A 72,089-nucleotide genomic window follows, 5' to 3' on the forward strand; every position below is an offset into this window, starting at 1 on the left:
TTAATGAACTGAACTCCAACCCACAGGAAACAGTAATCCTACCACAGAATACAAGCAGGGTAGACTTCATAAGAATGAATGAAGAATAACTAATATTGGAGGTATTGTTTTTCTTGGATGCTTTTGATGTTATCCAACAGGTTTCATTCATATCAAACACTGAAATATATTTAACTAAAGAATGTTTAGGTGTTTAGGGTATATTTTGTTTTATTTTAATCAATGTGAAAAGATATTCTCCTCGCTCTATGGATCAGGTCAGGCACAATTGGGGATGCTAAAAAGAAAAAAAATAACCACTGTGGCCCAAAACTTTGCTGTCTTTCCTTAAATATTTGCTTAAGAAAATGTGTTCTTTCTGAAATTTTAATACAGGTGGGTGGGCTGGGGATATAGGTCAGCGGCAAAAGTGCCTGCCTGGCAAGTGCAAGGTTCTGAGTTCAATTTCTGGTACCAAAAAAAAAAAAAAAAAGAAGAATTATAAAGCAGGTGGGTACTTACTGTAGGCCTTGGTCAATAGAAGGTTTCATGAGAATCTGGACATATGAAATGCTGATATTTGTGTAATGATTATGTCTTTGCTATAGAAAATCACATGGTATATTGTCTTTGAAACTCTGCATCTCTGAAGTCATCACTTTTTGGTCACTACATGAGTGTGTTTGATCTCAAATAAAATTATTGCTTTTTTGATCATTGAGCCATATATATATAATGAGTCATGCTGCGGTCTAGCATGTAGAAATGGCATTCTCCTGCGTTTCTAAACTCTTCTTATTGTTAAAGAAGTATAAGACAGAATTTTTGTCTGTTGATAAATATATTCTGAAATTTGATTTAGTTTCTCTCTCTCTCTCACTCTATATATATATATATATATTTATAAGCTCTATTAAATTTTTATTTATATACTTTCACCAATTCTTTACCTAGTTACTTTAGTCGATTTTCTCTTTTGGGAGTAAATCATTTTTTAGAATTAATCCTACATTTATTTTTACAACAATGGTTTATTGAAGGTGACTTTTATTCCTGAATCTTCTTTGATTATTTCACCAAGGTGCAGTGTTTATATCTGCTTTGTTTATATGATGTTTATTGTGCATATCAATATTAAACATGACTTTTTATTATGTCAGGGGTGAATTAACATGCCTGGAATTCAAACCAAACAAATGTGAATACTGGTATTTAAATGTACAAAATGTGTATAAATGAGCCTTTTGAGAGTCACAACTGTGGTTGTGCCATTAAGATAATGTCAGAGTTGCTTAATCTGGACCAGTGATAGACCTAAGTACATTATGCTTTGTTCCCATTCTCTAAAAGCTATGTAGCAGTTGCATTATTATATTCTCTCCATGAGAAATTTTAATCCACATTTTTGATGAGATCATGAGGTATCAGAGACATTCAACACCTTGTACAAAGTCATTTAATAGTTCTCGGGCTGCTAAAGAGACAGCTAGACCTATGGGAAACATGCAATATAAACTAAAGCTACTACTTAATATGTAATATGACACATTTAATTTTTCAACTCTCATTCCCCTTATCTTTAAAATGTGGAAGTTTTAGTAAATGGCATCTAAATTCTCACTGGGCTTCAACATTCTGTTATTAACAGCATATAAATTTGTCTTTACCCAAATGATCACTGTCATCCTCCAGTCCAACATCATTCTTCAAGTGTGCCATCTGTGTAATGACAAATATGTAAGGCTTTTATTTTATAAATATTTCAACACTCTTCTATCATTCTGGGACTCTCATAAGTCTAAAGAGGTCTGAAGATTACAGAACATTCAACTACTTAGATTTATCTATAAAATAATTTAGCCACAGTTTCTGGTCTTTGGTAGTAATGATTGATATTTGAGTCAATAATTTTCATTTAAATTTATTATTTTTGCACAATCATTGATGGCCTAAAAGATACCAGAAGTACCCCTATCCACTGTGACAACTACACATTTTTGAGTGATTCCCAAATTACCACAGGTGATAAACTCTATTCTACATATACTCAATAATATGACTAAAACATTCTGTGTACTAGCCTTGTTGATTATATGTTGTTTCTTTTCCTTTTTAAAATTTAATTTAATTGGTACACTATGGATATACATAACAATTATATTCATCATAGGGAATTTGTATCTGTACATAATACATCTTAATTATTATTTTTCCCCAATCACCACCCCTCCCTTCAACCCGTGTTCTCATCCTTATTCACAAAAGCTGTTTCCGTTTTTTCCTTAAATTCTCTGTTTTCCTTTTTCCTTTCTCCCTTTTCCTCTAGCCCCTTCCTTAGTCTTCCTGTCATTTGAACATTTTCTTCCTATTTCTCAATATCTATTACGTATTTTGGTCCTTATTTACCCTTTCAGTTTCTCATATCAGGAAACAATAAGATACTTACTCTTAAACAAAATAAATCGTGCACACACGTTTACATATTTCACTGATTATGTGTTTTAACTGAAAAATTCAATAATTTTCTTCTCTTGTGGGTAAATTTTTAAACTTAATTCCATAATAATATCCAGAATAGATATTATTCCTCTTAACTCATAGTTCCTATATTAAGTAATCCCCCTTGATATCACCTCATCAGCTAATAAATTTGACTCCATGACACATAAATTATACTCATTGAAACTGAAGTTTTTATGCTAAACCCTTCTTAATCTGGGGTATAACTTAAATTGCCAAATTGTCACTCCAACTTGGATGCTGTTGCTCATTAATAAAGATAATGAATAGTAAAAACAGAAAAATAAAAACCCACCAGGTCGTGCATAATGTTTTGTACCCATTAAGACTAGAAACTTGAACTCTTTACAATTAAGACTTGATTTTCTGGATTTTCCCCACCTGTTTCTCCTATTTGTTGAATGCAGGTCTTACAGAAAATCCATGTCAAGCTTATATGTGCCCAGGTTCATGTGGCTTTCCATTAAATACCTAGATGTTTGCAGTTTATTGTAGAATCCTGCTGCCTCATGCTACCACTAGAATTCTCCCAGGAAGAAATAATTTTATTTTGGCTGTTCTTTCCATTTACATGGCATATCTCTTCCCATCTCTGCATTTAAATTCAAAAGAATTCATTATGATTTGGTGGTGGGGTAGAACAGGGAAAGGGTAAGTAAGGGGGCAAACACACATGAGAAGATAATAGCATACATGAAAGTTTTATGAAAATAATTCCTTTAAAATACAAGTAATCCAGGACTACGCTATTTGTCAAAATTTCCACTTTGGAAAAACAAACTCTTGTGGCTTGTGTCTAGATGTTTCCTCAAAGCCTCATGTGGCCTTAGGTGAGGCTTTTTGGAGGTGGTTGGGTATAGGGTGTGTGCTGGTGAGATTAAGGATGGGATGCTGGGACTGACTCATAGTGAAACGCTAGGATTAACACTGTTCCACCTTGGGTGTGAGTGTTACCACCCTAAATGTGTGTAGTTTGGATAAGATATAAGGGACAGAAAGAGTGTCACTGCTTGTTGCTTGCTGCTTTCCCCCTTTTGCTGTCTTCCTGCCTTCTGCCTACCATGACCTGTTTCTCCTCTCTGATGCCCTCTACCATTCCACCCAGCCTTGGAGCCAGCCAACTATGAACTGAACTTCTACAAACTGTCCGCCAAAATCAACTTATCTTTCCTTTAACTTTGGATGTATGGTGCTTTGTCTCAACAATGAGAAAAGTAACTAAGACACAAAGTGAGGAGGAATTTTTTTCCTACAATTATTTCACTTGGTTTCTTAGGGATCGGCACCTAAAGCCAGTTACCACTTGCCAAATGTCATAAGTTAGAGCATCTAACTAAGTTTCCTTAATAAATGGCCAGAGAAGTTGTTTTCTTTCTTTTCACTTTCTTTCTTGTATCGTATTTTAGGAAGCAAGGTTTTTGCTATACTCGCTGAACTTGGCTAGTTAAAGATCATTGCAGACAATGTGAAGAGAATTTCTTGAGACTACTTCAGGAAATCAAAGGCTGGAACCGAAGCCTGGAATGTTATAGCGCTATCCTCTTCCTTTCTTTGCACATCCTTCTGAGGACAAGAAAGGGTAACCCAATAACCACAAGTGAGAACCTTGGATTCTGAAGCTCCTATGAGTCCTACCCTGTTATCAACTCTACAGATAACCAGAGGTTCCACAGTGGTCACCACAGATTATAATTGTTTCTGTAAGTCTTTATGAATGAATGTGCTTTTCAAAATCACAACAGTAGTACTAACTTTAGAAAGTAATTGTAAGAAATATAAGTTTCTTACCTTTATAATTGAAACAGATAGTAAGTATGACATTTATACATTATTTTAGTCTGATTTAAGTAGGATTAAAGAAAAATTAATCTGTTTTTTCTGGCATTTTATTGTCATAATTTGTCAACATTTACTTAGAATAGTTTTTATGCTATACATATAGCAAGCTTTTTATGTGTTTCCTTTTTCTATAGACCAGTAAATTAAGGCTATGCTCTATAATTTGAACTTCTTGGTAAATTGCGGTAATTAAGTGAGAAGAATCTAATTCTGCCTTTTAAAACAATATGTCACCATAAGATGATAATCTTATAGGCTCCATTAGAAGAAGAAAACAAACAAGGCAGAAAAACACAAACATCTACTCATAACATTGCCCAAGAAAAAATTCAGAAAACAGGTCCTATTAGGACCGTGAGTCTTCTACACATTTATATAACATTAGTAGTTCATAATCAGGTAGAGTTTGAATTTCCCCATTGGAAAATGAGAATCTAATTCTCATCAGTTCTTACAATCTTTCAGCAATTATGTGCTGTTCATATGATTTAAGGGATTTATAACAAAAAAAATTTAAACATAACTCTAAGAAATATATATGATTATATATTTGATACAAAATCATTTTGGAGAGCTCTTCCAAAAGGTTTATTTTCTTTAGTTACTGGTTTTTATTTCACATTTATGTCCTATAAATTTAAAATTCTGAATATTCTTTTTCTAACTTATTTTAACACTATTTAATTGTTCTAGTTGTGTCAGTGCTGTGTTAGAGATCCAACTGACTTTTGATTACAAGACTGACATCTCAAAATTTGCTCATATTGGAAAATATTATTTATTTATTTTTTTATTTAATTTTTGTTTTGTTTTGTTTTTTGCCGGTATTGGGAATCGAACTCATGGCCTTGAGCTTGCCAGGCAGATGCTGTGCTGCTGAGCTAAATCCCCAGCCCTTGGAAAATATTATTTAAATTGGCTGAAGTCATCCCAAGAAACCGAGGTAAATTTTCCATATTGAAGTGACAGTATGGTAGTGCTTTTCTTTACCTAAAATATATCTGTGTCAGTATTCCTACTGTCTGTGTCTTAAGCCTTTTAAAATGTGCCGTTAACTATTTAATCTCATGTATATTTTGGAAAAGGGGCTTCACTACTAAATGTCCACATGCTTTATTCTCTGTATTTTTTGTACGTATATGTATAACATCCCAGGAAGGACTTTTGCCTCTTTTACTGTTATCATTCTCTTTTGTGCTTTAAGAAAGAAAAGAAAAACAACAACAACATTTAAACCAGGCATGGTGGCACATGTCTGAAATCCCAGCACTGGAGGGAGGCTGAGGCAAGAGGATCATCGGAAGTTCGAGGCCAGCCTGGGCTACAAAGTGAGTTGAAGACCAGCCTGAACTGCATAGCGAGACCCTATCTCAAAAAGACAAAAACTAATAATAGAAAAATTAAAAATTAAAAGAAACATTTATTCAACCTTCTTTTGTCTTTATTTTTATGGTTCAGATCAAAACATATTTCTGGAAAAGCTCCTGTTTTCAGAAAAGGACTTTTGCATAGTAATTGGATAGAAGAAGTTTTAAATTCAAGTAGATTGTGCCATTAATGAGGTGATAATTTGTGCATTATTTGAGTTAATGGAGACAGGAGAAGGGCACTAGCTGAAGGAAGCTGATCATGGAAATGTGACCTTCGGGTCTTTCTCTCTCTCTCTCTCTCTCTCTCTCTCTCTCTCTCTCTCTCTCTGTCTCTCTCCCCTGGCTGTCAGGAGGTGAGCAGCCTTGCTCTGCCACACCTCTCCGCCACAGATTTCTGCTTCAATTCAGTCCACAGCCATGGAGCCAACTTTTTATGGGCTGAAGCTTCTACAACAGTTAACTAAAATAAATCTTTCCTTGTGTAGGTAGTTTTTCTTGGATTTGTTGTCACAGAATTGAAAAGCTGACTAATATACTTAATGTCTAAAGTTTGAAGATAAAATGATAATTTTTCAATGTAGAGATTTTATATTATTTGATGACCTACATATAAATTTAGAAATTAATAAAAAGCATGGCTCTTAAAAACTAAAATATGGAAACAAAAGAATTTTTATTTTCTTTATTAAAGTTAATCTGATATGTCTGTTTTTTCTCTAGCACCATGAATAAAAATTTCTCATTAGGAAGAAAAGGTGTACCATGATTATAAGTTTAATGAACTAATTTATTTAATTTTCTTAAGAACAAAAATATTGCTCCTGTCCTGCATCATGCATAGCAAAGCCTGATTTGAATGTGGGCAGTCTGATTCCACGTCTCATTGTGTTTCCTTTCCCAGTAGATGAGCAATCATTCTAATTCTAACATATTTTGATCTCTGGAGTCACCTGAAAATATGCCTTCCAATATAATTATTCATGTTTCTTGTTTTTACATTGTAGAAAACATGGTATAGAGGAAAATATCTGCATCATTAGTAACTAATAATGATTCTCATCATGTCTTAATTCTATATGCTTTCTCATATAGAGAAAAAAGCAATTTGTATCATTATTTATCTGTAAGTAAAGGTAAATCTTACTGTCCTGGCTTCCTGTGCATTAATGAGAAAGGTGTAATTATATGTAGAAAAACTCAACTGTAAATATTTAGTTCTCTATTGGTATTACATGTTACTCTATTAAGTACTTTTTCTTTTTTTGTTGTTTTTTTTCTGGTACCAGGAATCGAACTCAAGACCTCACACTTGCCAAGCAGGTGCTGTGCCGCTGAGCTAAACCCCCAGCTCCTAAGTATTTTTTCTTTAGCACCTACTTACAAACTATTCTCTTCAAATTCCTCAGTCCTTCTTATCATGTCCCACAAAACTAAATTAGCCACATTGAGCATAACATATCCTCTATTTATATATAGATCTATTCTGAATCTGCCCGGAAGTTACTGCATCACTTTTTCACAAATCTTCATTTTTCAGTTCTCCAAACCCTACCTTTCACTTCATGAATTCACTCAAAGAGGCTTTTTCTAAAATTGCCAGGGTATTTCAAGTCTTAAAGTTAGTAGAAAATTTTCATTGTTCATCTTTTGTATTTTTTTTTCAGTAACTCTCTCCTCTTCGAGCATTTTTCTTTCTGGAATATTCTACTCAATGTCTTCCCAACAAAAAACTGTTTCTTCTTTATTCTTCATTGCCTTTAGTTAATGGCTCTTAGACTCATATTCCTACATACTAAAACATTTATTCAAGGGAGAAACTTAGGCAGTGTTACTTCCTGTACTGGTTTTCTCAAATTAGAAGATCCAAGCAATCACAAAGTTTCAATCATATGCTACGAAGTGTTGGATGTTTTTAATGAAAGCCTCACTTTTAAGATGAATTTCGATTCATGTTTGACAGTCTCCACAGTTGTATTTAAGATGTATTCTTGGAAGCATGAAGGCCTCTTAACTTCAACATATATCTACAATCATAAACATGGTTTTAAGATTTTTTTTCCTCATAGAGTGATGCAACCCTCTGTGTAGTTTTGCCGAAAGAGCGACAAGGATTTTGTCACTATTAATTTATTCTCACTCACTATATTGCATCTGTTATCAAGTTCTATTTACATTTTCTCCTAAATATCTCTCAAATCCAGGAGTAAAACTAGGATATGTTCTGCAAGACCACTTATTGCACTGTAGGTCATTATCTATATTCAGTATATCCTATGCATTAACCTCTTTCCATTCACTGACATAACACCCTAAGCACCTACAACTTAGAAAAGGTTTGTTTTGGCACAGAGTTTTCAGAAGACTTGCTTGCTTTTAGATGGTGCCAAGGAAGATGTGGGTCGTGAAAAGCCATTATGGAAGAAAGCTCCTCACAGTGTGACAGGCAGAAAGATAAATAAGAGAGGAGCTGGGGACCAGAAATCCCCATCTTTGGTAACTTACTTCTTCTGACCAGACCCTGCTTTTGATACATGAGACTTCTGGGGGTCATTTTATATATAAACTATAACATTCTGCCCCTGGCCTCCAAAGGGCTTATGGCAATCTCTTGTGCAAAATGCATTGTCCATTTCTAATAGCTGCCAAAGTCCTAAGAGTACAGTCCTAAAGTCCAGGACTACTCAAAAGATCCAGTCCAAAGTTTCCTCTGAGACTCAAGTTCTTAGCACAGAACTCCTGTAAAAATTTTTTTAAAATGTAAATACCTCCAACATACAATAGCATAGGGTAAACATTCTCATTCCAAATAAGAGGAATGATAGGATAAAAATGGATCTGAAAAACTCAAGACCGAAATCCAGTAGAGCAAAAACTACATCCAGCTGCTCTATGTCCAGAACCTGAAGCAAGTTACTGTGAAATATAAAGTCCAAAGGGCTTAAACAGCCTCATCCCTAGGGCACTGCTAGTGGCAGCCAATGTGACCTCTCTCTTGGACTGGTTTTGTTCACTGTCTGGGGTTTTCCTTAGAAGATTTTCCATGTCTCTGGCATCTCCAAATTCCTGGAGTCTCCCTAGCAATTTCAGCTTTACTCTTACAGTTTTATACACTGTGCTCTATCTCAAGGTAATATTACCTGGGCTCCCAGGCCCACTTCTGAAATATGGATGAAAGCTTGCATGAGCCTACCACTATTGCATTTTGCATCCCTGAAAAACAGCACCATCTGGATAACATCAATGTCTGCTTCCTGATTTAGCAATAGCCAGGTCCCTATCAGTGAAAGATGCAGTGGTTTCTAATTGCCTGTATGGCTGAGCATGGTGAATTGAGCCCTGTGTAACCAATTTGCTAGGCAGCGTTTCTGGAAGAAAGAGCTCCTAGCTGTGGCTAGGTATTGGTCATTTCCTGAGATGCTGTCAAGGTATGTTTTCTATTTGTCCTCTTACAAGATACCTGATTTCATTTTCATGACTAAACTTTTCAGCAATTACATATTTCTTTCTCCCCTTTACAGGCACTCCCATTCTGATTATATTGAAAACTTTTCATATAAGTTATCTCTACTTTCTTCACCTCATTTTCCTGTTTATCTGACTAACAACAACCAGAAGTATCTGTGTCACAGCTTGAATGTTTGGCTGCTTTAAAGTTTCCTCTATCAGGTTAATTTGTTTGCTATTGTTAATAGGAGTCTCACCTCACAAAATCTTAGCACATGGGCAAAATGCAGAAAAACTTCTAGCAGTGTATGATACATGTGGCCTCTATTGAAATGGCCAGTGCAGCCCTTGTTTCCCACTGAAGCCTGATCAACCTGGCCTCTACTGTCCATCTTCCTGTCATCATTCTGGTCTTCTCAGCTTTGTCCAATATCACACATAGAACACTGCTCACAACATTCTAGTGTTTCTGTAGCCAACACTCTAAATTTTCCAAACTCCTCCCACAAACCATTTCCAAAAGTTTCTGAACCACCCAGTGAGGTACAGTCATAGCAACAATCTTACTTCTCCAGCAAAAATTTTTTGTATTAGTCACTTTCTCATCACTGGGACAAAATACCCAACTCTTGCAGCTGAATCTAGGAAAGGTTTGTTTTGGCTCATGGTTTTCAGAATATTCATCCTACAGTCAGATGTCTACAAGGAAGAAAAGGCACAAAGGAAGGAGATTGTAGAAGAAATCTGCTTGCTTAATAGAAGTCAGGAAGCAGAGAGAGAGAGGAAGGAGGTTCTGAGGGGAAGAATCTGTACTTCTATGTCCCACTCCCATGGTATGCCTTTGCTGACCAGACCCCACCTTTAAACATAGACTTGCAGAAGGGGATACTTTAGACTTCATCTACAACACCTGCTATTACAGTTGAGCAACATGACCACACATAATTTTCTTACTTGCAACCTTTTCAGGTAATTTTGTGTGCCCTTCCATTCTAACTACAGATTCTGGTATGGTTTTATTTGATTACTAGGATATCATGATGTGTCACACCAGAAGGAGCTGAAAAACACATGCACTAGATGGCTCACCATCTCCTTCTATTCTTGGGGTTCCTGCCGCTGACATCATGTGATAAAGTGCTATCTAGCTTATTAGATAATGAATGGCATAACTCAGTCAACCTGTTCCACCAATCAGCAGACAACTAATTTTCATATGCAGAACCGTGTAGCTTCCTTAGACTAGTAAGCAAAATAAGTAATAGCTGTTTTAAGTCATTTCAAGAAGTGCGTTGAGGAGTAAAAGGTAACTGACTCTTCCCCTCTAAGCTTTATCCATTCTGCACATATAAAGTGACTTTTCAAAAGCAGGGGGTTCATGTTATGTCATCTATGTTTAATCTTTTAGTAGCCATGAATCACTTTCAGAATAATTGCATAACCCCATAACACAGGAAAGAAAAAAATGGTTAGCGTAGTGTTGCTTCTACCCTCCTCTCTAATGTAGCCTCTTGTGTTCTGCTTTGTCTCTGTACAAACTAGTGTAGACTTTTTTCTTGAAAGTTTCATGTTCTCATCTTGCATATGGTCTTGGCGTAATCTAGTTTTCTCCCTAAACTAATGTCCCTCTTTTCTGTTTACTTATTTGCCTCAGGCTGCATGGTTCTTGAGGTTCTCAGGGGATGATTACAAGATGGAAAAATAAAGATAAGAGACAAAAGCTAAGGTAAGGTGCAGCCCTCTCTCCCTAGATGGGAGGAAAAGAATTGCTCAGCCTCTATAGGGTGTTTCTCTACACATTTGACAGATCAGTGTCACATGATCACTTTACCTAGCAAACCATTGCTTGGATTGTCTTGGGGTTTGGTGTTCTCTGGATTGAAGGAGCTTGCTTATATGTACTGCCATTGGCAGTCTTTGTTCACAGATCTGACTTGCCTCACCCCTACACGTGTGATCGATTTCCAGCTTCAGCTGCTCCTACACTCATTATCTATTTTTCACATTTCAATTAGTTCAACTCCAGAGTGACATCATTCACAATGTCAGGTCACACTATTTTTGTACATCCTTCTAGCACAATGTACTTCTTGTAGAAGTTATTCAAGTGGTGTTACTACATGTAAATTTATTAATAGCTTTACTTTTTAAATAAGGTGTGAGTTTGTCTTTCTCACTGACTTATTGTCAATGATTAAAATAATGTCTAGACTATAGTACTCAGATTAATTGCACAAAGAATACATAACCAAGAAATTAATTTAGTTGAAATATGTTTAGAAAATAATTATTAAGATTTATTAATTAATAGATTAATAATGAAACATTGTCTGTGGAGTTTATTTTGTATCATAAAAATATATACATTGTCAAAATTTGGCATTCTTTAAAATTAGTTGAATAGTGAGCTAAAATGAAAAATCATCAAATTTAATGCCACAGTACCTGGTAAAGAAATTCTGGAATATTATCCATAGGCCTGTATTTTTAGCAAGTCCTCAAGTTAATTTAAATGTACAGGATTCATAGAACTTACTTTAAGATATACTGACAATTGAATTTTTCCCTCTCTCTAAGGAAAGAGTGTTTTTTCTACTTCACTTTGGAATAGTTCAAGTTACCTATTGAACTGTTTTCAGGAAATGTAAATTGATTTTAATATCAGTCTGAGAAAAACATAATTGGAAAATAAATATGTGCTGAAAACTATAGCATAGGAAACAAAAATATCTATTACTTTTCAACAACAAAGGATTTGTGACTATTTTTTATTTTATTTATCCTGTTTCTTTCCCCACCCATTGTCACTAGTAATTGACAGCTAACGTTATATTAAAGAGTAGAAATGCATCTTGTTCTAAGTCATAGAGAATAAGCTATTTCTTAAAGGGTCTATACAAATTCATTTACTCTTAGGATTTAAGTATTTTCTTAGTTCAACTGCCAAACTGGGACTCAGTGTCCTAAAGAAATTATGTTTATGCAAGGTAAGTGTTTCAGTTGGGGATGACTTAGTTCCTAGTGTTCCAAAGTTGCAAAGTGCCTATTGTAAAGAAAGAACATTCTTATTAGTTGTTTGCTATTAAGCATACATGCTTGCACACACTCACAAAACTAGAGCCTCTCACATTTCTTAGGGGAAAGAGGCCTGTGTGTCACCTCTAATAATGAAGTGGAAAGAGAGAAATCCATGCAGTGTTTGTTTGGTCTCTGAAGGAAACACCCAAAACTCAACATGGTAAGAGTTACTTGGTAATTCCCCACATTTGCTCATTAAACTCTCTCATGTCTTTTCCTCGGCAGTGATTTTATATGGTATATCTGAAAGTAAGAAATTGAGAACTAAATGACCAGAGCATAGATAACAAATTAAGGAACAGATGTCTGTGCCTTCCAAATGTTCTTGAGGAAACTGATATGAACAGAAGTCAAAGGGAGGCAAACGTACTATTTTTAGGTTTATGGGACTTAAAAAAAAGAACTCCTCAGTGTAGACTCTGTGATGTGCTTGGCTTATCTGGGCATTGTCTTTTGACCTGGAATAGTTGTTGTATCCAATCTGTCTTATTAAACATACTGGGATTTTAGTATTTTATGTTTTCTTCCCTCCAGTAAGCTATGCTTTTTTACTCTTGTTACCAGTTTGGCTAAAAGCAAACAATTTCCACTTAAAAAGACTACTGACTACTTTTAACAAAAGAATATTTTCAAATAGGAGAATGACACTTGTTATAAAAAATGAAATCTGGAATACTATGCTTCTTCTCTACTATTTATTTGAAAACCTAGAGGATTATCTTCCTTGGAAAAGGAAGACAAATAGGTTTTCTGGGACTTTGTAATGAATGATTCTGACTTCTCTGTGTTTGTGTGTGTGTGTGTGTCTGCATGTTTGATTGCCTTGATATATATTTACTTTTTTGGCACATATCTTGTAAAATGTTACACGTAAAAAGTCTTTGCCAGTATCTTCTGCAAATAAAGCTTTCCCATCCACATATGATTGCTTTTTAACTCTGTCTTGCTATGTCTTACTTTGATTTGTGCTGATAAATAATAATCTGCTAAAGCAATACTGTCATATACTACAAACTAAAGACAACAGATGATAATGCCTACTGATCCTTGCTTTCTGCCTAATGTGGTAACAATGTTATTATATATTTCAATTAACAAGAAGTCATGCCTTTTTTCATAACCATCATCTAGTAGTACAGAAATTACTAAATCATTTTGAACACATTTATCATGTGTTGCTATGAATACAGAACTTCTCTGTGTGAAAAATCTACATAAAAGAAGGAAATTACTGTATTTTCTCATTTCAACTTTCAAGTGCATTAATGCATGATTACTCAAAATACTATTTTAAAATTTATTTTTAATATTTTATATCCATTTAGTTGGTTTTGCAAATATCACCAGCTGGTATCCATTTCATAAAACTTCCTAATTGTTGAAAACACCAGATTCAGGCCCTGAAGTTTTTATTTTGTTTCTATTTAACATTAACTTCTGATGATTTTATTCAATAGTAATCATATTCCAGAAAGCATCCTTTGTTGAACATTATGCATATCTGTTCGCCATCCTCTTGATTTAATTCAGTTTTGATTTGCTATTAAGGACTGTGTAGTATGTCAATAAGATAGCTTGCCTCAGTTCGTGGATACTTGTAGAAGTTCTTTGGATGGAGTCTTGATTCTTGCAAGAAAATCTAAATTAGGGTAGTAGCAGTGGTGATGAACCTGCATCACGCACGCACCAGCAGGCAGTTTGTGTCATTGGTATCTCTAAAAGGTTAACCATCACTAGGAGATGATTCCTGCACACCCAGTGAGCTGTGTCAGTATGGAGGAGCCTTAATTCTGCACTAGGAGTGCTGAATCTTTTATAACTAGTGGTAAAAATGTTGACTCTTTTGCTTTGGAGAAGACATAGCCTCTATCTTCTAAGGAAGTGTGCTGTGCCAAGACCCTGGAAAAGATAACTAAGAACAAAACTGCAGTTGCTGTCTCCCTCAAAATATACAAAAAAAAAAAAAAATTAAGAGATACTTGAGAATAATTCCTGAACATTTATTTTCTTAATTTCCCTCCCCTGGAACAGTGTGTATTACTAAGTCTACTACTTGGAAAGTTTTAAATATTGCCTAAGTCAGAAAATCCTAAACTGAGTGGCGTAAAAGCCTATATCAACGCTATCCTAATGTTTCTGTAAATAAAACAAATAACTACGTTAGAACAATTTACAGGTTGTGAACATATGGAAGGGATAAAAATACAAAATATGTCAAAATGAGGCCTTATGAGAAAATTATAAGTTCATTGAGGAAAAACTACCCTGTTTATAAAATAATGTTCTTATTTTTCAAAATTTTTTCTAGATTTGGTAATTAATAAACATACTAAAATTATTTCCATGGAATTTTGACTTGCAAACTTTTGATTTTACTTACAAAGTTTCTTACCCATTGCTTGTAGAGCTGAAATTTATGAACACATAAAATTGAACTGAGGCTTTGTCATTTGTTTCAAAGGATTTCATCACTGTTTTACTTATAAGATATTGATGTGAATGAGGACGGCTTTTGGACTTAGAAAAAATCCCCTGTTTGTGGGTCTACTTCCAGTTTTTAATCTGCTGAGTATCTTCTGCATAATTAGAACTCAGAATTTAGTATGTGATTTGGACAAGGATTGTAGCCCTTGGTGCTCTAGAAAACAGGAAGAACAATTGCATTTCTTTAAAAGTAATTCTATAGGAAAACGTGGTAATCATGGAAAAGTTCTGTTTATAAATGTTTCCTGTGATCTAAGATAACACATGTGTACACAAATGAAGGGTAGGCTTGAATGTTTAAGTAGATGACTGAGACCTCACCTCACAACTTAGGTTCTTGAAAAATTCAAGAATTACAAACTATTTTCAACCTGTCTCTGTGCTTGCTTGACTCCTTAAACCACAAAACTGCCTACTTGAAAATATCAGTCCCCCACAGGGAAGCAACATAACATGCAAAATAGCAATTGTTCTGTGCTCAGTTTCAGTGTCTTACCATGCAGTGTGTTATGTAGCAGGTGCACTAGAAAAGGAATAGGGTAAGAAGTCATTTCTTTCATTCGACTTTTATTTAACACATTCTTATTAAGGAACATATTCCCGATGTGGTCACTGTGTAAAGATGTAGATGGTGAAGCCCAGCTTTCTAGGGAAGAAGAAGACCCTTCTATTGGTAGGCCGAGGGCACCTCTCCTACACTGGAACCCACCTAACGTCTTGAAAATGGACTAAGCATGAGTTCCCTTGGTCACATCACTTTAATAAAATCTGTAGATGTGGGAATATAGTTTTTTTTAAAACAAATTTAACATCCATTAAGTAAAGATGTCTTTTCTCACTCTCATTTTCCACGATATTTCTGATGAATTCCATTATAGAAGCTAGAAATACTATGTATCCATGTGAAGCAGAAGTTAAAGTGATTCACTGCCCTTTCTCTACAGAATAAGGTTGTTGCTCTTTTGCCTGGCTTGGAAGTACCTTCCTGGAAGACTTTTCTCAACCTCTATCAACTATTTAAATTTCACAAAAGGAAATATAACGATATGGAGCCATGGAGACTGGGAGTATATCTCATTGTATACTTTATTTGTGACATGCTCTGAATTCAATTCTCAGCATACCCTCTGGAAAATATGCCAGAGACATATTTTGATATCAACATATTCACGACACTGTATGTGCTGAGTGGAAAGGAGAAATGATTTTATATACACAGTGTTAGAATGTGGTCTACTCTTTTCACATTTTTGGTGGTCTTTGACCATTTCTAAAATTTAAAATACTTTCATGAACGTTATTTCACTATTTCATATTTATTATACTTCAGCTTATAACAGAATTTGATATGGAACATATTGATGATTCAAAAGAAATAATGGTTCCAAGGTTTTATCATTTAATACACAAAAATAGAAATTAATACACTGTTCACACAAAATTCACTCAAAATTCTAGGAGAAACTGATACACCAAATGAGAGATCCATAGTCCGTATACATTTACAAGTTATTCCTGATTTTCAGCTTGATTGGCTTGAGATGCCTGGGATATTAGTACAGTACACTTCTGTTTTTGTCTACGTGTGAGGCATGGCATGACCCTGAATATTAAACATGGACCCTTGCCTCTTGCTCCCTGGCACTCTTCCTCTGCGCTCTGCTTTCCAGATACCAGGAGTTGGCCAGGTTTCCTCCGCCATGATCTTTTGCCCTGCCACACTTAGAAGAAAACCACTGAAACCTTGAACCAAATTAAAACTGTCCTCCCTTAAGGTATTTTGCTCCAGTGGTGGGAAATCTGACTAACACATCACCTGATTTAACAGCTGAGAATGACTTGCAGAAAAGTGTAATTACTTGAAACAAGCAAAAGCATACTTACAAAGATCCTTGGGACAGAGGAAACATACTTTTGATGCAATTTAAACATTGAAGATGAACATTTAATTTGTAAGATTTTCTCACTGTCTACTAGATGTGTTATACCATGCAAGGAGAATGCGAAGGTTGGTCAGGCCATCTTGTTTATTGTGGGAAAACAAATACTGTCTAGGATAAACTAATTCTTTCTCTTTATGTTCCTTCTTCCCTCTCTTAATTCCTCATTTCCTTTCTTTCTTTCCCCTTGTTTTTCCCCTATAGATGATGCTTTAAAAATTAGTATTAATTGCACGGAGATTATCAGTCAAAGAGTGACTTCTTTCAAGCCTGGTGTATAAAGTCATAAACTGTTACAATCACATGAGGCTTTTCACATAGACAGCTTAGCTCTGGTTCATTATTCTCTTTCAGTTGATATTTGCTTTTTAGTTGGTTATTGTCTTTTAGTTGAAATAATTAAAACCTATCCTTTAAAATTGGATGTTAATTATCATTTCTTTCTAAGTTTCAAAATATTTCAAGCTAATTATTACATGCTCTGTATGTTTCTTCCAGTGGCTAAAAGACTGCTAAACATATACTGTATGATCTTGTGCAAGGGAAATCAAAAAAGGTTGATCAAAAAGAAGTTAAGAATAGAATAGTGGTCACCAGAGGCCCAGAAGAGTACAGAAGGAATAAATAAAGAAAGGTTGATCAATGAATATAAATTAGAGTTACACAGGAATAGGAAGTTCTGATGTGCTATTACACAGGTTGACCACAGATAAAAATAAGGTATCGCTTGTTTCAAGGGGCTAGAATAAAGAGTTTTAAGTTTTCATAAATGAATGGTAAAATTTGAGGATATAGATATGTTTAAACTGATTTAAATGTTGTTCCATGTGTACATGTATCAAAGTATTACATGGTAGAACATTGAAATTTATAATTGATTTGTTTTTATGCATCAGGGGAAATAAATTTAAATTTTAAAAAAATCTTATTTAATTTTTCACCTAAAAATATGTGATGAGATAAAGACTTTTGTGAATTTCATGGGTACCATTCAGATCCCTATTAGGAGACAATTAACTCCATAGGATAGCTGTTCCAAAATTTGATACTACTGACACGAATCAGCTTTTTTGCTGTAAAATTGGTCAGAGACTAAACCTAGGACAGATAATCTCAACTCACTATTGGATATCAGAATATTTAGAGAGAATGTGAAAACACAGACTGCTGAGTCCTGTCCTGGGTCTGGAGTGTGGGTGACTAACAAATTCCTGTAGGATGCTGATGTAGTAGTCAGGAGAAACAGGTTGAAGGTAGCTGCCTTGCCTATGTATTTATTCCTTTTCTAGTAGAGAGTACCTAGATGACTTAGAAATATGATGATTGTTGTTATATTTTCTAGAAAGTCTTCTCACGCTTTAGATACCACCCAGATCAGTCTTTGGTTCCATAGTCTTGATCAGTTCTTTTGTTTGCAGTCTCAAAGGCCTCGCAGATGTACACTTTCAGAATAAATCTCACACTCTAGAGTCCTTGGTCCATGCTTCACATCTAGAAAATGAATCTGAAAGATAGAATCCTATTTTTGCAAAGTAATTGAACACTTTCTATAATCATTGAGAGTTTTACCTTCATTTGTCAAATTTGTTACACTGAACCTGGAGCATAAGAATCCATTCTTCTTTTGAGGTTCACACTGTGATCTTGGACTCCATATTCAGACTTGGTTATCAATTCAACTGTAAGAATCCATTGCTGCTGAATTTTCTTCTAGCTTTATTTTTCTTTTATCAGTCTATGTAAGATTAAATGGAAAGTAAAGTTCTATTGATGGATTTTTTAAACAAGACAGTATGACTGTTATTTTCAAATTTGGTTATCTTACTGTTAGTGGAGCTATGAACTACAGATATGTCCATATGTACTTGATGTGGCATATACTGTTTAGACGGCACCAACCAAATATATAGAATAATAAAAATGGAAAACATTGTGTATCTAAGTCACGTTAATATATCTGCCTTTTAAGTACTATCTACACTGAGTCCATTTGGTAAATGCTTACATTTTCTTCTTTTAATATCCAAATATCTACATTTTAAATAATTTTTGTCTTAATATTTTCTGGCAGATATTGAGTCAGTACTATTCAATTAGTAGATTAATATTCATACTTAAATTAAAGAAATTAGCATGGAAGGACTCTTCCAGCTTTTCTTATCAGGTAGCTACTTCAAGAAAAGTGAAAGAAATCATTTTGATCTATTAACGAGAAGCCACAATTTGAAAAACATAAACTGTAGTGTATCATGGGCAAGCAGAGAGTGCTTATTGCATAATTACACTCTTATCCACTCTTATATAAATGTATTCTGGCTTTTACTTCTGAAATGGTACAGGGAAGAAACACACACCAAACACAAACACATGTTTTATGTGGTCATGTAGTAGTATAAGTTATGGATTAAGACATAAATGTTGTAAAATAAAATATTTTATGATTACATAAAAAGCAAATTATGTTATTAAACTTATTTCCACTGTCCTATATCAGGAAAGTGTTTGGAAGACATATGGATTTTACTAGAATATTGCTATGGAAATGATTTATTACTTAAAGACTTATTTAGAGGCAGCAAAAGCTATGCTACACATCAATGATTTATTAACTATGTGCAGTGGTCTATTATTTGTTCATTAGAACAAATAACAGGAGTGGAAGAGAATGAAAAGGCTTATAAGAAAAAAGAACCTATACGTATACCAAAGACGCCATCAACAGAAGATAAGTTGTACTTGGTTATACTGAGCTTAAATTCTCAAAAGGAATCTATGGCTTGGCTATTTATTAATTGTAAACATTGCTCCGTGCATTTGAATAAAGCTGATAGTAGAGACTCCATAATTTTGGAACCTATAAAATGTTCTTTGTGTTGTTTTGTTTGCTTTTCAGTTTGATGATTTTATCCATTGATGGAAATGAAAGAGGCTTCTCTTTATTTTCTTTGCTGAACTCAGCTATTTATGTTCTAATTCTACCCTGTGTAATTTAGTTCTAACTCTAGGTTTTTAAATATATTTTATGTATTTCAGTTTTCTGAACTCTAAGTAGGACACAGAATGCTGACCTCATAGGTTAGTGGTATGAGTAACTGTGTTAGCATTTGTAGATTGTCATGCAATGGGTCCCCAACAGGTTCCACAGCACGTGTATTTGTAGTTGCATTTGTCATTATAATCTCTAATTATCCATGTTCCAGGTGGCATTTTTCTTGTTGCTGTTATTATGTCTCTTAAATGTCACCACAAGCATTTATTTCAAACTTACATATCTTTGTATTTTTGGGTGATAAAACTTATTCTGATAATTTTCAAATAAAACTATATTTCCATTTTGTATCTTAGAACAGAAGTAAAAACTAAAAGGGTTAAATATCAAACTGTATTTTAAGAATTAAAATTGATCCATTAGTGTTTTAAAACTATTAATTGGTGGAAGTTATTTGTAAAAGCCAAGATGTCTTATATACATTTATGTTGCCATATTTTTGTATGTGTTCTAAATAACACCCTAAAGATAATTTTAGTGGTGGAGATTTTTAAATAAATTTAAATAGATTTTAAATAAATAAATTTTTAAATAAATTTTTAAATAAATTTTTAAATAAATAAATTTATAAAGAGTGTTAAGAACACTCTTAACACTTTAATGATTTTTACATTACGTTATTTAGCTATAGCTTAACTTTTCATCAAATATGAATAATTTTCTTGGTGTGTTTCTACTGTGTAACCGAGATTGACAAGAGTCTTAGGCTTTTGGCCTTACATCCCAGCAGGGTGGGAATTCAGACAATAAAAAATATTAACAATGTCTAATACTGATATGAGCTGTAAAATAACAGAAATGGACAATAAAATAAGGAGCAGTGGGGAAAAGTGTTGTGCAGAAGAGTTGCTATAGCCCAGGGATCAGAGAAAGCCTCCCTTTGAGACCTGGAGGAAGCCAGTTTTGTGAAGATCTAGTAAAAAGACATATAAGGTAGAGAAGTAACAGAGAAATGTTTAATAAATATGATTAAGACTAGTGAGAACAAATTCAGTGGTTAAGCTGGCAAAGGAAAGGAAATGGGGTCAGAAAGGTAGGTATCACTGGGAACATATTTATTTTGGTTTATAATGGAAAGCCACTGTACAAACAGAAATGTGCTGTATTATTTATCCTCTCTATAGCTTCAAATGGTAGAATATCAGAAATCCTGTGAGAGCCCACCTTATCAAAATCCCATCTGTCAAATTCTAATATACTTATGATTTTAATGGGCACTACTCATATTTTGAAGGCATTGTACATTCAGTAGTTATCTTGTAAATCATTGAGTTTTTATGCCTTTGTCAGCATTTAGACTCAGGTGTACAGGTACAGGGAATAAAACTTTAGTGCAAGAATCACCTTGCACATCTCTAATCAGCCGCTGTTCATAATTAGCTAAGCAACTATTCACACAGGTACCTTCATGTTGCTTCTCTCTATAGGCCTGAGAGCCCCAGGGTAAGCTTGTTGTATTTATTGAGTAGTGAATTAACAGCACAGTGCTTCAAGCAACAACATGTATTTTAATTCTCTTACAATTTCATTCTCTCTGGCTTCCCCGCTGCAGTCCTCTGACAATGGAACAAACATGTAAAATGAATGCTGAGACAGTTTTGTCAGATTGGCAAATGGTGTTAGATTTTCCTCTTGTTTGGTAGAAATAACAACTTTCTTGTAAAAAAAAAATTTTAAGAAAAGGAATAGTAGAAATTGCACAAAAACTGAATACTAGAACACTTTTTGGAGGCAATACTGGATTTTCTTTCATAACAAAAGCCATTTCTACTTGCAGTGTTCTAATTCCTTTGAAGTTTCTTTCAGTGTACTTACTATCATCAATTGCAGTGGAAAGTGATTTTTAAAGGAAACTGTGTGATGAGCTTTAAATGGATAACAATAACCATACTTCCACAGATTTTATACAGAGGAAGAAATTGCCATTTTAGAGGAAGAGAACACTCTTAATGCAAGTGACATCCACTGAGTTACTTAGAAAGTAATCAAGATAGTTGGCAAAGGGTCTGGTTTGAACTTCTTGAGCACAGGGTAAAGAAATTTGACCAAAAGCAAACTCCTGATAGGACATTAAAATGTATCAAACACAATAATAAAATTTTAATTAACAGAAAAGGACACATTTGAACTTTGAAAACAAATGATAAAATCTACAATTTAAAAGAAGGTAACTAATAATGCAAAATTATTGTAAAGAGAATTTTGCTAAAGTGCCAAGTAAAGCAGGGAGCAGGGTATGGTGGCACACGCCTGTAATCCTAGCACTCCGGCAGCTGAGGCAGGAGGCTCACCATGAGTTCAAGGCAAGCCTGGGCTACAAAGTGAGTTCAACTTTGGCCTAAACTGCATAGTGAGACACTGTCTCAACAAAATCAATCAATCAATCAATCAATCAATGAAACAAAGAAAGTAAAGCAGGGAAGAATAATTCTTTTGTTTCTGTTATATCAATGGGTAGGTTGTTATCTAATTAGTTGCATTCCAGTATCTGGGACAAAATATCTACAATGTGAAAGTTAAAAGAGAAGAAATTTACAGTATTTATGGTATGGTTTTGGAGGGCTCAGTCCATAAGTAGCCAGACTAAATGGCAGCAATACAGAAATGATATGATGTAGGAGACTGGGAGGAAAGCTGCTTAACCCACAGCAACCAGCAAAGAGAGAGAGGGGAGCCAGAGATAAGAATAGTCTTCAAGTGGAGTACTCAGGGTACACTCTCACCAAAAAAGCATCACATGAGTGCATATAGGACTTGTGTAGGACATTTTAGATGTAAGTATAAAATTCCATCCCTGTCCTCTGGAAGGCTGATGGTCATCTTATTTTGTAATATGCATTTGGTCTAAAAGTTTTCAAAGTCTTAACAGTGCCAGCGTGGTTGAAAGTTCTAAGAGCAGAAGTCCTCTGAAACTCCAGACAAAATCTTAGCAATAAGTGCTTATAAAAATAAAAAAAAAGACTTTAAATACTTCCAACATGAAAAAGCACAAGGTAAACATGCCCATTCCAAAAGGAAAGAGTAAAGGGTTAGACAGGAGTCTGGTTGAAAGAAAACTGAAGCCCAACAGGGCAAACATTAAATCCTGCAGCTCCAGGCGCAGCACTCAGGGCAGCAGGCTGTGGTAGGAAGTGAGTTCCAAAGGCCTGGAGAATCCCTCCCTGGTTACAGCCCTCATGTGGTCTTTACTGACCTTTTCTTGAGCCTCAATAGGCTGTTTATAGGTTTCCTTAGCATGTAAACCATGAACCTGGAAACTCTCCAACTTACTAAAATCTCCACTGTATCTTCACTATCTCTTCCCTGCAAGCCACCTGGGGGTCTCTCTCAAAGGACTTTAACCTTTTACCTTCCTGTGAGGGGTGATATCTGGCCATTTCCTGAGATATCCTCAAGACATTTTTTCCATTTGTTTTGATGCAAACTACTTGGTCCCTTGGTCATGCAAATCTTTTCAGCAGCTAGTCTTCACTAGGCCACACATTTACAGACACTTCAGCCAACCTGTATAATTTTCAGATCTTTATCTCTGTTTTATTTTTTCGTGAGTCTCACTATAGATCTGGCTACAAGCAGACAATGCTTACTCCAGAGCTTGAACTTTGGGCTGCCTTGATCTTTCCTTTGAGAGATTAATTAGATCATCACCCTTACATTTAGCTTCATGCAAAGTTTTATACATGGACAAAACATAAACAAATTCTTTGCCACAATCAAACATGTATCACCTCCATTCCAGTTTAGAATAGAGTACTCCTTCCCATTTGAAACCTTCTGAACCTGGCTTTCATTGTCTGTATTCCTATCAACATTCTGACCATTTGAACTTTGACTAGAATCGCACATCAGTTTCAACTTACAGCTTTGTAGGGCTTCTCTAGACCACCTCTCTAAACCTCTCTAAATTCTGTAAACCAGTTTACATCAGGTGCAGTAAGCATGATGGCCCACTTCAGTGGTACCAAAATCCATTTCAGCCACTTTCTTTTTGCTGAGACAAAATACCTGTCACCACAATTTAGAAGTTTACTTTGATTCATGGTTTTAGAGGGTTCAGTCCAGAGGAAGTTGGCTTTAAGGCAGAAACAATACAGTAGAGGGGCATGAGAAAAACAAACTGCTGAATCCATGGTAGAGAGAAAACTGATACAGAACCCAAAATCTGTATCAGGAACAATATTATGCACTTTCAGGACATTTCTCCAGTGACCTAACCATCTCCTAAAAGTTCTACCTTTTAGCACATGAAACTTTTGGTACATATTTTATATATAAACCATAAGCATGTTCCTTATTCAGTTGTACATACGGTTTTATGTTGTTTTCAACTTACCTTGTAATAACTGAAAAGAAATGATAGAATTATTACATATTTTCCAAGGTCCTCAGTCAAATTCAGTTATGCTGTTCACTTGAATGTTTCAATGATTATGCCATGAAAGTAATTATAGTACATCTGTATCTTAGTACTTAGTATTTAATTGAATTATGTCCACAAGAAACTACATAAAAATCCACATTGTTTCTGATATTTGGAATCAGGAAAAATATCTTGTTTCTACAGACCAAGCTAAAATACATATTATAAACTGTATTGCTTATTCAAAATAATGAAAACTGCCTAAATCAAGCTACATCTCAGTATATACGTGCATGTGAATGTTAATTACAGATGTTAGTGGGAACACTTATTTATTTTGTTTTCAGAGATATATTTATTAACCTTAAATATGACCACTTTTTATTAGCTTAATGCTATTTCATTTGTGCATGCTGGAAAAACTTTGCTTCACTTTTTCTAGGTCAAATTCTTGCATACCAGCAAAACTCAGTGTGATGAATTAAGTAGCTTTCCTAGAGAATGAATCACTGTGGAATATATCTCTATTTGTTTCAACAGGAGTAAAGACATTATGGAAGCTACTGTACAATAAATGTCATGCTAACGGAGAAAACCTTAACACTGTACCTTTTGTCATTCTGTCAATATGGTTTACTCAATAGAATTTAAGAAAACCAAAAGTTTGTGTATGAGAGGTTTACTACTTAATGCTTACCATTTTACAGTAGTTGTCCATGGATTCCCATGTGCTATTACTCTTTAAAACCTGAAAACCTAAACTTTGCACAAAATACATGTAAGAGAACTTGTACTGAATGATATGCTTTGGTAATATATCATAGGTAAGGTTGCATAGAAAATATACATTGAAATATTTTTCTTATGGATGCTAAAGAGAGTGGCTAATAAGAAAAAAAAAGAAATATTTTAATGCAAAAATAAATGAAAGTGGACATGAATATATACTTAGTGTTTTTTCAGTAATGATAGTATTCACTGTTCAGCAATTTTTCCTCATTCACATTTTTATGCATTCACATTTATTTTCATTTTAAAATACCAAACAAGAAAAATGTTGGATGCACCTTGACACATTTGCTTAAATATTGCATAACTACTTTTATATGAGATATGAAAATTGTGAATAGTGTAAAAAGTTAAAGAAAAGATAGACCATAGGAAATAAGGACATTTGGTAAATGGAATGGGAACCTTGTGCCCTAGCGAGTGGAAGGGAAGGGAAAAAAAAGATAATTAAGATACATTATGATGCCCACAATGGATGTGATTAATATGAATTATAAACATATACTAATAATTTTTAAAATATTAATAATATAGCTCCAGCACTGTCCAATTCTTTCAGTAAAATTAATGAGTTAAAATAGTGGTTTTATCTGTACAAATACATAGCAATTTAATATTGATTTCACATTTAAACTGAAAACTATTAATGTACATTATAGTTTGTACTTATACATATAATTTATATTAGAGAAACTTAAGCAGTACAGTATTATATCATGTATACATACATTTAGAAATAGTCTAACTGGGCATCTTGGCATTCCCGTAATTCCAGCACTCCTGCAATTTCAGCACTTGGAAGGCTGGTACAGGAGGATTGCCATGAGTTCGAGGACAACATGTAATTCTAGCACTTGGGAGGCTGATACAGGATGATGACATGAGTTCGAGGACAAACTGGGCTACAAGAGAGTTAGTTCAAAGCCAGCTTGAACTATATAGTGAGACCCTGTCTCAAAAAACAAACCAAAAAAAACACAAAACAAAAAGAGTCTCATGCTTTCTATTATTTACTCTGCTTATGTACTTTAGGATATACCTTTCAAGGCTATCTAGGATATTCCACATTGTAAGCAATTTTCTAGACCATGAGCTACAATTTTAGATTCTATAACTGAATTATTTTAATATAGTGAAGTATACATAGCAGCCTAGAGTCATCAATCTGTGTGTCCTTTAAATTTTTATATAGTATAGAGTGCTGGACTCCCTGATGGATGCATGTAATACATTCAGTATAATAAAGTGATGATCAATAAGGTTATACTATAAAATCACCAAGACAATTTGGAAAGCGTTAAACAGAATTTTTAAAAACTAGATAGCATAAAAGTTGGAAATAAACTGTGATAAATAAATTAATAAATTTGATCAAGTTATAGGGGGAATTCAAATGCATTAGAAAAGCATGAAAATTGTGGGAAATTCTCAGAAATTATTTGCTATTACAATGGCAAAAAATAATCATGTAGTATCTATAGTTATTAAGAGACACTTAGTTTTACCTCAACTAAGAAAAAAAAGCATGTGTCCTTATTTGTAACACAAATTTGAAAAGCTAATAAATGATTCATTTTCATACAAATTCTAGTTTATGTCCCTTTATTTATTTTTGGAAATCTGATTTGACTAAATTATGTATTGGTCATTTTGTTTTGGTCAGCTTTGAATTAAAAGACAAATTGACCTGATATGATTTATCATTTGTCTTTATTACTATTTCTTAAATGCTTGTTTTTAAAAAATTATACTTCCAAGCCAATAAGTGAAGAAACACTTTGTAATTATTTATTAAAATACAAAATAAGGTGAAATAATTATATTAGTTAAGTAATCACATTTCTGAAAACAGTACATAGGAACAGTATACATATAGATAGTAAACTCATTGCAGGAAATACAGAATCAAAATTTTATCTTGCTAGATTATGTCATATATAAACCGAATACATACACAAAAACAATTAAAAAATTGTAAACCAATTATGCTTAAAATTGCATGGTTGAGACTATTTACCTATTTCATTTCTTTCCTGTTTATTTATATGTTAGATCATGTTGTCAATACTCATTAAACTGTTTCATATTATTTTTGATCAAACCACAAGTCAATGTTAAATTATTGATTCTTTGTAGATATGTTTTATGAAACAACCATGAAATATTTTCTTTCATAAATTTGGTGTTTGTGCTGTTAATGACAAGCAAGAACCAAAGTTAAAAATCTTTGACACTCTAATTATGACATAATTTTCAAGAAGACAAAATTCCCATTAGTGGAAATATTTATTTAATAACATACTTATAAAAACAGCATCAAGGTTTCCATGCTGCCAAAAAAAGCACTCATTTACATTCGTACTAGTAATTGATAGCACAAAAAATAAAAGACATTTATATTTTTCATATGGGAAGCTACCTTGTGTAGTCATAAGTACATTTAATATCATGCTTGCTTACAACCTATAATTTTCCAGATAAAAACTATTTTTAATACCGTGGGTATAATGTATTCAAGTGTTTTAAACCACTAACTCAATAACTGGATATGAGTAATTTTAAATCTAAAATCTTAAGTCATTTTTTTCCTTTAGACAATGCATTAGTGACAAATTGTTGAGTGTGTTCAAAATAAGAACAGATCTAAGTATTTCCCACAAGGAACCTTGTGTCAGTCAGTGGTTAGTAGAAAAACAGATATAATAGAAGATATACAAATTTATAAAAATTTACTAAATTGGCTTACAATGGCCACGAGAGAGTAGGATATGGAAGAGTGTAGAGGGTCTGTCTGTATACAGGAGATCCAAAGAATCCAGTGCAAGGTCTGGAGCTCACTACAATGGGAGTCAGTATCAGAAGGTCAGTGAGGCTGCAATAGAAATTTAAAGGATCTGTACTCGAAGCTAAACAGTCCATGCTGGAAGCCAGGAGATTCTATAGAAAATGAAGGTGAAGACTGGAGCTCCTCTGAAGACACAGAAGCAGATCCATCTTCATTTCCCCTTTATCTCTAGCATACATGGAACAAGCTGCACTAGTGTGGGTCTCTCATCCTAGGATGTGGGCTTGCTGAGCCAATAGAGTTCAGTTTCTCTTACTGAAGTTGACACAATCAATTAACCATCACAAACCTATTTCTACTTTTTAGATATAAATTAAGGTCAATTTATTTGTCATTATACTCTAGACAGAAAACTGAAATATTCAATATCCAAAGTTTTGAATCTGTGCTAGCATATCATATGGAGTTGTTAAAGGTTTTCAGGGATAAATATATCCTTATTTTGTGATAAATGTCACACACACAGAACCACATGATAAAGTCACAAAGCACATGTTGCCATTCCCTAATCTATAATCGTGAGTTATGAGTGTTAAATGACTATTGAGTAAGAATAGAAGCTAAATGGATAATGACTCTGAGACTAAAGTTTAGCTCATCAATCACTAGGCCACAAAGAGATCACATAGCATTCATTAGGTAACTCACATAATACTTCCACAGAATATGAAATCATTAATTTTTATAGTAACTTCAAGCCACATCTTTTATCTATGGGGCATAGGTTCCAAACTTCTGGTAATCTGAGCAACTACTTTGAAGATAACAGTAAGTAATATAACAACTATTACTGATTTCCTATTATCCTGTTTTGAAATTCTGTGTCATTTTTATAGTTTTTGTGTTGTTTTGTTTTTGTCATTTTGTTTTTGCTTTCTTTTTAAAATTAAAAAAAAAAAAACCCAGTGGAAATTTTTAAGGGTTGATAGTATGGAATCCTATATGTACCCTCTTTTGTCCCATACATTTATAACTGTGACAAAATTTAAGTTATAATTTAGAAACAATGAGAGATTAATAGGAACATAATTCAATAAAATTATTATAACAGTATAGTATAATAAAAGTTATGTGAACATATTCTCTGTTTCAAAATATCATACTGTAGTTTGATCCTAACCTTTAAAGGAATCAGATTGTAGCTTCCCTTTGGCAAATTTAAACAGGCAGTGTTATGACAGTTGTCTATTTTATTAAGGAATCTAAGAGTTACACACGCAAATCAATTCCATGAGAGATGATCTGAAAACCTACATCTACTAAGAGATTGGGTGGTAGTGTACACAGCTAGAAAACACTGGACAAAGTGATAATCGATATCTGCAGAAAGATGGAGGAACAGGGAGATATCATTGTGTTATTGAGAAAAGTGCACAGCTTAAAACTTATATATTGTTCATTGTTAGAATTTCGCACTCAATATTTTTAGACGTTAGTTGAGTATAGATAGCTATAACCTTGGAAGGTGAAATCTACAATTTATTTTTTCATTAGTACATATTTACAGTACATGATGATTACATCCATGGTAGGTAGTTGCTACCTGTACATGACACATTTTTTGTTCCCCATTCCCTCCCTCCCTCCTCACTTCTCTTAGTTCCCTCCACTTTTGTAAAAAAGTCTGTCTCTGGTGAAGAATATTACTTTTGTCTCAATAGTAAGAGTGTGAGAAAACTTGATATAAATGTGTTAATAAAAACAAAGATAAAAATTTGATCTGTACCTTAGTGATCATAATGTATTGTTAAAATTAAAGCAGTTCTAATTAAGATATTTTTCTCTGCCTTATACATACTTTTTTCTTTAAAGCAAAAAGTGTTTAAAGCAGATTTCATTTATTCTCAATGGTGTCAGTGGTCTGCTAAGAAGTCTTAAGTTTTTTACTGTAATTCTTTGATATAGAAAATAAACCTTTCAATAATTTGGACAGATTATATGTAAACATATTATTTAACTCAATAGCTGTACTAATTTCTGTCATATGGTAGTGTCATGCTTCTTTAACTAAACAGTATAAGTTTGTAGAAGAAAAACCATGGAAAGCATTTTACTCACGTGTATGTTCTATATAAATAATTCAATTTGTTACTATTGTGTGATGTAGATCTATCTTAACTAAAAATTATTATAATTTTGCAAATTATCATGCAAAGTGAGAGACAATAGTATATTCTACAGAAGAGAATGCACAATGTGGTGGGACGAGTGTGGTGGTGCATGCCTGTCATCGCAGGGCTCCAGAGACTGAAGCAAGATTACTGTGAGCTCAAAGCCAGCTTGAACTGCATAGGGAAACCCTGTCTCAAAAAAATGGTGAAGGGGCTGGGGATTTAGCTCAGTGGCACAATGCCTGCTTGGCAAGCGTGAGGTAGTGAGTTCGATTCCCGGTACTGGGAAAAAAAAAAAAATCAAAAAAGTGGTGAGTTACAAAATCAGATAAGTTCATATTTTGCCTTTCCAATTTCCTCAGCTTTCTCAGCTATAAAATCAAAAATAGCAATTGCTCATATCTTATGTACTTTTGTAAAATTTAAATATGATAATGAAAAGAAATAACATATAAATATGCATGGAGAACTTGTGAACATTTCCTGGTTGTCCAATATCATTTCGAGACTCATAGAATTGTAGTTTTAATTATGTAGAGATCAAGATTTTAACAGCTATATTGATAAAAATATTGATGTCTACAAAATGATAATTATAATAAATGTCAAACTGAAATTTCTCTCATTTGTCATCTTTCCATTCTTTCTACATAAATCTCATTGTGTGAACTCAACTAAATAGAGGCACATATGATTTGTATACATGTTGTTCAACTTTATTAATTTTTAACTAGCATATATTTCAGATACTGTAGTTGTTTTATCAATAAGCTATGAGAAATATGAGGGTGTCCCAGAAAATGATCACTCGCATTTAAACAACAAAAGAAAATCTTGATAAAATATAAAAATCTCAATATAAAGTTGATCACACACACACACACACACACACACACACACACACACACACACACACACCCTACACCTTTGAACACTAAATTCCAGAATTCCTCATGTTCTACACACAGGAGAACAAACTCAGGACTCTACTAAGCCGTACCAGAAACTCACAGAAAGACGAAGTCATGAGAGAACAGATGAGTCAGGAGTAAGATTTTCGCATTCAGCAGTGGCCTATGAGCTACAGGAGAGAATAAAGTCCAGAGCATGCTCAGTGCAGCCGCTGTGATCATTACCGGTTGGTCTTCACAGCATGCCTAGCAATGAAGAAAGCGGGAATGCTGAGAGAGATCTATTATTGCATTCTAAAATTTCTGTTCCAAAAAAGTCTCTATCAGGATTTAAAAACCAGAGAGAAAAACGTTGGATCCCATACATGATACTGAGAAGATGGCAAGAAAGGCTCTACAGAACATGGGGATTTAGTCTGATGTTAGCTAGGAAATGGACAGCATTACTGGAGGAGAAGACACATGGCAAAGAAAGCAAAAGACAGATCTACAGAGCAAAGATTCCCACAGAAAAAAAGATAGACTGGCAGTTAAGCTGTGAAAAGCACATATTTTGCTATTTTATTTCTTAAAACATTAAAAATATACTAATTTATATGAAGCAGGCTGGCTAAAACTTAAAAGTATGTACTGACAAAAATCAAATGTTGGTATGAAAGTGAAGCACCTGGAACTCTCCTATAATGCTGGTGAATATGTAAAAGACTACCACCATTCTGGAATAGCATTTGACAGTTTTCAATGAAGTTAAACATATACATATGTATAACTAAGAAATTACTAAGGTAGATATTTATCATGATCAAAATCAACCAAATATACGTTTATAAAAAGATTTATACATTAATCTTCATAGCAACCTTATTCTAGAAACAAGACACATGTTTATGAAAAAAGAAATTAAAACATTGTGGTATATTTATGCAATGAAATACTAAGTAATAAGAAATAAAAATTAGGGGCTGGGGATTTAGCTCAGAGGCACAGCACCTGCCTGGCAAGCGCAAGGTCATGAGTTCAATTCCTGGTACTGGAAAAAAAACAAAAAAAAAAAAAAAAAAAGAAAGAAAAAGAAGAAGAAATAAAAATTAGAAATAAGAATAGTATTTAATAAATATTAAATCAGAAAATGAATAACAGGCTAACATTATTGAATCTCAGAAGCATTATTCTAAGTGAAATGACCTACATACAAAGAACACAATTGATTTATTAATTAATATTAATAAAGTACATGAAGGGACTTCTGTGGGATGATGAGAATTTCAGTGAGGTTTATATAGCTATATTTAATTGTCAAATTTTAATTTGAAAATCTTTTTTCCATATGACTTTACTTTAATAAGAAAATAATAATAAAACAAATATATATTCCATTTGGAAATGTAATTCCTTGCTGTTGTGTTTTAAATACAATTTATGTAATTTCTTCAGTTTGTAATTTCTATATAAACAATTTAATCTTAGCCAGAAGGAAATACTTGACTCTAGGTCTCATGGATGTGGTATATTTTAAGTTAACTTTTTCTTTTCTATTCATGCTTAATGTAATAAAAAGGAAAACGCAAATGATTTCTCACCACTGTTGAATAAACTGAGAACTGTCCAGGGTAATATGATAAAATGTTGCCTTCCAACTTAAGGACTTGTTGTCCTCTTTGATTTGTGTTATTATTTTCCAGTATCTCATGGAAATTACTATCTATGTGCATGGGAATGATTATATGTTTATGGGAGTGGCTGGGATACCCATTTACCCTTACAGGCATTTAATTTATTCTAAATTGTCACACAAGCAATGATTAAAATATGCACATCACCTAAGGGAAGAAACTTATTTGTTCATGAAACACACAACTATTGATCCTCTGTAGTCTCTAGGCCTTGGGAAACACAAGTTTCTTATCAAGAACAAAGAAAAGAAGTTTTAAAAATATGAAAGAATAAAGTATTTTAATGTCTTTCTCACTTTGCTTTTCTTAGTCTGTGTATTTTTAATTATGTGGACTAAAAAAAATTATGTGGATGAAACCAAAGAAGGATAATAATTAAATTTTAGAGACAAAAAAGAGGAAATGGAATTCAAAGTGCACAGACAGGATATTGGGAAAAAATAAATCAGAAGCCAAGAAGTTAAGGATGTTATATTGGCATAACAGTCGCATGAAGCCATGCGAGTGTTTATGACTAAATGTCTTCTCTCTGAAAAGAAAGAGGGAATAAACATGAGTGAAACATAGATGAGACTCTAAGCAGAATAACTCTTATACTTTATTTTTCCTGTACAGACATTCTAGACTTTCTTCATTAATAGTCTATACAACTAAGCAAGAACAACACTTTTCTTATGTTTATTTCATGTACAGTATCTGGTTATTATAACTCTTATACAATAGTAGGTTTATAACCAAAAGTAATATCTTTGAGGCTTGTGAATTTTAAACTAATTTATTGAAAGTCATCTGAATTATTAAAAGTTAATGAGACAAATTCAGATTACCTATGATTAATTAATATCATGCTTCTTTAAGAAAGTAATTTTGTTGTTCTGCTGGGCTCAAGAACCATGATAATCAGGATATTTGATCAAAATATCATCTTTGTCTTGTGTCATCTTTTTAAACTCAAGCTTTATGTCTGTGAATTGATTTAAGAAATAATGATTGACCTAGAAAATTATAATTGGAGAGAGTTATAATTTTCTATGGATGAAAGGAAATGCAAATGTATGTAGCTTTGTCCCCACAGAAATAATATACGGTGTACACATATATATATATATATATATACCAGTGTAATGAAGTTCAGTAGTCTTAAATTCTATGGAGAACTGTGGGACTCGGCGGTCTCTCAGTGGTCCACGGGAGAAAACAGCAGGAGGATTTAGAAAATCAAGACAAGAGACAATAGCCTGGGTCAGGTGGAGTTACCTCTTACCTGATGAGCAAGAGGACTGACTCCAACAGTAGGGGCATATATTTTATACTCTTGCAAAGTTAGTATCAGGAGAGATAATGTTGCCTAGCAACTAACGACTGTAATTGTCCAGGAGGATGCTCTTTTAATACCCGGGTAGACTGACTGCTTGGGGCACTCTAGCTTTCTTCTGCCCTCACATATATGACTAAAATCCAGCTCCAGAGGCTCCCAACAGAGAATCTTGCAAAGATGAAAAATATTTCAAAGCTTTGGTCAGCAATGCATATTGTAGAACATTTACTGAGGTCTGTGAATGTTATTAGGTCAACTTAAACCAATATGGGTCTGATCTTACTAAATTTTGTCTCCAGATGAGTTTTTAAAATAATTCTTCTAATGATTCTCTCTTACTTAATAATGTAGATTATTCAAAACCTCAGAATTAGATTAGGTACGTAAGAGCACATCTACTGATGAAATTTAAATTTCACCAAGTGTCCTCTGAAAATACAGAGTACTTAAAGATGAAATTATAAAATCACAAGTAGAAAATACAACTGGAGATTTTGATAAAATTACAGCCTGGTACAGTGGCACTCTCCTGTAATCCCAGCTATGCTGGAGGCTGAGGCAGGAAGATGGCAAGTTTGAAGCCAGCCTGAGCAATGTAATGAGACCCTTTCTCAAAATTAAAAATGAATAAATAGGGGGCTGGGGATTTAGCTCAGCGGCAAAAGCGCCTGCCTGGCAAGCGCAAGGTCGTGAGTTCGGTTCCTGGTACTGGAGAAAAACCAAAAAAAAAAAAAAAAAGAATAAATAAAAAGGTTGCAGGTGTATCTCAGTGGTAGCATTCCCCTGGGTTTAATCTCTAGTATTACAAAAATAGCTCAGTAAATGAATGAATAAATGAATACAAATAAATAGCAAGGATTGAAATAAAAAATACTCAGAAAAGTCACAGAAAGATAGATTTGTTCTGGGTTACCATTTAAGAAAGAGAGGAAGAAAATTCATAAATCCAATTACACATTCTAAGAAAATTTAAACTAAAGAATTAAGCTTTTGATTCGAGAAAACTAACATAAACAATCATCCTTATAAATCAATATTAGTAAGTAGTAAGTATTTTCTAAACCAGGAGTCACTTTAAACCCTATTTACTCATGATCATAATACTCCTCAAATAATTTGCAAGTAAGTGTAGATGAATGCTAACTTGTATCAATAGTTTGCATTGGCATTATTAAGAGTAATTTTGGCTCAGTATCTCAAGCCCGTAATTTCACCACTATGGGAGGGTGAACTAGGAGGATCATGAGTTTGAGCTCAGTTTAGTGACACCCTTTTTCAAAATAACAAATACATGTACGTGGGAGGCGTGGTTATAGTTCAGTGCGAGACCCTCAGTGAGGAGACTGAGTCTGGTTTATAGAAGAGCTTCGAGCTGGGCGTGGTGTCCCACACCTGCAATCCCAAACTTCTGAGAGGCTGAGCCACGAAGATGGAAAAGGATAGCAAAGCCCAGGGGAAGTTAGCCATTTGTCAAGAACTTGTCTCAAAAAAATATTTTTACATTTTAAAAAGAAGTAGTAAAGTCTTTGAGTTCATCACCAGCACCTGCTAAATAATGAATAAAAAAATAAATTAATGAGAATTTTTAAAAGCCTAGGGCTAACCTATGAAAAAACTTGCCACAATGAGTCTTGAAATCAACATTAGAGAATTCCTGAAATCTTCTCCAGCTGTTTCAGCCATAATTCTCTAAAAGAGTATCATTCCCCATGTGCACTGCATGCAATAACAAGACAGTGTACTTTTTTTTTTTTTTTTTTTGGTACAGGGAATAGAACTCAGGACCTTGTGCTTGGCAGGCAGGCACTTGTGTGGCTGAGCTATATCCCCAGCCCAACACAACAATAGGTATACAAGAAAATTTTCGTGCTATAAAAAGCAAGGAAACAGGTATTCTAAAATGAAATCAATATATTGAATCTGTTAAAGTGTAATTTGGTTGATAAAGCTAAAAGTAGGTATTAATTATAAACCTTGCTAAAATTAAATGGAAATATTATATCTTGTATGATGAAGCTCTGTATCATTTGCAATGTTTTTTTATTACTTATTACTCTCTTTGATTATAGATTGTAGATTGTTAATTGTAGATTGTCTTACGTTCTTATGTCTGGTGAACTGAGCAACTTCGTTGACAATAACAGTAAGTAAGGTAGTAACCATGTAGCAACCATTGTTAATTCCTGTCATTTTGTTTTGAGGTCATGTATCATATTTGTTGTTTTGATTTTGTCTTCATGGTTGCTTTGTTATTTTAATTTTTAAAATAATAAAGAAAAGAGTGAGAGAGAAAAGAAAAAAGATAATGAAATTCTTGAGTGATCTGAGGAAAAAGTCAGAAAAGCATCAATGAGAAAATTAAACCAGGAACGTTGCTAAATCAGGGTCATGTTAACTGCTAGATATTTTTTCTATAGTTTTTTCCTTTAATTTTGGTTCTTAAGTGAAATTTTTCTGCTTTACTCTCTTGACACTTTGACTAATTCATGTTCTCCCATGAGTCCAGAAGAGATCTCAGTAAATAATTTATTTCACTTGAAGCTTGTGAATTCAAAAAGGTTTTACTTTTTTCCAGATTTTTTTTTAGTTTTTAAAAAATCTAACTTTACTAGTTGTATAAAGGAAAAATTTGTATAACTTAAGGCCTAAATGAAATGTTAGACTATTTCAAAAGTTCTTTTATCAATAATGTAACTGAGAAATGGGTCCTCTTAGCAATCAATTAAGTTTGCAGTTATGAAGCAGAAAAAATACTGTTCAGTTTTCCAAACCCAATTGGTAAATATTGACGGTGCTGTTTGTGGTTTAGTTACATCCTCTTAGAAAGTCTTTATGACTTCAGATCTGATATAGATAATATGATGGCAAAAATGTTAAAATTTGTGTTATTTTAAAGGTGATGAACGACATGCAGAATATTAACAGAAATCAAAATTACAAATACTCATATAAATATTGAATTGATAATTTATAACTCAGAACATACACATACATGATACAACATTAAATTTGTTCAATGTTCTACTTAGCTTTTAAAGATGTACAAATTCTAACAGTCAAAAGAAAAAGTTAATACTACAGGCCCAAATTCTGAATTCTAAAAGAAAAACACATTAAAATGTCAAAAAGAAAAAGATACTTTATTTTCCTGATGACAGTTTAAACATTTAGAAAAGTTCTGGAATTACGCATTGCATTGATATTACAGCCATTGGTGTCTACAGACAGTTTTCACCTTGGGATCCAGTGCCCACCCCTTAAGATTGTAGGACCCTCAGCCTTCTCCGCGATGTCCCGCGCATGCTCTCTTGAACTGTTGCGCCCATGAGCCTCACTGGGTTTCATATCCTGTCCTTGCCATTCTACGTGATCAAAGCCACTTTTAATTAAAGGCTACTTATTGAGCAATGCTTTTGGAAGGATGTTTCATAATGATTTCACAGTAATAGTTCTTAGTGTCTTTCGAGGAAGAGGTTTTTTAAAAAGATATTTAACAATGTATAGTGATTTTGTGTATAGAAAATTCTTCCTTGAAATTGACCCTGTAATGTATTTGCACAAAAGCTGATTATTTTTTCAGATGAGTTTAGTTTTCATATTATTTGTTGGTTAGAACGTTATTTATAGGTTGGGTTAATTTGAATATTATTATTTTTTTTCACATTCCAGCTTCTTCCACTCTTTTACCTCTGAATTTATAGTGGTGAAAGAACACAAAATTTCAATGTATTTTTCCCTCTTCAAAAAACTCTAGTGCCCAAAATATAAGCATTGGTATTTTGAGAAAGGATCAAAGGGAAACAGGAAAGACAGCTTCAGCAAGTAAGCCAAGGGTATTTGCTGTAGAGACTACTGTGAGATGGTGTGTCGGGTTCTCCAGAGAACTAAACCAGTGCAACAGAACGCGCACACACACACACACACACACACACACACGTGCACATACACAGATTGATTTTCAGGAACTGGCTTAAGTAGGGGATGGTACCTCTTAAATCTGCCAGGGGGTGAACAGCATTATGAAAGTAACTTGGAAACAAATTTTGTTCTTCTTCAAGAGATTGCAGACTCTTCATCTGGTTGGATGACACCCATCCACATTATGGAAGTTAATCTGCTTTACTCAAAATCTACTGATTAAACATCAGATTCATCTAAAAAATATTCTTACAGCAACATTGAGACTGGTTTGGACCAAATATTTGGGTATATGACCAAGCCAAGTTGGTGCATAAAACTAATTATCAATGACAGAACTACCAGAATTGCAAAAATGATATTTTGGAGTTGTGTATTTAAATATTAATACAGTTTTTCTTATTTTAAAGTAAAAAAACCAAAATAATGCCATTGTAAGGAAGCATTTATAATATTGTTAAATGTTATAAAGTAAATAACTAGCTAGCTTTTTGAAATAAATGACAAATATGTATATTTATATATTTTTATTTAATAATTATAAAATTCCTTCTGTGAATTTGATAGTGCTTCTCTCTCCCCAACCCTCTGTGTACTATGAAGTAGTATCTTCATGATAATTATTCAGAGAGAAAAAATGGTTCTTGTAGTGAAATGTAGTTCTTTCAAACAAAGTGATGAACACAGACATGCAAAAAACATTTATAATTGTTAACTGGGTAAAATTTAAGGTATTTATTTATGTTTTCCCAAAATATGAAAATAAGGAAAACACCAACTAGGACCTGAATTTCTACTTTTATTTATCTGATAATATAATTCATTTATAGAGGGCATAGTTTTTAAATAGTGTTTTTAGTTACTGCCTTCACTGTTACATTGCTTCTTTTTCAACAATAAATGAGCTACAATTTTTGAGATAGAAAAGACATAGATTTTTGAAATATAAACCCATAACCAAACAAAAAAAGATGCTGAAAGCTATTGTTGACTGGTGGTATAATACACAGCCATACAATATTAAAATAAATAGTAACAGTTTATGTATAATGAAGTTCTTTTCTTTAAAGTATTATAGTAAGAAAAGATGCTGATTTTTAAATGAAATACTTTTATCTCTGTATCTATAACAATATAAATCACTCCTTTATGGTTATTACAATACTGAACAATGATAAAGCCACACATACACGTAATGAATACAAATGAAAGGTAATAGTTAGCTAAATAATGTGTGCCACATAGTTGGATGAAATGCTAATTTAGAAATTTCTAGCAACTAAAGAGAATATCAATGAGAAATAACCTGGAGCAAGAAAGAATCAGTTTGATGAATTGGGCTATATTAAAGAAGTTCTAAGACTTTCTTTTTTCAACTCCAGCAATAAAATAGACAAAACTTTCATGTGAGAAAGTAATATTTTACTCTTGGAAAAATGAAAACTTCGAATCTTTTCCTTAAGGGAAGAACTTTGCATTTAAACCATTGGCCCTTTAGAGACATTTTCACAATGAAAAAAAAAATCAAAAGGTTCATTTTACTTGGAGCGTTAAAAGAGATGAAACACATGGGGATCCTGGTAGTTCTCTCATTTAAGTTTAGTGTCACAATGATTTGATAGGGCCTGAACATTCATTTAAAAAGATAAGCCAAGTAATTAAAAATATTGCAGGAAAGTTGAACATTTGACCTATTTGCTTATTTTAATTTCTGCCTCAGGATCGCTGCTATTCCACATTGTAGGCTGTTCCACAGAGTTAGAGGCTGTTCACATTTTTTAGCACAGTGAATACGGTATGAAAGGACTGCAGTGTGTCCCATCTGAGGCAGCATTTTATATCAACGGGGAAACTTGGTGAGAGGTTGAAGTTTACTGCAGCACACTAAGGAATCAAGAAAAGTCATACTCTAAGATTTGAATATTCAGAAGTAAAAGCTTATAAATGTACCGTGTTGGCATCAACATCTCTAAAAAGGATTATAGTGTATTATAAAATTACAGTTTTTATTATGTAGCAATATATGCTCAATTTTATGTAATAAAGTACCCATTCATTTAGTCAGCTATATATTCATTTGTTCAGTCACTCAACATATACTTACAAGTGACAGTTATGTTTCTTACCCTCCTACTTCTGGGATATAGAGCTAAATGAAACAAATAAGAATTTCAGATCTCTGTTTTTTGTAATGAGTCACAGAACACAAGCAAAACAAATACATGGATCTGTGTTAGCTTTCTATCACTAAATGACGTACTTGAAATAATTATACAGAGCAAGGTTTCTTTTGACTCACAGTTTTGGCTGGCTCCAGCCTACAGTAGCTTGATCCCGTGGCTTTGGGCCTGGGGTGAGGTGGTACTTCCTGGTGGGAGCTTTTCACACAGGAAAAATCTCTCATAAAAGAACCGGGGAGAGAAAGAGAGGCAAGAAGAGGGCCAGGATCCCACAGTCTCCTTCCAAGCCATGTGCTCACTGACTTAATGCCTGCCTCATATGTTTTATCTTATAAAGGTCTCACTATCTCACTATAGTGCTATGCTAGCGATCAAGCCTTTAGCAAATGAGACTTTCTGGAGCATTGAGGGTCTAATCTGTAACAGTCTTAGATAGTCAGCAAGAAAGTGTGATATTTTGTTGTAGTCAGGACACATAGTTCATAGGATTATTTTATAATACACACCCAAAAAGTCCAGTGCAAAAGAGTACAGATCTGTCCACACATTATACACCCAAAGAATCCAGCTGAGGGCCTGCATGCCTTGGCAATGTCTTTCATGAGTCCAGCTGAAGACCTAGAACTCATGGCACTGTCCTCCGTGAGTCCAGCTGAGGGCCTAGAGCTCACAATGCCGCATGCAAATCTGTATCTGGATCTGCACTGGGAAGGCTCAAAGGTCAGGGGTGGAAGCTAGAAGGTCTGTGCCAGTGGGATGTAAGAGCTGTGCCAGCAGGCTGAGGGATCTGCACTGGAGCCAGGAAGCAACACTCAAGGTAAGGACCAGAGCTGCCTGCAAAGAGAACTTCAGCCATCTCTAGAAATAGCAAGGACCCGACCTCCTCTGATGATGAGAATAGCTTAGTTTATTTCAGGACAACTGGTACAAGTTTCACTAGGAGACTCAGCAGCACACCATCTTCCCCTCCAGTTCTCCTTTGATGCTGTTGGCAATAATCCTCAGGCGGGCCTGCCACACCCAGCATCACGCTGATTCAGTTCAGCTGGGTGTCACAAATTGACCATTAGTTAATCCACGACATGAGTAGATTGTGATGAATGGAAATAGTTGCAATTTTAACAAGCACTACTAACAAAAATCTTTAGTTTATTGGTGCCATTTAAGAAAACACACATAGGACGAGAGGAAAGAGCAGCGTGTGGCTAGTTGGAAGAAATTCTTTGGCCAGCAGATAAACAAATCCAAACATCCTGAAATGGGAATGTGATTGGGGAATTTGACAAACAGCAATAGGGCCTTTTCCTGGAGTATAACTGAAGTCAAGGAAGGGACTGGACCTTACAGTTCTTCCAGGCCATGAAAGCATCAGCTGGCTCTCTGAGTGATATTAGAAGCCACTGAAAAGCTTGTGTGGATGATAACGTGACATGGTTTAGGTTTTAGTCCTGGACCCTGTGCTAAGAATGGTCTAAATGTGGCCAAGAAAAAAAGCAGTTCCATTACTTAAGTGACTCTACCGATAATCCAAATGAGTCTGACCAATTAGCTGTTCCAAAGTAGTCAGGTGTTCAGGATGTTTTGATTAGACAGCAAATAGAATCTGGGCTCAGGGTTATATTTTGTGACTTCCCCTTTCTGATGGACAGAGATCTTTTGTGGTTACTTAGGGTAGTTAGAAAAAAATACTGAACTTTCTGTTAAATTAAATTTATGGTAAATGCTGAGTAACTTCTAGTGGAGATATGTCTCATGGAATTTACTGTGCATACAAAAATATCCCATACAGTATAAGATCAGACTTATAAAAAAATGTGTCTTGTATTTGAAATTCAAAATGAAGTCACCATTCTGTATTTGTATTTGGTCTTTTGTCAAACTTACTTCTCAACCCTACTTCTATAATTTCTCTGGCTAGAATGAATCTTTATTTGCATCTTTTGTTGAGAATGTTTTTACTTCCCTTATACAGGCATGTAGTTTTTCCATCTGTTCCTACCCTCCAGAAGCAATAGTGTTTTCCTAGGAGCTGGGGAAGTGTATTGTCCCAGGCTAAGGTTTTTGGTACAATGAGAGATGTTTCTAAGGGAAGTGTGTTTGGCTTTATGTCTTTCTTCCACCCTAACCAATCACTTCCTGTGTCTTACCAAAAAAGGGCTATGCTAGCTCTTCTGCTTTTCCTTCTGTCCTTCCTATCAATACTTTCTTTTTGCAGGGTTGTAAATTCACTTTAACTCTGGGGTTGCCAGCTTTTCCAAGCTATTTTTGTGTCCTTTAAAATTGACTTACACTTTTTGTACACTTCTTTATCTTTTCTTACCCTGGCTGTTACTGTTTAGATCTCACATGTCTTGCAAACATCTCAGGTGCTCAGAAGTGAGGCTTTTGAAAAGTGATTTCAGTGGCTGGGGATATAGCTCAGTGGTGTAAGCACCTGCCTGGCAAGCGCAAGGTAGTGAGTTCGATCCCTGGTACAGTCAATAAAAAAAGAAAGAAAGAAAGAAAAAAAAAAGAAAGAAAGAAAAGTGATTTGATTGTGGAGTTCTGTATTTGTTGGTGAATTAATCCATGGATGAGCTCATGTGCTGGTAGGAAATAGGGCCAGGTTGGAGGTGTGGTTCCCTCAGGGTCTTGTTCCAGACTTTTCCCTTCTCTTTCTGCTTCTGGCTTCCACGGGTGGAGCACTTTTCCTTGGTCATGCCATCCCCACGTTCCTTTTCTGCCTTGAAACTACCCAAATGAGGACTGAACCCGGACAACTCAGCTAAATAAACCTCTCCTTGAAATTGTGTCAGGTATTTTTTCCCAGTGATGGGAAAAGTAATTAATACAGTAACTGAGATATTTTCCATGGTTTTTGAAAGGTGACAAACTCCCAGTGTCTCGTATCTCCTAACCGGAACCTTTCACACGCTCAAGTTCAGTTCATTTGATTGTCATGTAAGCTCTTATCTGGTGGATTTAAGCACAGTTAGGATTCCACGGCAGTTTGGCAGTTTTTCTTCATTAGGGTAGAAGCGCTACTTTCCTGCAGCTTTTACATATTAAATACAATAAAACCATATAAATCTTAAAAATTTAGGCACATTTTCTCAAAGTACATTTTTCTCATTTCTTAGACTTTCAAGAAAAATAGCAAAATAAGAGTGTTGGTTCGTTTGCAGTCACTGAAAATAAAGAGAAAGAAGTGCCATTAAAGATAGCATGAATTTAATTAAAATTTAAGCAAGTAAAACGAAAAACAAAAATCACACGCCCCCTAAACCAGTTCCTGTCTGTGACCTGACTTGGGTACTTGTTCTCCCTCAGCCCTATGTTGCTGGCTGTGCTCATAAAACACGTGATCGGTGCCCATTGTAATATTAATCTCTCCCAGCTCTAAACCTGTGTCCTGAAATCTTTTTATTTGCCACATATTGATTTTTTTTCCCTGTAGAAGTATTTTTAAATTGTCTATGCCTTTCTACACATTCTATGTCAATGTCATTTTTCAGTATATCATTCTTCATTATAGAGAAAAGTTCCACCTAATTTTTTGAAGATGGAGGTCACTCGGCCTAAACTACCTTAGTTTCACCAGTCCTCGAATACAATTTACTTGTGCATTTGCTCGCCACAGTTTTCTGCTCCTCTGCCTTAAAAGTTGGTCACGATTTCTGAAACCAAACATCTTTTGCCCTTGACAGTCTCATCTTTCTAAACCAATTGTTTGTTCATATTTTTCCTTCCTTGTGTATTTTATCTCTACTTTGTCCCCTTTTTTCCCTATTTTTAAAGCATCTCTCTCTAACTTGTTTTTCTAAGTTTTCTAATTGTTCTTCTAGGTATTTGTTAGGGTTTGTGTCTACATGTCCCCTCAAATCCTCATGCAGTCATAGAGCAGGCTTCTAGAGTTTCTGATTGATCCATGGTTCAATGCTAGGATTATGAGTGTGAGTGCTACACCCCACGCTGGGGCGGACAGCTTGTGAGCAATATAAGAGAGAGAAAGAGCCTCACCAGATGTTGCTCCTCCCTTTTGTTCTTGCTGCTTTTGCTGTCTTCTGCCACCGTGAACTGTTGCCCTCTGCCATGAGCCACTCTGCCTTGGAGCCAGCAAAGTATGGACTGAAACCTCCACAAACCATGAGCTAAATAAACCTTTTCTTCCTTAATTTTGGGCATCAAGTATTTTGTCTCAGTAAAGTAACCAAGTAAAGTATTTGTTTTTTTTTTTTTTTTTTTTTTGTCTTTTTGAGACAGGGTCTCTCTGCAGTTCAGGCTGGCCTTGAGCTCATTTTTTGGTTTTTCTCCGGTACCGGGAACCGAACTCACGACCTTGCGCTTGCCAGGAAGGCGCTTTGCCGCTGAGCTAAATCCCCAGCCCCCAAGTAAAGTATTTGAATAAGATTTGCTCATCACTCATTGTTCTCAGATTTGGCTCCTATTCTCACAAACTTTTTTTTATTTCTTTTCTTTTCTTTTCTTTTCTCTTCTCCTCTTCTCTTCTCTTCTCTTCTCTTCTCTTCTCTTCTCTTCTCTTCTCTTCTCTTTTCTTTTCTCTTTGAGAGAGGATCTTGCTATGTACTTCAGACAGGCATTGAACTCAGTGTATAGCCCAGGCTGGCCTCAAACTCACAAACTTTTCCTAACTTCTGCCAATATTTTAAACTTTTACACTTTTTTATTCTTAGTTATGATGTTTGCTTTACTGTAACACTGACCCATCCCTTTCATGTTCCTTTATTCTTGTTCATTTTTGAGCCCTCCCTTAATCACTTTCTGTGGCTGGGGCACAGTACTTGACACCTAAGATTTAAGAGGAACAATTTATTTTGGCTCATATGTCAGAAGCTTCCATGTTCGGCTTTAAACAGAGGAAACACATCATGGAAATCTGCACATGTCAGGAAGCAGAGAGAAGAGGAGATGCCAGAAGGGAGCTACACACCTGTGAGTCACAGTCCCAGTGAACCACCTCCTCCAACTTGGACCCCGCTCGCAACAAGTCAGCCATGTGGGCCCCACCATTCAGTCACCTTCGGGAAGCCTCATGTATGGGGGCACGCGGCCTTCAGGGGACATTCTGGATCAAAACCATACCGACATTCTTCTCTTTTATTCCGGGAAATCTTATTCCTGCTAATTATTCAGACAGCTTAATGAAATAACTCTTTAATCTATATTTGCAGTCTCAAATACTCTTCTAACGCTAGTTTCGAATCCTTGCTAGATATCTCACAAAAATATTTTCAAATACCTTTGATAGCCAAACCTAAGTGTATCATTTTTCTTCAATGAAATGTCTTCCTTGATCTTTGTAGTTCAACTGGAAAGCATGCCAATTTTCTAGATTCTGAAACAAAAGGTTTTTTTTTTGGTTGTTTTTCTTCTGGTCCCAGGAATTGCACTCACGACCTTGTGCTTGCCAGGTACTGTGCTGCTGAGCTAAATCCCCAGTCCTTTATTTTATTTTTATTTTAAAGAGAAAAAAATAAAAAGTATGATACAGAATTTCAAAATAAGATAATAGGAAATTAACAGTGGTTATTATATTGCATATTATTATCTTCAAAGTGGTTGCTCAGATTAGGAATGAAAAATTGATCAAACTATATATGCACAAACCATTCCTTTCAGTGAACTAATAGAAATTAGTAGTTGTATTATCTTAGCTATCTAATGTATGTAAACATGTATATGTCTCTTTCCCTTTCACAATATCTACTGTACATTTTGGATCTTATTTACACTTTTAATTTCTTACACCAGGGAGAAAATATGATGTTTACACATAGGAGTCTGATTTATTTCACTTATGCGTATGGTCTCTAGTTACATCCAGTTACCTATAAAAGCCTTGAGTTTATCCTTCTTCTAGCTGATTAGTGCCCCATCCCATAAAAATACCACATCTTTTTTATCCATTCCTCAGTGGATGGGCATTTGGGTTGTTTCCAAGATTTAGCTATGACAAATTGTGCTGCTATAAACATTGGTGCACATATATTGCTGTGGTATGATCTTTTTCATTCTTCTGGGAAGATGCCCAGAAGAGGAATAGCTGAGTCAAATGGGACTTCCTATCCTAGTTTTCTGAAGAGTCACCACACTGATTTTCACAGTGGTTGTAAAAGTTTACAATCCTACAACAGTGGAGAAGGTTTGAAACAAAATTGTTTTTGATTCTTCCCTCTTTCTCATTCTTCATATGATTTTTTATTACATAATCATTTGGCCAAGTGTGTTTGCAAAGCGATAAGAGTTTGGCCATGGACAAATATTTCTCTTGACATGTGGTCTGAGACAAATATATTAAAATAGTTCATTTCAAATATTACTTAATCAAGTAGGTGAAAGTACTGTGATAAAGTGACTAGACGCTCATAAGAACGCTTTATTTGGAATGGGAAGAGAAGAACTAACCTAAGTATGCAACACTTGATTTGACTGCAATAATAAGAAAGAGTCAGTCATGCAGACTTCCCAGGAATATGCTTCCAGTTGAAAAAAAATCAGGAAATTTATAGCCTCCTTCTAGTAACACAATTACTATTTGGCTATATCCCTGACTATATCTTTCTTTTTATTAACATGACTATTGACTCATTTTACATACTAAGGTGGGTTACATTAATTGCAGCCTTCTCAGTAAATGGAGTTAGCATTATTTTTCTAATGATTATGTTTTCTTTTGCAGCTTTTTACTTATCTTGACTTCAAATTAGTCAACCTTTGATCATGTCCTTTATTTCTCTTGAAATACCTTCTCTCCCCGCAGCTGTTAAAATTTTTCATCCTTCAAAATTCATATTTTGAACTCCTTCACTCCAGAACCTTTTATAGGTACACAAATTATTTTATTTTTACATTTGTGAAAGCTTTTCTACTTTAGCTTTAAAATTATGCTACAGTACAGTTCCTTTTAGTGTATAGTCCTGTGAATTTCAACATTGCTATCTATGTTCAAAATTAATTTGCTGTGCATTTGTGGTTAGCCCTTTTCCTTATAACTGAATATTCTATTTCTTCCTCTTCCCATTCCATTTTGAAATAGATTTAATTCCATATTTCTTATTATCTATTTGTATTACTCTTTATAATTTGGATTTCTCATTGAAGAAAAAACATGCGATATTTAAGCTTGTATGTCTAATTTATGTCATTTAACATTACAGTTTCAAGGCACATAAATTTCCTTACATATGACTCATGTTGATCAAGTTAAATATTTCATTCCACTTTTTAATTTCCTGTGACTTTAAAGAAGATATATAATATGATTTTCCTTGTTGTTCCTCCATAGATGAATTAGCTTCTCCCATCCCTAGTGTCTTTGAATATTTCATATTTGTGCTTGCTTTTCTGCAGGTTGGCTATGATACACCTAAGTGTTAATGTTTTAAGCTGAGTATGGTGGTGCATAGCTGCAATCCTTGCATGTTGGAGGCTGAGGCAGGAGAATCTCTAGCAGTTCAAGGCCAGACTGTGTTACAATGTGAATTTAAGGCTAAGTTAAACTATATAGCAAAACCTTGTCTCAAAAGAAAAGTGTTTTAGCTCTTACCCTGGTTTTGTTTGTGTTCTGTTAGCTTCCTGGATCTATGTATATTGTGTATTTTTTATTTTGGAAAATTAACAACTACTATCAGCTTAATGTTTCCCTCGCCTCTATCTTTTTCTTCTCCTCTTGGTATTTTCAGTAAGTTTATATTACAAATTTGTAATAATCACATATTTTTACTTTCCCTTCTGTTTTTTGGTGGGGAGTTCTATTTTATTCTCAACGTGGGAAGCTTCTTTTTTAAATATTATTTTTAAAAAGATTACAGAATACAATGGCTACATTTTTCATGGGCATTGGCACATATACATAGCACATGTTCATTCTTTTTATGTCTTTTTAATGTATCTTCAATCCCAGTGATTGTTTCTCACCAGTCTCCAGTCTAACAATGAACCTATCAAACATGTTAATTCTCTTAGTGTGTGTTTTATTTCCTTGCATTTTGATTCTTACGGTTTTCAACAATCTGTGTACATCACTTATATACTCCTGCATGTTGCTGATGTTTTTACTAGAGCCTTTAGCAATCACACTAATTTGGAATTTTTTGTCTGAAAAAGTTGAAATCTCATCCATTTTTCATTCTGAAATCTTCCTTTGTTTCATTTGCTTGTGTTTTTCTATCCTTGTATCATGACTTATAAAAAAAAAAACCTCAAACATAATTTTTCAAGTAATGTTATGGTTTGTCCTATCCACAACTCCTATGGAAATTTAAATTTCAATGTAATGGCATTGAAAAGTAGTGAGATTTTTAAAGATATTTGGATATTAAAGGTTTTATCTTCATCTATTATATAAAGGTTTATCTTCATTATTACAATCATGGGATTGGATTATTTCTCATAAGACTGGGTACATCTTGTGGAAATGAGTGAGAACTTGCTATCAGTTACTTTGAGAGCAGGCTTTCACACCATGAGTACTCCTAGTGTTTTGACTTCTATTCTCACCTGCTGTGCTTTCACTGTATCACCATGTTATGCTGCAGCCCGAGAACCTCACCAGAAGCTAACAGATGCCAGCCCCATGCTCTTGGACTGACGATTCATACAGAACCATGAGCCCAGTGAACTGCTTAGCTGTATGAATCATCCAATCTGTAATATTATGTGATGGAAAAAGAAAGCAGACTGAGATAATAACTGAAGATAAATTGCCTTTTTCATTAGGTTTCATATTTATCTGGATGGAGTTTTATGCTGCATTAGATATTGCTATAGCTGAGGTTCAAAACTTCCATTTTCTCTTGTTTTTATAACTCATTTATCTTTACATTATCTTGAAAATTTCTTAGAGTCTACATCGCTTACCTCTTTTTTTTTTTACAGTCCACTGTTACTTTAATCAATCTCTGTCGATGTGATGATAAGGTATTAAGAAAGAAAAGCCACCATAATTTTATGACTAAATACCATTTGTGTGTGTGCCAACCTTTAAATGCATTTCTTGCTCTCTTTTTTCTCACTATGTGAGACTTGAAGCCTACATCTCGCTGGAGTTTTCTAATTCCTCTATTGCCAGATCAAACTGTAATGGAAATTTTAAAAATTTAAAAATCAACTAAGACTCAGACATCATATTAGGGCAAAATGAGATCATGCAGCCTACCACATAGCTCATCTGTTCGACTCACTCAGCCTAGACTGACTACACCAGAGATAACCTGACCCAGCTCGGTTTGACCGCATCTAGCAGCACAGCCTGTACTTTCTAGTCCCCAAACATACCCTGTTTGCTAACTTGTTTCAAGGACTTTCTGACCAGCAACGAGAGATGACTGACGCTACCCAATAAAGTTCACCATGCTTTTAAGCCTTTTACTTCTTGCTTGCAAACCCACATAATGTCATCTCTGGGATGATGCTTTGGGGATGATCCCCCATCGGACCGCTGGCATAATAAAGTTGGTTGCCTTCAGACTCCTTGGTTCAGAGCATTTTCCATTTGGTTCAGCACTGCTTCCTTCACTAGACCAGGCTCCCATAATTTCCTCCAGAGGAATGTGTTATAGTGAATATTATTCTATGATCACGTTGGAAAATTTTTATACCATTCCACCACTCCCTTCCCTGTTGGAAGTAGGAGCTTTTTTTTTTTTTTCAGTCTTTGCCAGAAGAAATTGATGGGACTTCCAGGGATAAGAAAATGAGGGAACTCTTCTGACAGTTATGGGTTCCCTGAAACGGACATCACCTAGCATTCAGTAATCTATTAATTACTATTTAATTGCTCCAACCTGTCACTAGTGACTTTTGCTCCCAATAAGTTGTGATTTTTCTATTTTTGTCTATGTCTCTAGTTTCCAGTGTGGAAGTTGCCTATGAGGTAGCAATTCTCTGCTGAATATACCAAAACATTTTCATTATACATTTGTTAAGCTGTTTTTTCATTGTGAGCATGGGAGCAAGGGGTTCAAGGACTTTACACATTATAATGGAAACTGAAAATGTCTCCTAAAGTTTTAATACGTGTTTTCTGTCCTTGTCTTGACATGCTTGTTATATGTCATAGAGCACGATATAAATTTGCTTATATCATCCTTTGCATAGCTTAATACCCACCTCAGTGAATTAGAATATACATGAACAGAGCTTTGACTCCATCTTCTTGCTCCTCAGTGGAAAAGACTTAAGGTTGACACTGTCTTACTCACAGAAGTGTACCCATCTATGTCTCACTCACAGCAAATATTGTGGGAGGCAACTTCCAATCATGCACGAATGCACATGCTGAAATAAGCATCAAATTCTCAATCTCAAACTTTATTTTTTGCCTATTTAAGGATAGTTTCATATATTTATTCTGAGATATGGTCATAAATTTACAGATTCAAGTCCTCAGGACTAAACACAATGCTTGGTGACATGAAACATTTATTCTGTAAACATTTTCTTCAATTTTTTAACTTTATGTAAGGTCAGCAGTGTTTTAAAAGCATTTTTTAAAACTTGATCTTTGCCTCTTCTTGAACCAAATCTACCTTAACAGATAGGATTTTAGAAGATTTCCCCTAGAGAATTACTTCGAGCTATTTAAGCTGCCATCAGCTCCTGATTTAGCATTTTTAATAAACTTCCTAGGGCAAAGGATTAATTTCCCTGGACCCTCTTTATCCTTGATGGAGAAGTATAATGTTCAATTGAGGATGGATCATTGTTCGCCTGCTGACTTGCCTGCATGTTTATGAATAAGTAGATAAAAGTTCAAGGAAGGGAACAAAGCCAGGACAAAATAAAAACATTCCTAAACCTTCAAATTTGTCAGTGAGTAAAGAAAACAAAATACAAAAAAACAAACTAATACATATGAATGCAAATACAATCACTTTTCCACATTAAAATGAACACATTAAAGAAACATATGTCTACTGAGGCAGTTTATAGCCAAATAGTCTGAGTTAAATTGCCTACATGCTTATTGATCCTTATCTAAAACTCATCTAAAAAAAGAGAATTTCCACTGCCTTAGCAAAACTGTTTTCTCACATAGTGACCTGGAATTCTAAGCATATTCCATTAGAAGACCAGATGGATTAATAAATCAGTAGCCCCTTAATATTATGGGAAATTAGTCAGGGAAATTATTCCCACATTTATTAAGTAGATGTGCAGCACAATTCAGAAGTAAAGAGTCTCAAATACGTTCTTGAGATTTCTTTAGTCTCAGGGTTGGGTCCACATAAAAACTTGTTCAGAGAATAAGGAACTATGTGAGGAGCCATATAAGAATTGAAAAGAGATATGAGAAATGTGGACAGAAGGCATCCTAAGGGTTCTCTTTGTTAAGTTAAACTTCCTGTCATAGCTTCTGATAAGATCCAGTACAAATCTGATGAAAACAAAGTACGTTGTATGTTCAGACACAGACTATTGTGCTACATTGCCACAAGTCAAACACAACTTGTTTTCCTTCCACCGAAGGACAAATCTTCCAAAATTGTCAGTATTTCAAAGATAGAATGAACAGGCTGCTGAAATTGTAATTATAAGACATTTTAAAAATAAGTACACATGAAATTCATCTTCTTAAACTAGAGGTAACTATTAAAAATAAAAGTAATTTCAAACAACAGGCTGCTAAATGGGAGCATTTAAGGAATATTTTGCAAACAAATGTATAGATGTTTATTTAATTAAGGGTTTTCTTGCTACTGAAAACAATAATTTACATGTAAAAATTCCATTATCTGAAGACTTTTAAAAAGTGGAAATCCATCTCTTAACCCATTCACAGCTTGTCAAAGGCTTTCCACAGTTTTTTAAAACATAGCTACACAGGTTTTTCTTTCAGTGTTTCTGTTAATTCACAGCCAATGTGTTAATATTTGGGTTCTCAAAATTCATATTTTAAAATACTAATCACGAATGGGGATAAATTTTAATAATGATAAATTGATCAATTAGTATTTGTAGTCATAATTCATACTGTAATAGCTAACAGGCAGCACTTACTATAATTCTAAAGATGGTCCTCAATTTGAGACATGTGAATTTACAAGTTTTCAACTGTATGACAAGAAGGTAACATTCCTCAAAGATCTATCTTTAAATTTTTCATTTTTATCTTTTTCCATGCTAATAATATACAGTATGATATTCTCTCATGATCCTTGGCAGCAGCAATTAGAAGCTATTCATCAGCTATATCATTTATTTTAATTTTAAAGTGTGAAAAAGTAAAAATGACAATAAAACAGTTTCAGAACAGACTAATAGGAAAGTGACAATAATTTACACATTGCATATTGATATGTTCACAGTAGTTACTCAGAGTAGAAGAAATATTTTCCAAACAATATTAGCACAAATCTTTCTTTTCAATGAACTAAGAGAAACTAGCTGTATAACTATCTTAACTATTTTGTGTATATATATATATATATTTTTTTCCTTTTCCCTTCCTTCTTTTCTTTCCCCTTTTGTCCATCAAAGTTTTCCTTTTCTTTTGAATTCACAAAATCTATTGTACATTTTGGATCTTATTTACTTATTCAATTTCTCACACTAGTGACAATACAATGTTTACACATGTGGGTCTAATTCATTTCACTTACGAGTATGGTCTTGATTTGCATCCATTTACCTATGAAATTCTCCAGTTTATCCTTCTTTATAGATCAGCCATATCATCTTAATAGTAAACAATCTGCACCACAACACATTCTCTTCCTGAGCTATAATGTTAACCAAGTAATGTACATTAAATGCATTTGCAACTTTCAACATTTTCAATTTATTGTGGAGTTATTGGAAGGTAACTCCTTAAAGTGACAAGCTGTGGTATGGCATGGGATTGAACAAATATCTTTATTAGTAACAAATAATTTAAAGTAGCGTGTACTTCATGTTTTATCATTCTTTTATTTTTGTGTTTTGTTGTAAAACAGCTTTGGGAAGGATAGGTCAAAATCTGGTATTTACCTATGAAGTAAAATGTTAATGATAGCAATGATTTTAAAAAAATGATTTGAAACCTCTCAGGCTTCTCTTATGAGATTTACTGAGGCCTCTTAACTGAAATATGATGCAATGATCTTAAAGAAGAAGCAGAGAAAATATTATGGGATATGATTAAATGTTTAGAAGTAAATCTTTTTAGGAAAGAATAGGACTTGGGAAAGAGAAAAGTGCTAACTTCACTGTAATTTCCATACTTGTTACAATCCTGTGAAGAGTCATTGTTGTCAGTATATATTATGTGGTCACTATCTCTAAAAATATGTATAAAAACTGGAGACTTACCTAAATGTAAAAACATTGTGACTGAAGGCAGAAAACTAACTTAGATACTTTCAGTTCTTTAAAAATGAATGCTGGGACTGGGGATTTAGCTCAGTGGCATAACATTTGCCTGGCAAGCACAAGGTCATGAGTTCGATTCCTGGAACCGGAAAAAAAACAAAACCAAAAAAAAAAGAAAGAAAAGTAAAAAAAAAAAAAAAATGAATGCTTACAAAATAATCTGTATCCTCCTCAGGATTTTTTCCTCAAGCACTGCGACAGTTATGCTAGATTGTCAATTTAAATGGCTTGAGAGCTGCCCTCTGGATTAGTAAGGCACACTTCTAAATGGGTCTCAAGAGTCATGAAAGTGTGACATTCGTACTCCAACTGGTCATTGCAACCTCGTGAGAAGCTGCTCCCCTACTCTGCTTGCTGGCCACCGTCATGTGAGCACCTTTGCTCCACAGTGCCCTTCCACCATGATTTTCCTGTACATGGGCCAGCTGACCATGGACTGAATCCTCTGAAACTATGTTCTGAAACAAGCCCTTCCTCTTTTAATTTGTGTATACCAGCTGTGTGGTCTCAAAAAGTTGACATACAAAACCCATCACAATACCAACCCATACTCTTCTATAGCCACTTCAGTTAGAGTCTCAAAAACCTTCCTCTACAATGTCTTTCCTGTGGTGGCACGTGTCTGTAACCCCAGCACTCTGAAGGCTGAGGCGGGAGGTTGGTTGCACGTTTGAGACCAGCCTGGGCTACGAAGTGAGGTGAAGACCAGCCTGAACTGCATGGTGAGACCCTATCTCAAAAAGACAAAAAATAAAATAAAATAAAATAGAAAGAATAGAATAGAATAGAATAGAATAGAATAGAATAGAATAGAATAGAATAGAATAGAATGTGTTTCTTTACAGGTAGGTTGTAAACTAGATCTGAATGTCATTTTCCCCAACATTTTCACCAAGAAAGCATTTGCAATGGTATAATTCATATTCATTATTTATGTATTGTTTTCTTTTTGCAAAACACTAAGATTTCAACAAAAATATATGTTTTGCAACCACACTGTCTAAAAATGGAAGATGCAGTTTTAAAAACAATACTGACATCATAAGTAAAAGCATAGGATATTCCTCTTAACTTTAAACATGTCTGCACAGCTGAAAAAAAAGACATTTAAATAAAATTTAAATCACTTTTTGGACTCCTCTGTTAAAACTGCCCTCACCATAGGATGCCAGCTTCCTGCAGCAATGTTTTTAAAGTGTTCTGGCACTGTGAAGAATATTTAATTATGTGATTATCCTTCATGATGTGTGTAGTTAATTGTCTTTACATCAAATGTAAATGATTTTGAACAATAAAAGTGAATGAGTAATGTTCTAGCTGTGAGCAACAGATGTCATGTGGATTTTGATTTCTTAGTCATTTATAAATATTTCTTTTCAAGTCTAGAAAAGCAATTAGTTAAGATCATAGACTAATACCTTTCCAAATCTAGGTTTAAGATTGAAAAACAATATAAATCATGGAACGGCAGAACACTGCGTAGGAAAAAATAATTCTTTATATTCATGGTCTTTAAAAATATAGCAATATGAATTTTACACAAAGTACATGGTTTAGTTATTTTGCCTCTAACCAGGGCTTCTTAGGGTGTTTTGCTCATGATAGAAAATTTGTATAATAATAAAAAAGAAGCCGTGCTCTTTTAGTTTACTTTACATTTTTTGTTACCTGGAAGACATCCATTCCCTTTTATTCAGTAAAAAGCAGTTACTTTTTGCTATCAACTCATCCCCTCCCAGTTCACATGATGTGCACTGGACCCTGGTGTTGAGAAGACCACATCTGTCACTCAGGGCTTCACTCAGGGGTAGTTACATGCATTAAGAAAGACCTGAGAGGTACTCATTCCTAAATGTTGTGGTTAAGTCATGAAGAAGTCAAAACTATGCCACCAGAAATCTTACACTCTGGCATATTGACTACTTAGAGTTAAGGCTGGTGTTTGGTAAGTGGCAGGTGTAAGAGCACCAATCTGACTTTTACTCTGTTTCTTAAAGTAAGAAATAAGACTCCCTTGTAAATGCTGTCCTTGAGACAAAGGAAGGCTTCATTCTTATCATCAAAAAAGGAATCCAAGGCAAAGAGAAATCTGTACACACTTTTTAAACCCGCCCTTATGTTCCCAGCTATTAGACTACTTAATTAGCTACTGCAGACCAACGCCTTTATTTTCCTGTTCTTACATTATAATACTCTTGGCTCAATTCTGAAAAAAAAAATGTTTAACTTTGCTACTTTGGCTCTCCATTTCTGTCTGGAAAAATGTGTATAAATTAAATATACTATTTTTCAGGTGATCTCATGTATGTTGGTGCAATTATTTGGTGCAGGGAAAAAACATAAAAGAATTGACGGAAAAATTTGCCTTCCATGCAGTGACTACATAGAGGCAGACACACTTTTGCACTGGAGTTACTCAGGTGATGAGAAAAGCTTTGTGCTGAGCGAGTCTCTAAGAAAAATCTCTTTGCTTTGGAGAAAAGATAAAGCAGAGGGAAACATAGCCATAAGATGAAGAAAAGTAAATGTCTGTGAATCCCTATGAGCTACTGGGTCCAACCATTAGTGACATTTGTCTCTCTTTGTCTGCCTGTGCCCCTGCCCCTGCCTTTATGTCTCAGATTTATGACAAAGATTGTCTACCTGACTGTACACACAGATTCTTTGGGGCCATTCTCAACTAGACCTAACTTTGGTTTATAAAACCTTGCACAAAGCATTAATGGTTTCTAGAAGAACTCTGCACCCTCAGAATGACGCTTGCTCCTTTTAAAGTACCTTCCAGACAAAAATTAAGTCTGTCAAAAGCGTTCAGGCTGTTCCACCCAACACTTGTGATTGGATTCTGTATCTCCTAGGCTTTCTGAGTGGGTAGGGCCTCAACTTTAAGAAGCACTAGTTAACAAACCCAGATGAAGTTTCCCAGGGATCAATCTATTCTAACATCTTTTTGTAACGTTGCAAATCCTGTACTCTACTGAACCCCTTTGTACCCCATTCTCTATTTTTTTTCCGGCCTTCAAATTCTCTAATCATCACTGTAAAATATCAAAGCTGAATCCCATTCTCACTGAACTGATTTTCCTATTGAAAAATAGACTAATTAAAATCTTCCCTTAATTTTTTTTGGTCTTTTTGAGACAAGATCTCACTATACAGTTCAGGAGACAGGGTCTTGCTATGCAGTTCAGGCTGGACTTGTGCTCACTTTATAGCCCAGGCTGGCCTTGAACTATCAAAAATCTTCCTGCCTCAGCCTGCCAAGTGCTGGGATTACAGTTATGTGCCAACATGCCTGGAATCTTTCCTTACTATTTTAACCAGTAACCAGATTTGATTATCTTTAGTATTAATTATGAGAGTGAATCTCATAATCTGACATTAACTTACTTGACTATAGTTTATTTAACATTTTCAACTGAAAAAAAATCATACTTAATTTACTCTATTACCTAGAGTTCAGTTCAACTCATTACTTGGAGTTTGAGTTCTCCTTTCCAGGTATCTATTCAAATATGGTCACAAAGACATTGTTGGGGGGCTGCTGTTCAATGCAGATTTTTTTTTTAATCTGGAGGTAAAAATAAGCAAGAATTCATTTGATAGTTACATTGAGACTAACTAGTTTGGTAAACTTTAAATTGTAGGAAAACTTTTGCAGACTGGCTAAAACATTTTCCGTGAAAATTAACAATTTCATAGGTTTTTATCTTTCCACCTTCACATTTTTAAGTGAGGTCCTCCTCTTTTTATTAGATGTTTCCCGTTGCATAAAGACCTTGAAGTTCTCTGCTCCTTTATTTGTCTTCTCCTTTCTCCCTGCCCCTTCTCTCTCTACCCAACTCACAGGCTCACCCAAGAAGCTATGAGTAAGAGCACCTGTCTAAGAATGTATACCAAAAATAGAATAAAATAAAGTCCTGTCATTTCCAATGATATCAGCTAGCATTAACAGAATGACTTAGTAATAATATATTTGTACTCTGTATTATGTTTGGATGTTTGGAGACAGCCAAAAAAGATCTTTCTTTCCAACTCCCTTTTTAATCATTTATAGAAATAAAAAAAGTATGTCCAGTGTGAAGAAAAGAGAAAGATCTAAAGTTGATGACAGAGACAAGAAGAGCAATGAAACATAGAGACTATTGCATGTAAAATGAAGATAATTAGGGCAGCCACAAAAAGGCAACATCGTGAGGATATCAAGGAAGGTAAATTGGGGTTTTGATACCAGTGCAAAACCTGCTGGCCTCTCATTACTTTTTTATAATTCTAAAATGAAGAAAAAGTGAGAGGAAAGAACTTGAGAGCAGTGGTGGGAGCCACACATGATGACATCAATAAAACACCTATTCCGCTCCTGTAGATCACTAGAAGAATCAAGCTAGACTTTGGGCTTACTTTTCTTAGTAGCCATTCAGATCAATGAAGAAGGCAGGGAATAGCGTATGTTGTGTGTCAAATCTGACCATGGTTTTTAATATTTTGAAGAATTAAATTTCACATTTTGGTGAAAGTGAGTCAGTCTTGACTATTAACAATTTTATTCTTTTGAAGAATAAGAATGTAAGTGTACACATTGACCTACAAGTATAACTGACTCATAATAAACTCAAATTATTAGTGAACTGAAGCATCAAATGTATACTGCATCACCACAGCAAAGACTCTCTTTCTAGACAGATCTCATGGTGAAAAGCCTGAATCTTCACAAATGAATAACACCTGAAGACAAAAAGGCAGCTGTATAAACAGAAATGCCTGGTAGAGCTGTTCTCAAGGTTTATTACACATTGGCATCCACAAGGAAATATTTTAAAAGGCTGATGACTGATTGACTCCTCTATAGTTTCTATTTTAATTGTTCTGAAATTAAGGCTGATAATTTGGACTAGAAATAAAATCTCTTCAGATATGTCCAATATATAGCCAAGGTAATTTTCAACCCTTTGGAAGGATGGACAGGACTTCAGCTCCCAGGCCTTGGGGGCACTTCTGCAAAGCCTCCTCAGGAACTGCCTGACACTAACAAATCAGAGACTGAATGTTGAGAACACTTGCATTCTTTAAAAGCTCTCTGATAAGCCCAACACACTTTTTATGGGGATTCAAGGAATATTTATGCTATTTTCATAAGAAAAATGTGAACAATTTCTTAATGAAAACTTTTAGTCATTTTGAGTTATAGGATTCTTTGTTTATTAATTCTATTAAACAGAATTATGCTCTAAATAGAATCATATTTAAGTTTATTATATAGCTTTAAAAGTGTTTCAAGTTCTAGATTATTGCTACTACTAGAAAAATTAAAATGTGTGAACAGTGAATGTGAAGCAAGAGATTAGAGCATGATCAGCCATCTGGGCAACTGGGCGTGAGCTGTCAATCATGACAATCCTATAACATGCATAGAAAATCAGTTCTAAGCCTTGAACCTGGGACCAATCAGAAAGTGCTATGTTCAATTCTTCCGGCATGAAATCAAGCAAGTTTCTCCTAGATCTGATGTTAGAATGAGGGATTCAAAAGGCAGCAGCAATAAGCCTCGTGATTGTCGTGTTCTGTCTTTCAGATACCCACGCTCACTCTACATAGCATATTTCGTTTTCTATTTTTAATAAATGTGAAACATCACTCCTTTTGCACTCATTTTGGCCAACTGTTTGTTTGGGATAACAAGAACCTGAAAAGAATCGCTACAAGGAGCCCACACCAACCCAGAACCCTGGTAATACTTTTAACCAAGCTAGCAGGGATGTAAGCCTCTTTGAGACTAGTTTTGTTCCTTTCTCTCTCAGGTCTGTGGACTCAGCTCGAGCAGGACTTGACTGCTTTGCTTTTATCTTTCCTTCTCTCCCCTCTGGAAAGGCCCTGTTTGCTTTCTTGTCCCTTTTCTCCCCTTTGGGCTTTCATCTGTTGTGTGGCTCGAATTTTTTCATTTTTTTTTTTTTTCCGATGTTGCTTGTCAGGAAAATGCAGGGAACGAGAAGGTGGTAGAAATGAATGGAAGCTTGGGAACTCAGGAAAATTTTTCATGGCTCTGGGACGAGTTCCCTAATCTGTCCCACCGTGTGAGAGGGAGCAGGAGAAGCACGCAGCCTGTTTTCCCAGGGGGTTTTGGTCATTCCGTGTGCATGTAAATTACGGGCTGTCAGGGCATCTGTGTTGCACCTATTTGTGGGACAGATCCTTTTAGGTTCCGTTGGTCCGAGAGGGATTTTGCAAACCCTTCAGGTGCTATGTATTTGAGATCTAGTGTTTTGTATACTTTGGCCTCATAATTTTGTTCTCCTAGGTACTTTGTTCAGCTTTCTCATTCTTTTGGGTGAAATAACTGTATGTAACTTAGTTTCTTGCTTGAATAGCTGCCTATGTTACCCCATTTTTGTGCTCAGATTCATCCGCAGTTTTCTGTTAGAAAATTGTTTTTTCTACTTTCAGTCATCCTTAGTGAGTTTCTTTCTCAGGGCCCTGTTTTTTAAGACCATGAGGAACCTTTCCAGTCCACCTTTGCTGTGTTTGGCAGCCATTTTGGTTCCTCACGTGGGCCAGTCATGTGATTTGGCCGTGGTTGTCTGACATTTTCTTTTCCACCTGAGTTGATGGACACCAGCAAGTCTCACTCCATAAATAAAAGCTAAATCTCCTGCTTTCAGGAAACAAATGGGCCTCCTGGCTTCCCTTCTAAATCAGGTAAGATGCCCTCCTTGTTGCTCCTAATGAAAATTGAGGTAATTTGCGACTGTGTGTCTGAGGGCAGGAGTGGAACAAAGGGAGCAGCAAGTGGAGGTCAACTCAACTGTGGGTATTTAATGCTAGAGCTAGAGGTTATAAATATCAATCTCTACCCTTGTACTTATAACTTTCTAAGGTTTTTTCTCATTTTTTCTCTTAAATATTGAAAAAGTAGTTTCTATCTCTACCACTTTAAAGTAATTAATAGAGCTTGTATTATGAAGATAAATGTGAAGGATACTGTTTCTTCACAGGCTAGTAAGAGCCCTTGTGGCTCCACCATGGTCTTTAGGGAGTTCCATTGAGTCCAAGGCTATGGAGAAGTCTAAGGACAAGCACCAGTGTCCCTCTGCCAGATGACTCATAGTGCAATAGAATCTCATGGAAGATTCCCTGGAGAGCCAGGGTGTTTGCATCCATTTGTGGGGGTTGCCCTCTGAAGGACCATATTTCTAGTCTTCTCTCTCTCCATAGTCCCCACAGGTACCAAGTTGGAGCATCAGGGGCCCCACTCGTATGGTTAACAATTTACCTTCTACTGCATTACTATTTGGGTCCAGTATAACTTAGGAAATGGCAGGGTATAGATAAAAAATGGCAGTCTAAAATACAGTGCTATTGTTCAGTCAGATTATTTTTACAAAAGGCAAGGAAAGTGTAAAATCCCTAATGTTCAGGCTTTTATGGCTCTTTATTTCAGGAAAAGCCCAAGATCGATGGTATTTCAAGAGGCCTCCAATTGTTTCATTTTCTCATCAAATTTTGTCATTTCAAAGTAACTCTCTCATCATAGTGGTATTTTAGCTTATAGATATTGTTTTCAAGCTTTCATTTACTTAATGCTGATTTATCTTTTACATTTATCATATTTGACACTTCTGCTTCCTTGAATCTATATCTTTCAAAAGTATAAATAATTGTATTACATTTTTTTATTTCTAGTGCAATAATCTTTGTCTTTTAAATGAACAAGAAATAATTTACATTAGATTACGTTATTAATTATATTTAAATTTCAGACTATTTTGCTATTTACTTTTTATGCTTATTTTTGAATTCTGCATTATTTCTTTAAAATTGATGGCAACTATTACTTTTTTCTCTTTAATTGCTTTGTATCATCCAGAAATTATAACATGCATCTTTGATTTTTAAAAAGTTAATGCATTTTTATGTATTTGGCCTATTCCTGACTTGTCTGAAAGATGACTTTATGTTTTATATTTATAATTTTAATCATACATAATTTTCACATTTTTTCATATAATACTTAGTTTCATATATTTATATTATTTATGTTTTAATATACAACTAACATGTATTTTATCACAAATTTTCTTACCCTAAAGAATACCAAGTGTTTTCTAGTAATGATGAAATTTCATATTTTTGTTCTCCTAATATTATTTTGAGTACATTTTCTGTATATTTCATTTAACACATAAAAATACCATTGAATATTTCCTTGACTTTTATTTTTGGTTAAAATATCTGATATTTTATGTGTACAAGGTTCTTTGTATACTGTGTATGAATAGCAAAAACGTGAAATTCTTACCAAAACATAGTCAATAAGCCCATTTTATTTCATTAATGAACATATTACTATTTTCTCTATTTCTTTAGCATGCCTTTTTATATTAATGTTTTTACATTATATATCAAATTAAATGCTTGGATATTTTGCTAGACTGTCTTTTGTGTTCTGTTTTACTGTGTATTCTTGCATTGGTTTTAATGATTTAAATGATGTGTAATCAAAATTTTAAGTGTATGAGATTTTCTTAATAGTCCATTTTAAAATTATTTCCTAAGATATTCTCAAATACACTCATCACATAAATTTAGTATTCTTTTCTGTTTGAAAAATATTTTTAGTGTTCTTAGAAAAATAGGACTTGTCATTATATAGCATTTACTATTTTATTTCCACTTCCTATTAAAGATATATAATCATAGTTTTTATATTTAAGAATCTTACAATTTACAATATTACCTTTTCACTTAGAGACATCCACCTAGCAAAAGTTACTCTTCATTAGTCATTTTTAGAGTTTAAGGAGAAGCCTATCACTAATTATTAAATTGATTTTGCTGATAAATGTCTTCCTAATTACTTGTTTTAGATACTGCCTTACCTTTTTTTTTTGCTGTTCACCCTATTATTGCTTTATTATTTGTCTAATTAATTTCTTACTTCCTGCTTCATTTTTATAGAGCATAGTCTCTATTGGTTCTTGAAAGAAACTTTGTGGCAGCAATGTATTAATTTAAAATTTGAAATAAAGTTTAATTCTATTCTAGATGCATAGTTTTCTATGTATTTTACTTGAAGAAAACATTATTTTTGCCTATGTGGTTTCAAACTTTTGCTTCTTTTCTTCATTTTCCTTCACTATTCTTTTTGTAGATTTTTTTCCCCCTTCTTTGGCCTAACTCTTTAGTCCTTTCTCAGTCATACTTGCTATTACTAAGAGATACTGCTTTTACTTTGTCCTCTCCAGATAGTTACCTGCAATCTTTTGCTAAAATGGGAAAAGTTTATACTGTTTTCGTGGGTAGTGAATGAACTCTTGGGCCTGAAGACTCATAAAATGACTGTCATGGATTAATTAATGGTCAACTTTAACACCCAGCTGAACTGGGTCAATGTGGTGCTGGGTATGGAAGCCTCCCTTGAGGATTGCTTCCAACAGCTTAAAAAGAGAACTCGAGGGGAAGTTGGTGTGCTGTTGAATCCCCTGGAGAAGCTCATCACACTGGCTTTCCTGATATGAACTCAGATGTTTTCATCATCAGAATAGCTCAGGCCCTTCTGTCACTGAGGATGGCTGTGGTTTTTTGGGGTGAGAGCTCTGGTCCTTACCTAGAGTGTTGCTTCCTGCCTCCAATGCAGACCCTTCAGCCTGCTGACACAGATCCTTCATCGCAGTGGTGAAAACTTTCTAGCCTCCACCCCAAGGCTTTGGGCCTTCCCAGTGCAGACCCTCGAAACAGACTTGCATGAGACATTGCCATGGTATCTAGGTTCTCAGCTGGATTCTTTGGGTCTCCAGTGAGTGGGAAGATCTCCTGCACTCTTTCAAATTTGACTCTTTGGGTTACTATTATAAAATAATCCTATAAATTATGTATCCTGTATTAAATCCTTTCCTGTAATGAAGGACCTGTGTCAGCAGGCTGAAGGATCTGCATTGGAGTCAGGAAGCAACACTACTGCTATACTACAACTACCATGGTATAAGTGGTCCATGGGAAAAACTCTGATAAATAGGTGAGCTTAATGTATTTTGAACCTAGAAAAGTATTGGAATACATTACACAGTAAATCTGCATAGCAAAATAACTTAGTTTCAAAGATTTCATTTTAAGTTTGATTTTTTTCTACTTTTTAAATGGTATTTCCTCATTTTTTCAAGTGTCCATTCAAATGTCACCTTTTTAGAGAAGTCTTCATTGAGCTTACCACTAAAACCATTAATTGCAATCATATCAATGATCATTTCTTTTCACAAATTTGTTTTACAGATTTCCTAGAAAATATTTAAAATAAATAACTAAGCTTAACATATTTAATATGTCTTGTTTAACACTATATATCAAGGTATTTTGAAATTTGCATAGTTGAACATACACAGTAAATACTCAGTAAATATTTGATAGATGAAAGAAGGAATGAGTTCATGAGACATTTTGCATATTGATTGTTTTGGAAACTGGAAATATGGAATGTAACAGTTTATTATCATAGGTCACATTTCTTGTGTACAACTTGGTAGAGATGAGGGACTTAGTAAAATGTTAATCATTTAGTAGGAATGAAAAGGAGTTTGTCATTCCAGATGGAATTTGTGTATTAAACAACCATTTCTCTGATAGGCAATAAGTATGAGTACTAGATATTGCAGTGTGTGTTCAGAACGTTAAGTCTGTTGTCTGTTTCCTTAAATTATTTTGCAGAACATTGTATTCAGTTTTCAAGTAGTAAATACTTCCTGTTCTGGAGAGATGATTGCCTTACAAAATTTGTTTGCATTATTTTGCTAAATTCTTTGTGGGTCTTTTTGATGTGTTATAGTGCAGTGTGAGTTCTCTGCTATGTGTCCAGAAGCATGATCATTTCTTAGATAGCCTTTTCTTTTTCTTCAAAGAATCAATGCCTGCTGTTTTGTTATTTGTAAGCTTTTATATATTATTGTATATCTGTTGTAAAAAAAATACCAAAAGAAAAGTCCCTCAAAGGACTAAAAAAAGAAAAATTGAAGGCTTTAAAACAGCAGAGTAAAATGCATATTTCATGTCATAGTGTTAAGTGCTGCATTATATTAGCAATTTAGCTATAGGATCAGTGACTTTTCTGTCCTTTATTGAATTTCTAATATCATAAGAAAGTTACTAATGTGATAAAAGTCTTAAAGTATTACTGACTTTCTATCATGCTCTTGAAGTGAATTTTTATAGTATTAGCAAAAGGAGAGTTTAAGAATACCCTATAAACTGACCAAAATGATAATAAAAGTAGTTTGAAAAATCAATAATACAGTATATTCAGCTGATCTATTTGAAGCTCCTGGTATTTCATTTTCAGATTTTCTCTTTTAGTGGCTTCTGATCATTGATAAGTCACAAAATCTCAACTTCCTTTGAAACAACAGCAGTCTTCAATAGACTAAGAACAGACTAGATTTTCCTTTGGGTATTATTTACATAAAAGAATGTTAACAAAATACCAATAACACAAAATTCCCCCTTCAGCTTTTCAAAACCTCAAGCAAAAACAAAATTCAAGGCACACAACAGCCTCTGAAGGTTATTTTTTTTTAATCACTTTTTCATCACTGAGATACAGTATCCCTCACCCACAGTTTAAGGGAAGAGAGATTCGTTTGAGATCACAGTTTGGTCTCAGCTAGTTCCAAAGTAGGACAAAACTGCAGAGGGGCATGGAGAGGATAAACAGCTCATGGTATGGCTGCAGCAAGCAGAGAGAGAGAGATCAAGGTAAAACAGAGAGAGACAGACTCTCCCAGGTCATGACCTGTGACCCACATCTCTGACCAACCTTCACCCTCCAACATCACATTTAGCTATAAACTCGTCAGTGAACTAATCTATTGATGAGACATAGAACAATTATCATCTGGATAAATATTTATTTTACATCTTACATATAGTAGATTTCAGCTGAGACAGAAATGCTTTGTGTTAGGGGAGTTAGTTTTAATTTCTGTAATCATGTTGAGTATGAAATATGGGAGAAAATATGGCCTTGTTCACTCCTAGAGAGGTAGCATAATTCCTATTTTTACCATTTACTTAAATGTACTAATGTTAATGCATTATAGTTGATAACTGAAATGTAAAATAAATTGGATACAAAAATAGATTGTAAAAGCACATCTAAATTCAAAGTAGTTGTCAGTAGATTAGTTCTACCTAGAAGCAATTCTGTATTTTTTGAGGAATAATAAATTTAAAATTTGCTTGAACTCACTGCAGAATTTTACACTTTTTTCAAATATAACTACTTTGAGTTACTTACTGGTTAGTACTAATCATCTAAAAATTTGTCTTATGTATTCTACGGGCAATTAAATGCCAAAAATATGATTTGGATATAAATGTTTTAAAGTTAAGCCATGAAAAGATTGTAGTCCATAGATTTGAAAAAAATAATAAAACAATATTCATGCTTCCTTTATTTCGGTAATAGGCTGAAAAGTGTAAATTGATGATTTTCATGTATAACTGCAACTATTGTTTTCCTTTAATCCCTTGGTTATTTCATTTTTCTTCTTTGCTAGGTATAAATAATCAGATATATTATTATATATTATTATTTATTATATAATTATATATTATTATATAAAATCACTTCTTAATCATATTTTCTTGTTCTCTGGATATATTTGGTCTCTATATATCTTAATTTAAAGCTTTATTAAAATCGATTAGTTTTCTACAATTTTATGTATTTCCCACTTTGCTTTAAAAGAACGAGGATAGTAAATTTGATAGCAAATTTTATGTATTTCCTACTTTGCTTTAAAAGAATGAGGATATCTAAAATTTGTATTCCAACAAACTTTCAACTAAAGTCTTGTATACTCATTTTACTCTACTTACCATTATTCATTTCATCTGTTATTATATCGTAACCACAAGGTCCCTATAATTAAAATGTTATGTGGAACTGTTTCCAGTACTAAAGTACAGGCTGCGTGTGGAAAAGTTCTGTTTAGAATGCCACGTGGCTCTTTAACAAAACCTGGTGCCAAAAATACAGGACCAGTTTAACACCCACTCAGAAGAAGTTTGAGTAATCCAATCATGTATTGAGTAAAGGCTCTGTTTTTCCCGGAAAATTCCTTTCGTCTTTCACAATGCTTTTATCAGATTTGTTTAATTTGGGAGATGAATGTGTTAACAGCATATGGGTTCCCCTTGAAGAATCCCCTTGAAGAATAAAATCATGTCAGTGACCGAGAGCCAAGACTAGCAAGAATACTCCTATAAATTAACATACTTGTCTTGATCATGCTCCAAAGAAACAACAGTAATGGGTAATAAAATAAAAATCTTATTTAACAGAAGCTTATTTACCATATATGTAAAACAAATTAATTCTGTTTATTTCACTAAATTGTGTCAGAGTTGTGTTTCTATCAAAAATGGTAAAATATATAAGAACTTACAAAATATATAAGAACATTCCATGTTGCAGAATGAGCTGGTTTACACCACTTAATAGTTTGTGATGCATTAATGTTAGATAACTGGAGGCTTATTTTGAATGTTCAAGTTGGATCTTTCGGGAGAGAACCAGCTTGGAACTTCAATACGGGGGTCATTGTTCTCCTCTCAGATGAGGTAGAGTAGATAGGGAAAATTCTTTATGAGCTTTCAATTCTCAATTTAAAAATTATTAGCTGTGTTCATTATGAGTGAATGTCTGACAAACCCAGCTCAGAACAAGTATTCCCAAGCAGGGATGACACTGACTGCACATGAGTATTCCATCATTCCATCCTGCTTTGGAAAAATAGATTGAATTTTCATGAATGTGAAATTTAAAACTGTATTCCTAGAGCTCTTAGTGAAGAACCTTTTAACTATTGTAATTAAAATGTTCCTTTTGATGGACCTGAAGACTAGCCTTAGAAACTGAAGAGTCTCTGCCTGCAGGCAGAAGGAAAGACTGAGCCTTTGTGACTCTGTCATTTCCACAAGTTTAACCTCCTAACTTCTTTGGAGAACTGATAGCAATTTCATTTGCTTTGCAAATCTCGAAAGAAACCTGAGCCATTGTGCAGGACGGGAAGGCAAATATTACCATACAGCCTGGATATTTTAAAGAGCCTAGCTTAATCTCAGCAGTAATGTTGGCTTCAAAGTTACTTTTTTTTCCATCTATCCTGCAACAGCTTTCTCGCGACAGCCCTCTCAAGACTGAATAAAACAAAACTGTTCAGACAAAAGAGAGGATTTACAATTGATATTAAATAAAAAAGTTAATTGGATATTTTCTATGGAAGGGCATTGCTGCAAGTGCTAACTATATTCTGGTCACAGAGGAAGCCATGTGCCTTTGAACATGATGATATAGCCCCTATTATTGGTCAATTAAGAGATAACAACACTGCGGCAGTAATTTGCCTCTCCATCTGCAGCAATCTGTCAGTAACTCTAAAAGCCACTTATCCTAGGAAGACAACCCTAAAATAACCTAAAGAAATAGGAATAAAATGCAAGCAGCAAAGGAAGATTGGCAATGCTTGCCCAACAACAGAATCAAATGGATACTATTATGTTTTCTTTTGAATGTCCTAAATATTATTTCCATTTTACATAGAGGTTGAAGAGAAAGTATCACTTCTCTCTATGGAAAATAGAAATTCATATGACAAACAATTGAATTTATGAAATAATTTATATATTTTCATCTCTAAGAAAAATATCCTATTTGCAGGTGAAATAAATATCTGATTTCATAGTATTAGTTTAGGTTAATTCATACAAATGTAGGAAAAAACAGAGACACATATTTTCAAGGAGATTTAGGGAGATTTCTTTATTATATCACACCAGATAATTTTTAAAGCAATATTTAGGTGTTATTTACATCATTTATTGATTGAAAACATAAATTTCTTACTTATTTAAGGATAAGGAAGTAATTTGCATACATTTCTTTTCATTAGCCTCATGGAATTACCAGGATTATTTACATTATATAGATGAAGAAACAGAATAGAAATGGTATCCTTGCTGTCCTAAAATCACACAAATATTTGAACACAATCTGTACTTGTAACCTACTTTACAAACTAACAAGAATAGTATCAAGAATAGAGTAACCAAGTTAACACAACATAATTATGTAGTTAATGCTTCTAACAAATTTATATATAAATCATAAATTCCCAGATGACATAGGATAATTATGTAGTTAATCTTCGGAACAAGTGTTTATGTGAATTTTAAACATCAGGAAGGTATTCAATCACAGTGAATTATGAAGGCCATCACAATTTGCATACTGGTACATTTTCATTTATTTGCGTGAGAGTTTTCAAGTGGTAATGTTAGCAAATAATAGCAGCAGTTTTTATTAACAAAGAGATGAAAGTAGTTTCCTATTTCTGTGGACTCTGATAAAACACCAAGTCAAAAAAGAATTACATTGAAAAATTACTTGGATTTAGTGGTAGTGTCTTTCTAGAACCAAAAAGAGTAAAAAGCTCATCTTCCTCTTATCCTGAGCATCTTAAAAGACATTCTTCCCTGAAACATCAAAAACCAAAGAAAAAATTAATTGGCTTTATCGACTAGAATTGTGACTTCATATTTCACAAGGCTTGCTGGGTGATTTTATGCTTTCTTTATCATCTCAAGTTTAATATACAAATATTCTATAAATATAGAAACCACATCAGAGTACAAGTAATTTCTTGTGGTCTTCCTTCTTTAAAATGCCCTGTGGATTATAAAAGCAGGTGTTTTTTTCTTCTTCTTCTTCTTAAAATTTAGCAAAGTTGCAATATATATTTTCAATAAGAATCTTAAATGCTATTGATGCTTGAAAATTAACATTTCTTTGCTAAGCAATTTACTTGAAAAAATTACAGCTATAAAATGTAAGAGAAAAATATCATTACTAAGAAGATCATCCTGTTGTGGTGGTACTTTTTTGTCATCTCAGTTCCTCCCTAGGCTGAGGCAGAAGGAAGGAAGAAAGAAGGAAAGAGAGAGAAAGAGAGAGAGAGAGAGAGAGGGAGAGAGAGAGGGCTGAGATGTAGCTTTTCTTCTTCCTGTATTCAATCCCTAGTAACATAACAAAATAAAACAAAAACTTACAGGGAAATATAATTTTAACACCTCATACATTTTTCTGTTTCTTCTCAGATTTGCCCATTTTACGTTGCTTTGATAACTGAAAAATAGTCAATTTTTCTGTAAGAAATTTGTTTCAGTAATTTATAGTTCATGTTTTAAACTATCATAGTGCTTATCAGTGATGCATATCACAATTTCTGTTGTATTTACTCTAGGTTTGGGTACATGAGGACACATTATTAAGTTTAAAATATCAAATTCACAAGATTTTCATCTAACCAGGTTATCTATTTGAAGCAAAATTTCCTGTAAACAACGTGATACATAATTTTGCTGAGAGTATTTTTCAGTTGAGTTAATGTGGAATTCAAATTTGAATTTAACATGGTGAAACGCAATCTTTCCTAAAGTTTAATTTGAGATTATTTTGATTTTCATTTGATGTGGGAAAATTGATAATATTTGAGAGTTTTAACAGAATTTTTATATGCAATAATGGGTACGGTGATGCTAAGACTTACCTGTAGAAATGGACTCATAGAAATAAGTTAAATATGATAATAAACAATAGTGTTTAAAATGCCTGGTGATAGTCATTCTTAAGGAATTTTCTTATATATGAGAAAGGAAAAAATAATAGCTATATAATATGTTATTTCTCAACTTTGGTAAATACTTTTTCACTCAATGTAAGTGGTTTATAGTAAATACCATATCAGTGTTTGTATATTTAAATTGATATTATGTTTTGTAAACTAGCCTTCAGTACAGAAATAGTGTGACTAAGGTTTGTAAAGCATTTAAAGATCTTTTCTCACTAGGTCAAATATGTTGTAATCTTTAAGTATACCTAGTTTCTAAGGATGATTTGCTCGTTACTCATTTTATAGCCTTTCTTCTGGATGACTTTGATCTCCATTGAAGCTCAATTCTGTGGGGCATTTGAGGAAAAAAAATGATCTGGCAGCTCACCCTTATGAGGAAGTAACTAAACTCTAACTAAAGGAATGACAGGTTTGTGAAAATTTAAAGTAAAATTAGATATTTATATAACAATATGGCAGCAGTACTAGACCTTTCTGAACAGATTGCTTTAATATCGTTGTGTAAATTACAGCAGAACAAAAAGATACAATGCTCTGAAAGTGTGTGTGCATGCATGTGTATGACTAATTTGTGCCTTCCTTAACCAATTCATATTCCCAGCTGGATTCTTGGAAATTCTTTTGAGGCCATTACAACACGGAATATGTTCTAAAATGGAACCGCGGGAGAAATAGCACACATAACTTAATTTCTATTTATACTTGAAGAATAGGCTATATTCAACTTGCATAAAATTGAAGGTTAGGTATGACATATTTCATTAAATTGCTTTATCAAATTGCATCCATAAATTTAGATAAACTGTGCATGTGTGAGAGCCTGTGGGTTCAACCCAAGGCTTTGTGCATGGTAAGCCCATGTTCTGCCACTGGGCTATACCCACAAACTCTTGATTTATTGCTTTTTTAAAATCACTATAGATAAGTGAAAAAGATATATTCCTCAAAAATGATTTGTGAAAAACATGAAATATTGACTACAACACAAGAAAGAATAATTGTATTCTTATAAGAAAAAACCACTCATTTCATTTTCAATGAAAAATCAATAATAATAACCATGGGATGAATCTTCTACTATAAACATATTCAACAAATTCTCTTCACAAAGTTTGAATGGATGTTGTTAAAATGTATTCATTATTTCTCATCCAAAGGAAAGACCTAATGAAGAAACCAAGAGTATCCTTTAAATTCTAAGATAAAGGAGAGAATTTGTTTCCTTTTCGCAAAAAAGGGGCTTTGGATTATGGCAAAAATTACATTCAATTACTGTGTGACTTGAATTTATACACTACTATACATGTAATATACATGAAAAAAGTTTATTCAAGTATATAGATAATTGCTGAATATTTTGGTATTTGGAAAGAAATACTGCAGTGGATCTTATAACATATGCATATGTAGATATGCAGGTCTATGTGTATGTATCGCGATTTCTTTGTATACCTCAAGAAACAATTTTTTCTTCTTAATGGTGACATCTTTTCTGCTAGTAGATAACAGGTACCCCACATACTATTTCCTTTTTGCCTTGAATGCCTGAGTGTATGCACACAGGATTGCTAAATATTACTATTGCATTACACTTTTCAACTTCTGTAAGGGTATTCAAAAGGATTGTTAAAACATTTCATTTTACTTCGTTTTATTAGTGAGTGTTCTTTTCCGTTTTTATTGAAAAATGTCTGTTATTATTTATATTCTCACAATTTTGATGCCTTTATGTAATGTCATTTATTGGATGCATTGTATTAGTCAAAATTATTTCTTAGTTAAAATAAGATTTATAAGAACCTTTTCGAAATAATGAGGATTAGACCTAGACTTAGTTCTTTACTAAGTCATTAGGGTGATTCACAGTCGTCTTAGTCATGTAACAGAGAAATGTAATATTTGAAAAAACTCATAAAACAAATGAAAGATATTATTTTACTCTAGCAGATTTACATGCCACAAAGAAATTTGTTTTAATGAAAAGAATGGCAAAATCTTTAAACACAGAAAGCAAACATCTAAGGAGCAAGTGGAGTTTTCTGTTAGCTTCTCTATGACTGCTCTGCTTCAGTGCTACTTTCTTATCTTACACTTACATATTGATAATTTTCTACTTAAGTGAGAGGTTCCTACTTCGAAGTAAAATTTTCATACAAACATGTACATGTAAGTAGACATCGTGACTGTTTTGATACATACTTAATATTTTTGAAAATTGTGATATGCTTAAGGTGAGTGCTCTGTTAACACCCCTA

Source organism: Chinchilla lanigera, unplaced genomic scaffold, assembly GCF_000276665.1.
Source record: "Chinchilla lanigera isolate Chin_1 unplaced genomic scaffold, ChiLan1.0 scaffold00017, whole genome shotgun sequence".
Lineage (NCBI taxonomy): Eukaryota > Metazoa > Chordata > Mammalia > Rodentia > Chinchillidae > Chinchilla > Chinchilla lanigera.